The 65,043-nt window shown below is 42.5% G+C and overlaps 2 protein-coding genes across 2 annotated transcripts in view; both read right to left on the reverse strand.

Moving 5' to 3' along the window:
* Nucleotides 1-3,314, reverse strand: part of MYH13 (myosin heavy chain 13) — a 47,413-nt gene extending 44,099 nt beyond the window's left edge. Inside the window, exons 1-3 of the mRNA XM_032839808.1 lie at nt 3,097-3,314; nt 1,163-1,306; nt 921-1,077 (exon numbers count right to left, since the gene is read on the reverse strand). Of these exons, the coding sequence (XP_032695699.1) occupies nt 921-1,077; nt 1,163-1,306; nt 3,097-3,300 (505 nt within the window). The 5' untranslated portion in view covers nt 3,301-3,314. The remainder of the gene's footprint in view (nt 1-920; nt 1,078-1,162; nt 1,307-3,096) is intronic.
* A 20,651-nt stretch (nt 3,315-23,965) lies between these two features.
* Nucleotides 23,966-53,055, reverse strand: LOC116856505 (myosin-8). The gene is made up of 39 exons (XM_032839930.1): nt 52,882-53,055; nt 51,047-51,286; nt 50,306-50,449; nt 50,064-50,220; nt 47,852-47,902; nt 47,668-47,819; nt 47,491-47,583; nt 47,299-47,362; nt 46,342-46,440; nt 46,149-46,252; nt 45,843-45,981; nt 44,545-44,663; nt 44,305-44,454; nt 43,020-43,190; nt 41,435-41,744; nt 41,259-41,326; nt 39,569-39,656; nt 39,369-39,486; nt 38,893-39,016; nt 38,660-38,796; nt 36,764-37,019; nt 33,903-34,145; nt 33,633-33,809; nt 33,406-33,551; nt 33,234-33,324; nt 32,768-33,157; nt 32,217-32,343; nt 31,742-31,860; nt 31,421-31,617; nt 30,167-30,350; nt 29,915-30,080; nt 29,693-29,817; nt 28,493-28,801; nt 27,612-27,815; nt 26,502-26,627; nt 26,241-26,411; nt 25,948-26,052; nt 25,279-25,374; nt 23,966-24,233 (listed from the first exon to the last, which is right to left on the reverse strand). The coding sequence occupies exons 2-39, from the start codon at nt 51,254-51,256 to the stop codon at nt 24,084-24,086; spliced, it is 5,880 nt and encodes a 1,959-aa protein (XP_032695821.1). The 5' UTR covers nt 51,257-51,286; nt 52,882-53,055; the 3' UTR covers nt 23,966-24,083.
* Between the last annotated feature and the right edge of the window lie 11,988 nt (nt 53,056-65,043).

Below are 65,043 nucleotides of genomic sequence, written 5' to 3' on the forward strand. Positions count from 1 at the left end.
GAAGACCTATTATTAGGCGGGCAGGAATGGCTAGGCTTGTGTGTGAGAGAGGCAGGACTGAGGTTTGGGCAACTGGAGGTTTAGTGGAGGACTCTAAGTGTCTACAGATCTCACAGGCTTGCTTCTGCTTCTTGAGTCTGCACCAGACCAAGTCCGGTGAAAGGAGGACAGACGAAAGTGACTCAAAACATAGTGACGTGGCAGTATTACCATGTGTCTATTTTCTGTGCCATTCTGGGAATTTAGGGAAGAGAATGAGGAGCTCGAGTTTGGGGAAGAAGGCAGTGCGGGAACATTGCTATGCCCAGTACTCCAATTTTGCACTCTAGTGGCTAGTAATCTAGTCTCTCTTCTTCTAAGGATGCTCATGTCGGGCAGGGGCGGGGGGATAGTTCTTTGGGTGTGGGGGCAGAACATCTCCCTGAGTTCCGCATTCCCCCGAATTAGCAAGTGCACAGCATGGCTCCATTGGGGAACACTGGCCTATGCACTGTGGCTTTTTTTTTTAAGATTTTATTTATTTATTTGACACAGAGAGAGAGATCACAAGTAGGCAGAGAGGCAGGTAGAGGGGAAGGGGGAAGCAGGCCCCCCGCTGAGCAGAGAGCCCGATGTGGGGCTCGATTCCAGGACCCTGAGATCATGACCTGAGCCGAAGGGAGAGGCTTAACCCACTGAGCCACCCAGGCGCCCCTGCACCGTGGCTTCTAATGGGAGACCTGCATCTCTGGCTTTTCATCATGAAATCATTGGAGTCTCCTAAGGTCACCTTGACCATTGCCCCATTCACATGATCAAGGCCTCTGAAGGGTTTGCATAATTAGCTAAGAACCAGTTCAGTTAAAGGGATTGCATAATTAACTAAAAAAAACTGTTGTTGTTGTTGTTTTTCTTAAATATTTATTAAAGAAATCGCTCACCGGTCAGCATGAACTGGTAGGCGTTGTCCGAGATGGAGAAGATGTGGGGCGGGGCCTCCTGGCGCTTCTTGCCTCGGTAGGCGGCCACCACCTCGGGGTTGTACACCGGCAGCCACTTGTAGGGGTTCACGGTGACGCAGAAGAGGCCCGAGTAGGTCTGAGAAAACCAGAAAATGCGACATGTGGATCTTGTCTTTACCCAGAGGGATAGACGGAATAGGGAGAGGCCGAAGGGTGCTCACATAGATCATCCAGGCTGCATAACGCTCTTTGAGGTTGTACAGCACGGCGGGCTCGTGCAGGTGGGTCATCATGGCCATGTCCTCGATCTTGTCAAATTTGGGAGGGTTCATGGGGAAGACTTGGTCGCTGTTGAGAGTGAGTGTCTGGGGATTGAGAGGAAAAGCACACAATGGAGAGGAAAGCCAATGCTCTCAGCCCCGCTCTACTTGGTGTGGTGGAAGGAGGGAGAGACGGCGGTGTAATCACCGCCCCCCCCCACCATGACCATGAATAGCTTCATGGGTCATTTCCATTCCCAGAGATGATCCACAAATAACTGTCCTTGATTAACCCAATTCTGGTCAAGTGTATAGCCAGTTCAGGTCTGATGTCCCAACCCTCCTCCCCCCCACCCCCCGGTCAGCGTGTCATTGTGTGTGCCAAGAACGAGTTACAAGTGTGCACAGCAACAGAGCCCTTCAGCCCTCAGGGTCCAGGTGGGACTCAGGATGGCCCAGACCAAAGCTGATTGCCTCTCTTTACCCCCATTTGCTTTGAGAGTTTCAACAAGACAAAGGTTGGAAACTTGGAAAAGAATACTCCAAGTTTTCTGTGCATTTCCACTTAAATACTTCTGCTCACGTAGGTTCCTTTGTCTGTACTATCTTCACCAAGGTTATGTTTAGAAACCCTCAAAGTTCAGCTCAAGTCACGTCACTTCCATGACCTGTTGTCTGTCTCCCCATCTTTTTAAGAGTTCCATAATTCCTCGCATCTCTGCTCCAGTACTTACAACATTTGAACTTGCAGCATGGCCCGTGGCTGAACAATATTTCTGAGACTAATACTTAATTTCCCTCCTCTGGGTTCACCTCCTCCTGACTCCCCATTCAAGCATACAGCTGCGTCTGCATTCCATTACTCAGGAGAGGTAGAAAAATAGGGTAACGATGAGAAAGAGCCTATAAGGCTTTCTGGCTACAGTTTTCCCAAAGCCCAAGACCTTAGAAAAGCTTTGAGGGTTTTAGTGAAAAGACAAAAGGAGAGGGATTTGTTTGGGACATGCCAAATCCCTTGAGGAAAGGAGATTTTTTGCTCCACTCTCCTCACTAGAGACACCCAAAGTAGCACAGGGAAGATGGAAAAGTCTGTGCATCCTGAAGCTTTAAAGACAGGGACTTGTTTCTTAGCAGATCATTCAGAGTCGGGGTGGGGGGTGGTGGTGGCAGTGGTTAGATCCTCAGTGTGGTACTGTGTAAGGTCCTGAAAATGAGACACAACCATGGGAGGGGATCCCAAGAAGGACTGAAGAAAATTTATTTCCCTCCCAGTGAAAAGAGGCTGACATTAGAGGTTAAGTTCTGTAAACAAACAAGCAATAAAAGAAATATCCTCTTCGTATGCCTGAGTTTGTGAACTGAGAGTCATACCTTCCAGGCATATCTTGATTCCTACACTAGATGGTAAACTGTGGGAGAGCAGGTGCTGAGATTTGCTTGCATTGCAAAGGGATGGACGCTAGATGTGGTGGGTGTCCAGCAAATGTTGAATTGAACGATGCACGGTGATTCTTGACATTAAGCTAGCCATCACTTTCAGTGCTTGATCTGGAAGTCACTTTGCAGCCTAAGGAGGGGTATTTGCAGGGCCCACCCAGCAGCGATCAGCACCAATATCTCCCTTAAATGGTCCAAACTCTGCTGCCCTCAACTTCCCCTTTCTCCAAAGTAGACATCACAAAAACTGTCAAAGCCCATGTCCTGGAAAATTGAAAAAAGTGGAGTGAAAGTATTTGGGATATGAGCTTTCACTGGTGACTTTGCTACGGAATAGGTATGTGTATGTAATGTTCTATCTTCAGATTCCTATGGACCTGCACGCGATTTCTAATATCCCAGTCCAAAGAAAAATGAGGATGCCCAATTGATCGAGGACATCTGAGATCTATACTTACTCTGTCATCCAGGGTCTTGACCGTGACTTTGTCATTCTCCCTGCTCTGGATCATACCTTTCACGTACATTTCCTTATCATCCACGGCAAAGCAGGCTTTCTTAGAATCAAACGGGCGGTTTTGTGCCTCGATTCTCTCCTTCTCTGGCTTCCGCAGGTAGGGAGCTGCTTCTCCAAAAATGGCCATTTCTGCATCAGAGCTCATGACTGCAGGGGGCTCTGGGAAGACCACAGAGATGGCTGAGTCTAGAGCTTGCAAAGATTCCTGAATGGGAAGGGCACCACCCTGTTATTTCCATGTAGACAGGGGGCCCAATCAAAAGTTCCTGGGATTCATTTAGCTCCTGGGGAACCCAGAACCAGGTCTGGGGACTTAGATAGGGCAAGTGGGAGTGAGCTAAAGGAGAGACCGTACTCTCAGAAAAACACTTGAGGGGTTATTTTCACCCCTGATTGCTGATTTGGGGGGCTATCTGTTAGTTCAGTCCCACGCACGGAAGGAAGTCTGAACCAACAAGAATGAGCCTAATAAAGGTGAGCCCAGTGAAGAGGGATTTGGGAAATACTTCCTTAATTACACATCATGTTTGAGCCCCATGATCTCATCGTCATCCCCAAATCTTAAGGGCATCTGAAAAGAGTTATTGGAATGTTGATAATTCCTAGTAGAAATCTCAGATGGCCCAATGTCACTCTCTCTCCAAGTCACCCCCCTTTTCTTGGGCCCTTCTCTGGTTTCCCCTGCTTAGAAGCCAGAAAAATCTGGCTTTAAAGCTCCAGTGCTGAACTCGGTCAAACCACTTAGCTTCTCTGGGCCCCTGTGTATTTCCACTCAAAATGAAGTAGCAAGTCGAGCTCATTTCTAAGGCCCCTGCATGTGGTGTGGTTCTCAGATTCCTTTTCTGCTTCTGCATCTGATTGTCCAGCGCGCTCTGGATTCTGACCCCTGGACCCGTCCACTTCTTCTCCCCACTTTGCTTCCCTTCCCTTGTCCTCCCCTTCCTCTTCCCACTCGTTCTCCTGTAAGTGATTATAGAGTGAAGTCACACACATGTATCCCCATAGCTCTCTTAAGAAAAGTGCATATTTTTTTAATAAGGCTTTTTACGTTTCCCATTAAAAGTCAGAGAATTGAACATTTTATGGTTCTCCCTTGGAAGCCAGACTCCCCAGATCCCCCATTATGAAATCGCCCTCCATTTGGTAACTTGCTTTGTTATTCCTTCCCGCTGCTCTGGGGTTTTACTTTTACAGAAAGAGAAGCATCTGCTTCCCTCTGGACATTATTTGGCTCAGTTACATCTTAATTGTACTTTGGTCACTGGTTCTGCTGAACCGTGATGGTTAGAGTTTTATAGGAGATTGGAAGTCAGTAGGGCTCCCAGAAAGAGGGCCCCTGGCCTGCGGGCATGAAGCTGGTTCAGACTTTATTTGTTCCTGACTAGTGAATCAAGACCAATTTGTGCAGGGGCGCCTGGGTGACTCAGTTGGTTAAGCGTCTGCCTTTGGCTCAGGTCGTGATACCGCGGTCTCACGTGAGATCTTGGTGGGTAGCCTGCTTCTCCCTCTCTTGTGCTCTCTCTCGCCGCCCCCCAAATAAATAAATAAAATATATAAAAAAAAGAATTCATGCACATAGCTTTGCCATTTCCTTACAGTGGTCCCCAGGGTTGTTGTGGCTTAAGTGAGCTTTCCAATAGCGGTGTTTCTCCAATCTTGTGTTCTCAGAGCCCCTTCACACTCTCAGATATAGTTGAGAGCCCAGCAAGTTTTGGTTTATGTTGGTCACACCTACAGATATATATCATATTACAAATTACATTACATGTTAACATACCTAACAATTTTATGAAAATGACTATATTTTGAAAAATGAAAATAAATTAGTAGGAAGAGTGCATTGTTTCTCATTTTTATGACTTTCTTCTTTATTATTATTTTTAAAATTTTTTTTTGGACAACTCCACAGGCACCCAGGGGGTTCCCGCCTGCCCCCCCCCCACACACCGAGGGAGCAGGGGACACGCACATGCACGGCCCAACGGGGCCGCTGGGTAGCCCCCTCCCGACGGCCACGCAAAAACCGTGGCGTGGCGCAGCAACCCCGGCCCCGGGGGGGTCTTCTTTATTTTTTAAAATAGATTTTATCTATTTATTTGAGAGAGAGAGAGTGAAAGAGCATGAGTGGGGGGTGGGGTGGGGGCAGGGAAAAGCGGGCTCTCTGTGGAGCAGGGAGCCTGACGTGGGGCTTGATCCGAGGACCCCAGATTCATGACCTGATCTGAAGGTGGACGCTTAAATGACTGAACCACCCAGGCGCGACTTTAGATCTTTCTTTAATGCCTACCGAATAAAAGACAGCTGGATTTTCATGTCTGCTTCTGTATTCAGTCTGTTACCAGAAGGCTTTTTTTTGGTTAAAGTAAATACAGACAATCTGCCCTTATATAATTATATAATTTGGAAGTAAGTTATATACTGTTTTATAATAAGGAAGTAATTTGGAAGAGGAAATAGCATTTTCACGGTCTTTTGCTTTTCTTCTTAAACATTTATGTATATGTGTATGTATATATGTGTGTGTGTGTGTGTGTGTGTGTGTGTGTGTATATTTATTTATTTATTTATTTAAGATTTTATTTATTTATTTGACAGATAGCACAAGCTGGGGGAGCAGCAGGCAGAGAGAGAGGGAGAAGCAGGCTCCCTACTGTGCAGGGAGCCCAGATATGGGGCTCCATCCCAGGACCCTGAGATCATGACCTGAGCCGAAGGCAGACGCTTAAGCGATGGAGCCACCTAGGCGCCCCTCAGTAAAAATTTTTAAATAAAATTAAACTTTTTTCAGGGCCAGTGTATAGCAATGACAATGACTCTAAGTGTGGTTTCGTGCCATGCCTTCATTTGTTAATAAGGCACCAGCAGTTTTATCTGCCTTTGCTTTTGCATCATCAGGTTAACACAGTGAGAAAAGGCAAATGGCATCTAGGTCTTATTATGAAAATTGTTTGGTTCTCTTGTTCCTCCTGCAAAATTCTTAAGGATCTCCAAAGATCCATGGGCCCCTCTTGAGAATGGCTGGATTATGAGGGAATCTTGTCGGGTTGCCGGTTTCTGACCGTGCATGAGTCAGACTAACTTAGCATGAAGCATGGTACCCAAAACACTGGAAAATGGTCCGCATTCAAATCATCTGCAACAGACTCTCTGGGGCTGGCACTGGGGAACACGAATTTTTCCCAAGGGCCTCAAAACCAGTGATGTGTGGGAATCACTAGCTTAAGGCATTATTTTGCTTCCCCAAAGCCATGGCATGGTCCTGTTGCTCATACACAAAACGACTTCGGGCAATTAATTTTAATAATGACATGCTCATTAAATCTATGATTTCGTCAAAATCGAATTGTGGTCAATTGTAAGAGATATTATTTTGAGTTTCAGAAACAAAGGGAAAAATGCATCTGATGACAGTTCTCCTTTCATTGATTACAAGATGCTCTTCAAGTTCAGAGATAAGATTTTGTGAAAAATGCAAAGAAAATGAAAATTGATCAAGTAGGGTAATGTGTGTTGTATCCGTTCAGGCTGGTGGTGTAAGGCAGTGTTTCTCACATTTCAGTGTGCCTACGAGTCCCACAGGGTGTCTTGCTGAAATGCGTGTTGTGATTCAGCAGGTCTGGGGTGGGGTTGAAATTCTGAATACCTAACACATTTCTCAGTGGATGGTCCACATTTTCACAGCAAGCCTACGGAGTGGGGTGACTTTCAAAAACAAATCTAAGGAGGAACTCTTGGGTGGCTCAGTCGGTTAAGCATCGGACTCCTGATCTCAGCTCTGGTCTTGATCTCAGGTTCTTAAGTTCAAGCCCTGCATCGGACTCCACCCTGGGCGGGGAGCCTACTCCGAAAAGAAAAAAAAAACAACACAAAAACAAATCTAAGGGGAAAAAGGAATCAGTGTAAATGAAAATATTAATTGACAGGACTGGTACTAAATGGGTGCCACAAAATGTGTGATGTAGCATAAGAACAAAGCCTGAAGTTGGGGGGAAACCATAGTGGCTCATGGTCATCTCCGAGAAATAAGACCTCTGTCTTGTGGGTTTCAAGTCATGACCAGTTTGGAGGTGCAGACTTCTCCTTTTGGCCACTACTCTAACCTGGACTCAGAACCCAGTATCTCCTAATGTTACGACCTAGATGAGGCACGAGTTGTGTCTGCAATATTCCCGCAGAGGCGTTATCCCGCCTACTTGAAGACCTTCAAGGACAGACAGCTCTTTTCTTTTAGGGCAGTTTTCACAGGCTGAAGATTCTTCTTGCATTAACCTAAAATCTGGCTTCCTATAACCTCAGGACAATCGATCCTCATTCTGGCTCACCGTAACAGCAGAAGGAGTTCAAACCTATTTCCTAGGAGACCGCCATACACCCACGTGTTGGCTGCTCCGTGTTCCCCTTCACTCTATCTTCTCCATGTGACACAACTTTATCCTCTCCATGCGACAGAGCCCCAGCTGTATTTTCATCTTCTTCCGTGACATGCTTCTGAATCTCCTTTACTTTCATGGTGACCCCACTCCTGTTAATCTCCCAAAGTGTGACATCCAAACCACATGTCCCTCTCCAGCAGTCTGTGCCCTCACCTCTCTTGACCCAGGTGTAATGCCTGAGGTGGTGACTGCCTTTTGGCAATGCCATCACCCTGCTGACTCATCGCTCACTGCCAAGCCAAACCCCTCAATCATCTGTCTGTGTGCGGTTGCTAAGTCAAATCTTCTCCCCATATTTTCGCACCTGTGCTTTGGGACCCAATGATGAAACCATCTATTCCTGCTGGTAAGCTTAGCCTTGTCAGGTCTGATCCAACTCTCTAGGCGTGACTCATGGTGCCCCGGGACTCTACTCTTCCAAAGTCCCCTAATTAGGTCCTTCTCTGTTCCCAAAGCTCGGCCTGCTTATATCCCTGCAGAGCTGTGTCCCTTCAACCACCAACTCTGTTTCTTTTGGAGGCTCCTCATTGAGACAGCCGTCCCAGCCCACTTAATCTCTGTTTGCCACCTGAGTGCTCCCCCTTCCTCTGTCTGCTGCTCTGGATTTTCATCCCTCCCCTGGGAATTTCCCAGCCACTGTATCTTGTCAGCAATTGTGGGGTCATGACTCAATCATACTTTGCTTTCCTGGGTCCTGATTCATCTAGAATGGCCTCTAATAAACACAAAATTTGCAGGACGAGTGGCAAGGAATGGGTTTTTTATTATGACCCTGAATATAGGTTTGAATTGATCTCTCTTGATTCTCCTAGTGTTATTTGTGAGTAAAGGCACAGGTGGGTGGATTTAGGGGTGTAGACGCGGCTCAAGGAGTAGCAATGTTAGCCCGTGGATGAAAACTAAGTCACGACAGTATAAACATTAGGTTCTGAGCCAACTAACTATAGTGACCTGGAGCCTGAATGTCAAAAATCTGCATCGTATTTTACTCCTCTTGGTATAACAAGCAAATTTGGGGAATGATTCTTCTTTTGGTAGAACCTCTATATTTTGAAATTTGCCTTTTGGAATACTTAAGTAATTGGCTTCAATTTCCTCCGTTTTCAGTTTCTTATGAATGCGGGAAGAATGAACCTCCATAAAACAGCATTTGTTAATTTTAATTATTGCATTCTCCGTCTGGTTGAAACTTACTCTTACCTTCTTGGTTTCCGAAGTGACGTCCTTCAGGAACAAGGTGTCTTCTCGGGGGTTAGTTCAGAAACCAAAAGGAAACAAAAACAAAGACCAGATGAATGACAAGGAATTTAAATAAATATAGAAATTGTGTTAGCTCCTACTTCTGCTTTTAAATAGGTACACGGTAGATGTGGCGTGGAATTGTATTTGCCATTTCCCCCCTTTGCTTAAATGATGACTCCTTAAGTAATTGGTTAATTACCACATACGATTAACACTTAAAAAAAAAAGTATGTTCTGTGTGTGCAAAGTGCCACATCAGCTCCCTAAGGAGGTACAGAGAAGAATAAAGACAGTCTCTACCCTACATGGATGCAAAATTTAGTAAGGGCTAAGAGAAATGCTCAAATTAATCTTCGAAAGACGAAGAGTAACACCAATTCTCTAAGACCCTAAATGAAATGTTATGGGGACTTAGAGGATGCTTCCGGCTAAGAGTAGGGGACTGTGAGTGGTCAGGAAAAAAAGAAAGGAGGGAGGGGGAATGATTCAAATTGTAACTCGGATGCTTGGAGCCAGTAGCCAAATTCTTTTGGCAGTAAGAGAAAGTGGTGAATTATAGGAAAGGCCCCTTTAAAGGATCTAGGAAGGGCATCCTTTAAATATTCTAAATTCTCCTAGAGAAGATGAAGGTACATAGGGCAGATGAAAATTCATCTAGGACTAAAATATCTCTGATTGCAGGAGTTTATAATCTACGTGATGATTTCCAGGAGCTGTGAGAGTCAGAAACATTTCAACATCAAATTTAATTTAAAGAGACTTCCCGCTTATTACACAGTACTTTGGTAGTAGAAGCGGGGGAGCATGTCGTGAAATGCCATTTGGGCAGGAAGAGACATTTCAACACTTGGCTTACTATTTTGGTTGCCCTTTCCTTCTTTCTCTTATGAGTCTCTGCTAATCTCCAGCTAGCCCCTGAAAGTCTTCCCAAATTTTTCAAGAAAGAACGAATTGGTTACGTATTATATCCTGAATCCTTAGTTCCGAAGAAGTAAGACTTGGACACAGAATCTCAGTTTCTTAATACTGGCTCTACTAAGAAGCTCTTGTAATTTCTTTGTACTTTGGTTTCTTTTGTAAAATGGGACAGACGGACCAGAAAAAACCTCCAAGATTCCTTTCAGCCCTGTGAATGTATGACGGAAAGCACTCTGGTAGAGATGGGGGCAGGGAGTGAAAATGTCACAAGCCTCCCAATCCCGGAGCCCCTCTGGGACCCCTGCTGAGTCAGACATGATCCAGCTCACAGTCCGCAAAGGATGCCATGGAAGACCAGTCTGGAAACCAGCCAATCATGACCAGGCTATGGTGCATCCTAGAACAGATCAAATCCTTGGGAGAAATTCTTCCTGTAGTCATCTCCCAGAAATCCTGACATGTGAACAAAATTTTCAGTACCCATAAAAATCTCAAATAATAGTTCAAAGCAATCACAGAAGAGAATATCACAAATTAACAGGGGTTTAGGGACACCTGGGTGGCTCAGTTGGTTAAACGTCTGCCTTCCGCTCAGGTCACAATCCCAGGGTCCTGGGATGGAGCCCCATGTTGGGCTCCCTGCCTTTTGCTTTCCCTACTTGGGCTCTCTCCCTCTCTCTGACCAATAAATAAATAAAATCTTTAAAAACAAAACCAAATTAATGTGTTCATTTGCCAATTCCAAGGTAGAACCCTGACCTAAAAAATCGGGGGTGGGGGAAGCTAGCATCATATTCCGTTTTATTCTGCAAGTCATTATCATTATTATTATTATTTGGTCTCTTGATGGCTTATATTCTTTTCTTTTTACTCCTTGTAAAAGCTTCTTGAAAGGCAATAACCTGTCTTGCCATCTCGTCACCCATCTTGCCCTTAACACCAGACCTTACACCTAGTAGGTCTTCAATAAAGACCACTGTATGGCTGGTCCTCCTTGACCAGTAACCTGATCAGATTTAATCACAGCAGCATGGAGCAAACAAGTGGGCACTTGTGGGTACTTACCTTGAGATGCTGTGGCGTAGCAGTTTCAAGAGTGCTCGCCCCCAGCTCTCTTTATACTCCCAAATCTGCCAGCCCAGCACTCTAACTTGGCTATGTTTGGGGGATCACCGTTTACTTGTGAGATGTAAATGCGTCGTAGCCCTGATCTCTCACTCTTGTTAAATTACTTGGATAAATGACCAGCGGAGGCTGCATAATGCCAAGTCAGCTGCGTAGGGATTTTGACGTTGGACACAGATCTTTGAGACTTAGAGAGTCCTAGGGGCTGAGTGCACTGGGGCAGAGTGTGCTGAGAAGGTCAGCGAAGGGCAGGACCACAGGATGAATTGTCAAACAATGGGCGATTGATAGCACGGACTGAAAATCCATCTCAACCATCTAGCATGGATGTGAGGAGGTGTGTGCCTCTTCTCAGAAGTTTCTGGAAAATTTAAGATGGATCATTGGACCCATCCAGTGTTCGTTATTTATTTATTAGTTAAAAAAGTGCACTGATGAAGGAAAGCTTTCTAAAATGTATTACAGACCATCTTGTGTTTTTAAATATGTATCTGCAATAGAATTTAACTTTTTCTGGCTCACGTAGGTGTCTGGGAGATGATGGAATGCAGTCATCTGGGATATTGTTTTTTTTCTTTTTGTTTTTTTGGAGGGGTATGTTTTTCGCTGTGCTGATTTTTTCTAGATTGTTATGGATTGTGTTTATCTTTTAGTTTTTTATTTCTTGACCTCCATGACCAGGCTCTCAGATGTGGTTAGAATGCTTGCCTCTACCAGCCTGAGTCTGCTTTTTCCAATCTAATGGGGAAACAGATTACAAAAGTCATTCTGAGCCAGCTAAAAAGTGTCAGGGAGCTCCAAACGGAGTTCTGGAGTTCTGATGAAAATATATGGTCTTTGTGACAAATTTTGTGGTTGCTGGAGGGGGGGGTTGGTTTCATTTTGTTTTTTTTGCTAAAACATAAACAACGGTCGAATATGTAGGAACCTTCCAGCCGTGGACAGGGATACAGAGTGATCTGCTTCCATTGTCTGTGAGCAACGTTTGCTGAATCAAGATTCTCATTCAGTCCTCCCGTGGGTAGTCTTGTGCGGGTGGGGAACTGCCTAAGGACAGTCCTCGCGAGTTGGGATAAAATGGAGGGTAGAGGGGTGCCTGGGTGGGTTAAAGCCTCTGCCTTTGGCTCAGGTCATGATCCCAGGGTCCTGGGATGGAGCCCCACATTGGGCTCTCTGCTCCGCGGGGAGCCTGCTTCCTCCTCTCTCTCTCTGCCTGCCTCTCTGCTTACTTGTGATCTCTGTCTGTCAAGTAAATAAATAAAATCTAAAAAAAAAAAATGGAGGGTAGAGGAGGAACAGACAGGAATAGGACCTCCGCGTGGTGTTTTCCGAAGCGGGCTTGACAGAGTGCTGGTTCTGAGGGAAGCTGTGAGGTAAACAGTCCCGGAGTTAACTGAGTTTAGGAAATGTGGCAAACCCTGTTCCCTGCCTCAGAGCTTCGCCACAAATATGTACATATTCAGGGATCAGAGGCGTCTCCCGGTGAAGAAAGAGGAGTAACTTTGGTACCTGGGATCTGGTGGGGGGTTGCCATCCTGGTCTGGGCTTCAGAAAGCAAAGGCGGGGATAGGGGGTGTGGGGGGGGACTGAAGGCTGTAATCCACATGGAGGGTGTCTCTGTTCCTTAGCAGCATTTGTCTCAGAAGAAAATAGCAGAACCATCAGGCATAAACACAGCTGCCTTTATTCGAGGGACAGCCTTTTGTCTGTAGCAGATGCTCAGTCAATGTTCCAGTGAATAAATGAATCAAGAGGATTCATGGGGAATCTGTGAGGTGAGAAGAAGGGAAATGGAGTCAGGCTCAATCCGACTTCACTGTCGTGGCTTATGCTCATTAAGAACTCACCACATGCCAGGCTTGAACCATACTGGCTCACTGAACTTCATCACCGTTCCTTTTGAGAGGTAAGTGGTAATGTTTTTCTACTGACCTTTTTCCAGGGAAGGAAATTGGGCTACTGACAATGGAAGCGGCCTCCCTAAGGCTACACAGCTAGGAAAGTGGCAGGAATGGAATTCGAACCTTCTCTGGCTTGAGAGCCACAAGGTCATTCCCCCAGAGGAGGAGCTGATAAGGACGTGGGACAGAGCACGTGGACAGGAAAGTCTAAGCCACTTTTCCAAGGTCAAGCTAAGTGCCCAAATGAGTGGAATGTGCCATGGATTAGAGGTAGGTACAGGGCATTTGAAACCCCTCAAGCATGTTGTATAGGCGAAGTTGGATCAGAATGGTTCTTGATGCAGGGATACTGCTTTGGAGGAGGAAGAGCTCTGGAGCGGAGTGGGAACGGCAGAGATAATCATGAACTTCTTGTAGTACTTCACACAGCACTTGTGTATATTTCATTATGTTTAATTTTCTTTGTAAACCTGAGGGGTTCATAGTATTCATATTCAGATTATTATTATTTCCATCTTCCAAAAGGGGAAACTGAGGCCAAATAGGGGTCAAGTAACTGGTCAAAAGGTCCCCCAGTTGGTGGGCAATAGAGTCAGAATTGAAATCCAGGGTTTCTGATTCCAAAGACTTGCTTTGTCCTTTATTCTGTGCTCTCTCTCTCTCTTTTTTCTAAGCTTTATTTATTTATTTGAGAGAGAGTGAGAGAGCAAGAGAGCATGAGCACAAGTAGGGGAGGGGAGGGAGAGAGAGAATCTCAACCAATGGAGCCTGACTTGGGGCTTGATCCTACAACCCTGAGCCAAAATTCAAGAGTTAGACGCTTAATCGACAGAGCCACCCAGGCACCCCTATTCTGTATCCTGTCTTCAAGAAAAGGGACTATTCCATGGGTGAGAGGAATAGGGAGGAGGTTCTAGGCTTTGGGATCATGGCTTTGAAACAAGACTGCCCTGGGTGTGTTTCAGGAGGGCTGGTCGGGCAAGCCTGGAACAGAGGGTTGGGGTGGGCTCATGGGTAGTGTGGAGGTAGAGACCAGATAAGTGAGCAGGGCTCATCTGTGAAAAGCTTCCAAGGGCCTGTGAAGGAGTCAGGACATTGTTCTGAGATCCCTGGGAAACTCCTGAGGTTCTAAGTAGAAAAATGAGCATATATATATTTGAAGATGATTCTAGAACTGATGGTAGGGTTTAATGGACAGGGGAGAACGTGGGGGAGCCTAAAGCCATTTAGCAACTATTTAAAAAAACCTTCTTGTGAAACTTGCTGAAATGATTACACAGGCTAATCAGAGCCCGCGGGGCAGGTGGGCAATTAGAGAATTAGAATTATTCCCTAGGTGCCTCTATGGATTCAAATCTGTATGAAAACTCCCAGCAGCCCTGGAGGGCTGGCTGTCAGACGGGTTGTGCCTTGTCTCTGAGTCCATCAGATTCAAGGAGAAAGTCCATTTTCCTTCCCACAGATGCTGGATCAAATGTGGATCAAAGTGTTTCTGCCTCACTGGTCCACGTAGGCATAGCAAGAAGAGAAAACTTTTAAACCCCGAAGGGTGAAAGACCCCTGTGAGTTGTAGACTTATTTTTTGAGGTCCTAACCCCACATTATATCAATATATTATAATCTACTTGCATTGAATATAAAAAATAATCATGCTGTCAAATGAAGAGGGCCTTGATTAAGAGAACTGAGATATAAAAGGAAAGAGTAGGGGAACCTGGGTGGCTCAGTCGGTTAAGCATCTGACTGTTGATTTCAGCTCAGGTCTTGATCTCAGGGTTGTGATTTCAAGCTCCATGTTGGGCTCCATATTGGTTGTGGTGCCTACTTAAAAAAAAAAATTAATGAGAGGAAAGAGAAAATGCAAGGAAGACCCTGGAGGCACGATCCATGGGACTTGATGACTGCCAGGTTTGAGGAGGGAGGAGGGACCTTTCCTAGCTTTCTCATGGCTCTCATTTCCTAGGGTCATGACCCCAGTCCAGAGGTAATACAGAAAAGAGAAAAGATGAGTTTAGACTTTTGTCATTTTGAGGTTGAGATGACAGGAGGGAGAGACAAGTGTTCAAAGTTTAAAGAAGTCAAGGTTGAAGATGTAGGTCTATGGGGAAGAGGGCAGTGGCAGGGGGCTGTCACATGTATGGGGTGACCTTTGAACTCATTAAGGAAGTTGAGCTCCCAGAGGAAGGCTGTATGTTTAGGAGATGGGAGGAGGAAATGAAAACAGGAAGAGTGGGGAGAAAATGTTATTCTGTAGATAAGCAAATACCTGAGTGAGGTCTTGTTGGAGCCAAAAGAGCCAATGGGTCCATATTTTACTTCTGCCATTTATTGACTATGGCAAATATCTTTACCTCTTTTAGCAACGATGTAGATGCAAAAGCTTGCTGATAATTCTGTTTCTGTCCAAGCAATGAGGATGGTGTGGAGAATCAAATGAAATATTGTCATCTCTATCTAGACATGGCTGTCTCTGCATGCAGTCTGTTTCCAGCCCATGCCAAACCTTATGTCTCCATCTGTGTCCTCCTTGGCATAGACCAAAGCATGTAATCCATTACCACCAAAAACCCAAGTGAGCAATGTGGACTTTACTGAAGATATTGTAGTGGAGGCATGGAAGGGTTATATTGCCACCCTAGATTTAAGTATTCAAAGTGTGCATCAGAAATGTCACTCTAGGGATGACTGGGTGGCTCAGTCAAGCATTGCATTTGGCTCAGGTCATGGTCCCAGAGTCCTGGGATGGAGCGCTGCCTTGGGCTCCCTGCTTGGTGGAGTGCCTGCTTCTCCCTCTCCCTGGGCTATCCCCCTGCTTGAGCTCTCTCTTTTTCTCTCTCTCAAAGAAGTAACCAAAATATTAAGGAAAAAAAAAAGAAGAGAAATGTCACTCTACAAAGTCCATTTTCCTTCCCACAGATGCTGGTGGTTTATTTGTTTTCTTCCCCTGGAGTGTCTCAGCCTCTGCTGGTACCCAGCTGTTCCTCTGTTCTGAGAGCCTTTTAGCTCTGCCATAGACGTGCTTTCCCATCTTCTTCATCTGGTTACTCAACAAGATAAATGTCCTTAAATAAAGAAGACCACTTTTGGCCTTCCCAAGTTTGGTGACCACCTACATTTATACTCATATGCCCTTTGGGGGAATCTTATCTTTATCCCACTGCTATCCCCCATAGACCATAGCTCAAACACCACACCGTCCTCCCATCTCTCCCACATCAGAGAGGGGTTCCGTGAAGGACGGCTTTCTCCATTCTTGTTACAAAATCAGTGTGTCAACTTGAAAGCCAAGGAAGACTTATTATTCGTGTCCAAAGAAGGCAAAGGAGGTGATATTTTCAAGAGAGAGTAACTCACGGAGAGCACTGCTGAGAAGGCAGAGAAAAACAAGACCCAAAAAAGGGCACTGGGTTGGTCAGGGAGGTGATCTTGACATTCATAGCAGCAGGATGGTGGGGGTGGAAGCTTTGAAGGCCAGGGATTAAGGAATCAGCAGGTGTTAAGGAGGAGGAAAAAGTTTTCCTGATTTTCCTAGGAGCAAATCTCTCCACCAATCATTACACGAGGTGCAGTCAGAGGAACTGTAAATTTGGATGGTGCAAGAAGGAGAGAGAGAGCAGTAGCAGGGCCAAAGAGAGGGGACGAGGAAACAAGTGTGACGAAGGTCATTCCTCAGAGGGCTACTTGAGAAGAAAGGGCAATTAATTGTGCTGGTGGTGGGGTCGTACCTTACCCCTCACAGCTATGTAAGAGCTTATGTAACAGATGAAATTTCAAAAAGCAGCAGGAAGTTCCTTGGCCAGGAACAGAAATTTCTGGGTGAATGTTGTAAGACAGGTACATTCATGAATGACACTACTGCCTATCTGAATTGCCTGATTAAAGATTTGGGTGAGAAAATTAGATTCCAGAACCAGAGGGGACCTGGAATATTATCTAATCCAACTCTGACCTTACGGAATCAGAAATTGAGACTCTGGGCAAAGTACCTAGTTAACGGTAAAGGTAGAAACAGACCTCCCACCGCTTCCCCCTTGCCGTTCTACTCCCAAACCCAAGAGACCTAGGTCAAAACTTTTTTATATGTAACATATACCCTTCTTCACTGCTGGCGTTTATACATGGAAATTTTGCAAAGCACAGTTGATAGGGGATTAACAAGAGAATATTTAAATAGATTCTCTTTAAATCTCAATGAGGAAAATAGATAAAATCTTTAAAAAGGCGGGGGGGCACCTGGGTGGCTCAGTCATTAAGCATCTGCTTTTAGCTCAGGTCATGATCTCAGGGACCTCGGGTCAGGCCCTGCATTACTCCCTGCTCAGGGGGAGACTTGCTTCTCCCTCTCCCACTCCCCCTGCTTGTGTTCCTTCTCTCACTGTCTCTCTCTCTCTGTTAAATAAATAAATAAAATCTTAAAAAAAAACTCAACGAGGAGATAGATTGATCAGCTTTACAAGTGGGAAAACTGAAGCTTGGCAAGGTTAAGGGACTAGTCAAACAGCTAGTCAGTGGCAGAGTAGGAACTAGGACAAATATCTCTGTCTCCAAGTCCAGTTCGTCTTTTCAGTACAAGACAGCTGCTTCTGGCTTTGGAAGAGCCTGTAAGACACTAACGGTCTCAGAATTATACATGCTTCTCAGAATTACACACAAGCCGGGCACCCTTCTCTAAAACAACACAGAGAGATCGCGGGGATGGTCTGAGAACACTGTGTTTGAGGAAGAAATCCTACCAGCGAGGTCTGTTCAGTAAACTGGAGACTTCCCTGCCTGGCCTCAAAACCTGGATCGGTGCCTGCGAGCATTAGGGTCTCCTGTCATTTGCCTGTCATTTTTGTCCATTAGTTGTGTTTTGGTTAGTCTGGTTGCTCAAAGCCTCATTCGAGTGAGGAACAGCATGACAACTTACTTTCAATTACTACTGTCAGGGTCTTAAATGATGTACCCTAAAATATACACTTTTTTTTTTTTTTTTGGTGGGCATAGCCAAAATGTGTATTTATATGGTTAAAGTCTGCATGTAATGTAAGAACTAAGAGTGGACTTTGAGAGTCAGGATAGAGGTTCAAATCCTGACTTCATTTAAACTCTGTGAATTTTGGCAAGCTAGTTAACATTTCTGAGTATGTTCCTTGGGGGTGATAAGAATACATAACTCATGGGGTTCTTGTGGCAGTCGAGTTAATGGGTATTTGGTAGGGTATGCGGTCATGGAAGTGAGGCAATGGTTTGGGAAAGGGAAATGCAGGTAGGGCCATGTCACCAAAACAGCCTGAGATTTAGAAACTCAGAGCTTTCTCTGGAGCTTTCTATCAGTGCCAGAGGGCCCTGGAAGCCAGGACAAGGTCTTTGTTGTTAATTCATGTCTTTTATGTTGCTATTTGGTAAAGCTCATCAGCTGACCACAGGCTGGCCATTGTCCACCCAGTCCTCTCATCCTACCCACTGCATTTGGCCAAATTCCTGTTCAGATGGCTCAGAACACTCTCAAGTCAACAGCACCCCCCCCCAACACATACTCACACACACACACCACAGTAAAACAAAACAAGCAAGATGGAGCCTCCACACTGGAAAGTAGGGTGAGCCACCATCCTAGTTGGAGTGGGATCAAAGAGGTTCCTGAGACTTTAAGTTTTAAAATCAATTTAGTCCTGGGTAAACCCAGATAAGTTCATCACCCTATCTGGAAGGTTGTTGAGGCATGAGGGCAAAGCCCTCAAACCTGGCTCAGAAGGGGCTACATGGGACCAGCTTGAGATCTCCCACCAAGCCAGGACAGTGACAAAATTCATACCCGGAACTGTTAATTTTGAGGCTATGATGCACAGAACCAGCAACATAGGGGAGCATGCACCCATTCAATCGTTTATTCATAGAACATTCGTAGAGCATCTACTATGTGCTAGATTTTAAGAGCTGGGGGAACAAAACAGGCAAAGCCTCTCCCTTTACGGAGATTCTATGTGAGTGTGTGAAAAAGCAGGTTAAAGATATAGTGGCTATGTGGGGTCTAAACATTGATCCAGGAAGGTTTCTCTGAAGGGGTAATATCTGAGCAGACACCTGTTGTAGTGAAGGAGCAAACCATGAGAACGTCAAAGGGAGGCTCTATTCCAGGCAGAGGAAACAGAAATAAAGGCTCTGGAAGGTGAGCTGCCCGCACAGGAAGGGAAGAAAGGCCAATAGGGCAGGGGCGAAGGGAGCCAGCCATTGAGGGAATGAAGCGGCAGAGGTGGCCGGGGCCAGATGGCTTAGAGCCCTGCAAGCAAAGGTAAGGACTTCGGGTTTTAAATGTCAGCTGTTATAACAGCAGTTTATTCTTCTTTATTGTGTTCCGAGTGTTGGCCCTATGAGCATCTCTGCTTCATCCTGCCCAACAGAATTCGGCTCATGAAAACACTGTGGCAGGTATTGGGGATAAAAAGCTGGTTTTCAGTTTATAATTTAGTTGGGGGCTGGGGTGGAGGGGATGGATGGGCCAGCGCTCTGAACACCTGGGAAAACACACCTACCCTGGGCTCTGAGGCCAGGCTGATTAGAAAGAAACAGTGTTTCCATGCCCAGAGAGGGGAGGGGTCACTTCCGGTGTGCCCCCAGAGCATCATGGGAGGAGTCGTGGTGGAGGTGGGGAAAGACCGGAAGTGACCCGTCGCCCGGTTGGGACCCAGTGGGAGGCGCTGACGAGACTTGGCGGGTAAGTGTGCGTGTGTCTGGGTTTGTGAGGCGGGTGGGGTTTGCGCCTCCGCGTCCCCAGGACGTGCTGTTCGTGCTGGAGGTGACAGAGAATAGGCCCCGGAGGCAGTGTGGCGGGGAGGGGATGGAAGTGGGACTGGGGAGCGAATTTGAAGGCGGGGCCAGAGGAATGATTCTGGAAACTTCTCGAGCCGCCAACTTGCACATGGCGTGTGGTGAAATCAGGCAGAGTCGTGTGCTGCAGTGTGCCTCATCCTGTTTGGGTTCCACTCTGTGGGTGTCAACGGCGTTATTTCTCCGAGTCCTGAGAAACAGTACGATTCTGTTGCTCGAAGGCACCTCCCTTTCCCCATTCCCGTCCGCGCTTTTCACGCCTCCTCTCCTGGCTCAAGACCTTGGGCTTCGAACCTTTGAACCTAGGACCTCCGTCTCCCGGAGAGAGCGCCTTGAACCCTAGTTTCTGGGAGAGGGGGTGGGAACACAGCCTGCCCTCCTAGGAAGGTCGGGCTGCTGTAAACCGAGAGAAGCCCTTTCCTGGGGGCTTTCCCCAAGGAGGGACTGTTTTTCCTAATTTCTCACCTTCCCCACGGGACAGGCTTTGTTTCTCCCTGTGGGCTCCGCAATCAGCGTCTTGGTGGCGGCCCTGGGCACCAGGAGGGAGGGATCGGGCTGGCAAATTCCAGCCTTAAGTAAAGGTTCTTGCCATCTGCCCACGGCTGATTCTTGGGCTTCCCACTTAGGAAAATGTGACCCGTGAAGGCCGCCCTGAAGGTGGCCGGGGACACTGGTATGTGTGACACGGGCCCAAACCCCAGCCACGGCCAGGAGGCAGAATTTGGGTTTGCTCCCTGACAGCTGCTGTGTTGGCTCTGGAATGTTAATCTCCGCCCGCCAGCTGATAGCTTGCATGAAGGGCAGAGGCTTTTAGCAGCTGTGCTGATGGGCTCCTCCATCAAATGACCCTCTCCGCTTCACCTTTCTGCAGTAGGTTATATCCACGTCTTTGATGAGAAGTGGGTATGAGATGTCCCCGAGGAACGGGTCACTTTTATTTTTTCTTTAAAAAAATAATATACATGTGCCTTTAAAACAATTCCAAAGCCGGGGCTCCTGGCTGGCTCAGTCGTTAGAGCGTGGGGCTCCTGGTGCTTGGGGTCGTGAATTCGAGCCTCACCTTGGGCGTAGAGATTGCTTAAATCAGTACACTTGAAAAAATTCTCCTAAAAAAATTTCCCACAACTAGTGCTTACGTTATAGACTGAAATGTAGAATCAAACAGCAAAGGAAAATTTTAAATCTCTCCTAAAATGAGCATAGAGTTTATCTAAATTTTGGGGTAAGTTCTTTTGCATTCCTCCCACCATGTTTGTAAACATAGACACAACTTTTTATTTTTTTATTTTTAGTTTTTATTATTTTTTTAAGATTTTCTTTATTTATTTGACAGACAGAGATCACAAGCAGGCAGAGAGGCTGGCAGAGACAGGAGGGAGCAGGCTCCCCACTGAGCAGAAAGCCCGATGAGGGGCTTGACTCCAGGACCTTGGGATCATGACTGGAGTGGAAGGCAGAGGCTTTAACCCACTGAGCTTCCCAGGCGCCCCTAGACACAACTTTTTAAACCAAGTTTTTTAAATCCATACACAGCTGGGATATCAGCCAATAGACAGGATTTTGTGGCCTGCCTTTAAAATTTAAGAGATAATGAAAGTTTTCTTGTGGTATTAACCCTTCTTCCACATCATGATTTTTTAAAAAATATTTTGTTTATTTATTTGACAGACAGAGATCACAAGTAGGCAGAGAGGCAGGCAGAGAGAGAGGAGAAGCAGGCTCCCTGCTGAGCGGGGAGCCTGATGCGGGGCTCGATCCCAGGACCCTGGGATAATGACCTGAGCCGAAGGCGGAGGCTTAACCCACTGAGCCACCCAGGTGCCCCACACATCATGATTTTTTTAAAAAAGAATTTATTTACTTGAGTGGGGAGGGAGGGAGTGAGAGAGGGGAAGGAAGGGGCAGAGGGAGAGAGACTCTCAGGCATACAACTGAGGAACTGGAAACGATGATGACCCAGTAGGTGCTCCACAAGAATGAGTTCGGTGTCAAAGGATTAGGAAGGCCCGTAAAAATATTGATGAAGCCATCATACACTTCTGCAAAAAAGGACATTCTTGGGGCACCTGGGTGGCTCAGTGGGTTAAGCCTCTGCCTTCAGCTCTGGTCATGATCTCAGGGTCCTGGGATAGAGCCCCGTGCCTGGATCTCTGCTCAGCAGGGGGTCGGTTCCCTCCCTCCCCCTCTGCCTGCCTCTCTGCCTGCGTGGACTCTCTCTCTGTCAAATAAATAAATAAAACCTTTTTTTTTTTTAAGGGCATTCTTTGTGACTGCATTGCAAAAATTGAAGATAAGGGATGTCACAGCATGTAAGGCTGCTTATTACAGTTTGGCTACTGTAAATAATGGTGCAGTGAACGTGGGCTGGGAGGGTGGTGCATATATCTTTTCAACTCAGTGTTTTCAATTTTTTTCAGGTAAATACTCAGAAGTGGAATTGCTGGATTGTAAGGTAGTTCTATTTACAAATACTTGAGGAAACTCTGTACTATTTTCCATGGTGGCTGCACCAGTTTGGATTCCCGCTTACCAGTACATGAGGACTCCCTTTTTTCCCCACATCCTTGCCAACAATCGTTGTTTCTTGCTTGTCCTTCTGTCAGGTATGAGGTGGTGAAATGCTTATTTAAATCTTTTGTCTCTTTAGAAATTGGGTGATCTGTTTTCTTATTGAGTTTTTAGACTTTTTCCAATCTTCTGGATACTACTCCTTTATCAGGGATGTAACTTGCAAATACTTCCAGTCTGTGGCTTGTCTTTTCATCATCTTTAACAGTGTTTTCAAAGAGCAGCAATTATATTATGATGAAATCCAATTTATCAGTTCTTTCTTTCTTGGCTTGTGCTTTTGGTGTTGTAGATAAGAAATCTTTGCCAAAACCAGACTCACAAAGATTTACTCTCATGTTTACTCCCAGAAGTTTTTGTAATTGGGGTAGTTTTGGTTTTCTCATTGATTTAAAATTTTCTTTAACAAAATTTATTTTATCTGTTTTGAATTTTTTTTCATTTTAAAATTTTGTTAATAATCTTAGATTTGAGATCATGGGCTATACATTTCATACTGTAAAGGCTGAAGCTGACAGTGTTGGGAGCTGGGAGAGCGTAGATGCTGGAAGAGGGACAGGAGCCCATAAAATATGGTCTTTGCCTAGGTCACTGTTTTTGCTCTACTGATTCCCCTTTTTCTGGAGACCAAACTCCTAATGTTTGCACTGTACCATTTCTTTCTTGTTTTATCCTTTGTCCCTCATTTCTTAAGTTTTTTTTTTCCCCCTCTGTCTTTCTCTTTGACTTCCTCATTCACTTGGTCAGAAAGTCCTTGTGTGCTGCCTTCCTAATTCACCTAGTATCCTGCACTCTCAGCATTTCCCAGGGCTGTTTTTCTAGTCTGAGCCACTGTCATTTGTTATCTTTTATTTTACTGTAGGCTCCCAGCTAGTCTCCCAGTTTCCATCTTTGCTGTCTGCAGTCTTTTCCTCAACACAGCAGCCAGAGTAATTTTTAAAAAATGTGTGTTAATATGTCTTCTCTACTTTAAACCCTCCAAAGCTTTGACATCTCACTGTAAAGACTCAAGGCTGTGCAAAGGCCCTCAGACCTTACATGATTGGGCCCCTGGTTCCTCTCTTATGTTATAACTCTATCTTGCTCATTCTCCTCCAGCCCCTGACATGTCAACTTGCCCCCACCTCAGGGCCTGTGCATTTTCTGTTTTTCCCTCAGCCTGAAGTATTCTGACCTCACATGCTCACTTGGCTTATTCTCTTGGTTCCTGCAGGTCTCTGCTCAAAGGTCTTTTTTTTTTTTCTTTTAAGATTTTAATTATTTGAGAGATAGTGTGCCTGCATGTGCCTGAGTGGGAGAGAGGGAGAGGGAGATGCAGACTCCCCACAGGGAGTCCAGCCCTGCTTCTTTATTTCCCACTAGCACTTATCATCTGACCTGTTACATGCTTTCTTATTCTTTGGTTGCCTTTCTGCCCTTGCAGAATGTAAGTTCCCAGAGGGCAGGAACTCTCTTTGCTTACTGCTGTACCCACAGATCATAGAACATTGCCTGGCATAGAGTAGATGCTCAGTAACTACTTGTGGAGTGGATCAATGAAGGGGTCCTGTCTGGAGAAGGAGGCTTAGGGAGTGTTTTCCTTAGTGATTTATAGCAATCTAGAGAGATTTAATAAAATCAAGTCCAGCAAAAGATACTTGTATGTGTGTTTGTGTGTGTGTTGCGGGGGTGTGGTAGGGGTGGGAAAGGCGATGTTGGGTGGTGATGGAGGTACAAAATACCGAATGCTCTGCAAGGCCATATATAGTATTAAAAAACAGGTGAGAACTGTATTTGAGAGTAAATAAGTTTGTAAATGAAAAAAAAATGAGTATGAGTTTGCTCGAGTTTTTATTTACTCAACATTAAGGGAAAAATGAACATCATAAGTGGCCCAGAATAGCACATTTTGTGCATTTCCTCAGCCTCTTGGCAGCATCAGGCCGATGTGCTCACTCTGCACTGACTTTCGTGTGGACCTCCCGGCTCTTCGCCCGCAGCTTGTTGACCTGGGACTCGGCAATGTCAGCGCGTTCCTCGGCCTCCTCCAGCTCGTGCTGGAGCTTGCGGAATTTAGCAAGATTAGTGTTGGATTGTTCCTCCTGAGAGGAAAGATAAAATTGTGAGAATTAGACTTTGTGATTCTCACTGCACTTGTCACCAAATAGGATTATTTCCTCAACTCAGATATGTCCTTCTTATGGTCTGTTTGGCATGTCTGACTTCAAATCTGGACAGAACTTGTCACTTCAGTTGTGTATTTTTTTTCGCTCTAAAGAATGAAAGAAGAAACACTTTTGAAGTGGAAGGACAGTCTTAGTGTGTCAAAGCCATGTGCACATGAAATCTGTTTCCGCTGCACGGACTGGGTAGAAAGAAGGAAGAGAGCCATGTGCCCTGACAGAGTTTAGTAAGTAAATGCAAGGTCAATTTTCAACTTTGAGACAACCTCACTTAGCAATTTTTTGTCCTATATTTTGACTTTGGCATACAGAGAAAGGGAAAAAGTGGGAAAAATGGGTCTGAGAAGATGCATGCATCTGTTGGTTTTACTTATTACCGCTTGAGCTCCTCCCTTCCTAACTTCTTGTCTACTTCAACCTACCACATTGTGTCTGGAAGAATGGAGAACATCAGGAATAGTGAGGCTGGAGAATCTTCCAGCATGTTCTTATTTGCTACAGTACATGTGGAGAGATGAGCCCCTGATGATACCGGTAGTGTCAGGAACGAATCAGCTGGGGTAAAGATTTATGTTTGGCTCTTGAGAACACTTGGTCTTGTACATTTCTAGAGGGAGAGGAGTATTTATCATGGACTACATTTGTGATGATGTAGTCTTTGCCGCTATCAAGGTGGGTTATTTGGAACTTTGTTTTATTCCTCCAAATCTTACAAAATGCCCAATAATAAAAATATCTCCTCTTAAAGTCCTATTCTGTAATCAGGATTTGGGGATAAGTTCATGTTTATAATATCTCATACAATATGAGTGGTATATTAATTGCATTTAGATCCAAAACAAAACAATTAAAAAATGAGTGGTATATTCTTACTTTGCTTGTTTTCTCATCGACACATTCTCTTAATATACTTTCTACTCCAAAAGAAGTTCTCTTCCTCCCTCAAGGGCTTAAAGGTACTCACAGCCTCCTCAGCTTGTCTCTTGTATGATTTCACCTTCGCTTGTAATTTATCTACCAAGTCCTGCAGCCTGAGAACATTCTTGCGGTCTTCCTCAGTCTGGGGGTGTGGAAAAACAGTCTGCATTCAATACAATGGAATGAGCCTCTCAGGCGATAAAGTAAACCACTTTGGTATGATGGCAGGTGGACCTGGGGTAAACTTGGTCAACCTTGAGCCTTCCTCCGTAGTATTAACAGTAGCCGTTCTTGTGAAATGTCCACACTGTGCAGGCACTGTGTTAGGGAATTCTGCACATCTTCTCTAATCCTCGCCTCCCTACTCTGAAGAGTACATGCTGTTACTCTCTTTTATAGGGAATGAAACTAAGGTTTAGAGTGTTAAGTAACCTACCCAAGTTCAAAAATTAAGAGGGGCCGAATTAGGACTAATGCCCTGTTTATCTGGCTTTAAAACCTGTATCGTTTTCTCTGATATACAATTTTCTAAAGTCTTACATGATCCTCCTAGCTTAGAAAAGGGTCTGAGACAAGCATTTTTATCATTTGCCCCTTATGTTTATATATTGAGTTCAGGTGGATTTGTTTGTGAGCACCACATAAATAGTTAAACGGATTGTCAGGTTCCCTTTGGGCAGGAAGTCTGGATGCTCTAGAAAGTTTTTCCCTTTACCTGGTAGCTGAGTTCCTTTACTCTTCTCTCGTGTTTCCGCAAACCTTTAACAGCCTCAGCATTACGTTTCTGCTCATTTTCAACCTCTCCTTCAAGCTCACGTACCTACAACCAAGAAAGATACTTATATAGCCAGTCTTAGGGGATATTAATTAGCTCACGACCTGCTGAAGATATTTTGGCTGAATGCCTTCAGCCTCAAAACAAAGTTGGGCTTTAATATATAGGGAGAGAGAAAAAGAGAGGGAGTGTCCTTTTCCCCTTCCCAGATTCAGAGCGATTGAGAGGCCCACCCTGGCCTCCAGTTTCTGGATCTGCTTCTTCCCGCCCTTCAGGGCCAGCTGCTCAGCCTCGTCCAGACGGTGCTGCAGGTCCTTCACCGTCTGCTCCAGGTTCTTCTTCATGCGCTCCAGGTGGGCGCTGGTGTCCTGCTCCTTCTTCAGCTCCTCGGCCATCATGGCTGCCTATTTGGTAAATGCATCAAGACAATAAGGAAACCTGTTAATGGCAGGTAACACACCTGTGTCAGTAAAACCAATGCTTATCTTGCTCACATCAGTGATGGCCTTCTTGGCCTTCTCTTCTGCATTGCGTGATTCTTGAATAACTTCTTCCACTTCACTCTGGAGTTGTGAAACGTCATTTTCCAATTTCTTCTTGGTGTTGATCAGGCTGGTGTTCTGTTAAAAGTAGTCAATGGAAAGTTATACGACTTGTTGTTTGCAAGTGTGGGATTTTACAGATGTCTTACTTGTTGGCTTGTGCAGGGGACCTGACAGCAACAGTTTACTCAACTTTAAATATTTGTTCAGTGCAAAATATTAATCATTTGAAAGATTGGAACAGCTCCCTCCCACTACCCCAGTGTCTATCTAATTTATGCATGAGGACTTTTGAGATTTAAGAATGCCTGTATTAATTAATTGCTCTTTCAATTATATTTCAATCAGACATTACTAGCGTTCTGTCCTCAAAAAGTTGGAAATAACAGAAAATAATTGATTTTTTTGTGAGTGCCTGGCATTGGGAGTTTTTCAGTTGAGAAAGGATCTATTCTCTGATAACTTTCATGATTTGCTCCCTGGGGGAATACTGAATTAGTCTTAGGAAAGCATTTTATTAAGATTTTAACCCAGTGCTTCTCAAAGGGAATCAGCACTGCCTCAGTGTGTATTTGGAAACATTTGGTGGTAGGTGTTTTTGCTTGTTAAAATGACCACCCGATGCTGCTGCATTTAATGTCCAGGCAAATCAGCAATATCCTGCAGGACTCCCGTACAGTAAACACAAAAGTGCTAAATGCAGAAGGACTCCTGACGAGAAACACTATGTGGCACATTTTTGGATTCCGGAGTTAACAAATCGTCTTTACTCAAGTTTATTCTAAATCATGGTTTTCAAGATCTAAGCGTCAAAACTCTAAAGATTTTTAAAATAAAACTCTCCTTTTAGAGATTAGAAAATCTTAAAAAAGACATATAGGAACACACACCAAAAAATCGCCTATCGTCCCACCATTCCAAGATAACTGCAGTTAATATTTTAGAGCATATCCCCCATCCTTTTTAATATACATATATTTATGAAAATGGAGCATTTTCCTGTTGTAATTCTGATCCATCACTCAGTAGTACATCCGCATCTGTCTGGTGTGGAGGTCTCACCTGGGTGTGCAGGAGCTGGACGCGCTCACTGGCGTCCAGGAGCTCCTGTTCTGCGGTTTTCCGGCTCCTCTCCGTCTGCTCCAGCGACGCCCGCAGCTCCTCGACCTCGGCCTGCAGCAGGTTGGCTCTGCGCTCCACCATGGCCAGCTGCTCCTTCAGGTCCTCCTGGCCCCGCAGGGCGTCATCCAGGTGCAGCTGGGTGTCCTGTTAAGTTAAAAAAAAAAAAAAAAGGGTTCGACACTCTGAAGAGGATGAGAACTTCCCAGGAGGGGACTGGCAGAAGGTACTGATGCCAAGAGCAGGAAGTGACAGGCCTGTCATTTGAGTGTGAAAATGCTGATGTCACCAGCTTAGGGGAGTGAGAATGGTCAGGAGACAGAGTCTCGTCCTAGTTATGCCATTAACTGGTTATTTTCTCACGTGTGAGTAACTAATGTCTGTCACTTAGAGAGTGTTTTCCATACGCTCTCCCTAGTACTTGACATCTGTTATCTCATGTGATTCCCACAGCAACCCTATGAAGTGGGGAGTTTCGTTCTTTCTTTGTAGAAGCAGCAGCAGAGGTTCTGAGAGGTTAAATCATTGGCTCAAAATCAGGCAGCCAGAAAGTAACCCAGCTAAGGCTCAGCCTTAGGCTTATTGGTACCAACGTCTTGTACTGTCTCCCATCTCAAAGCTTATCTCTGGGCTTCTGTTTGTTCTTTTATATAGCATTTCTGTAAAAATACATTCTGGGCATATTTAATTTAGCGGTCTCCATACTGTGAGCTGTATAATTTGTTAAAAGAAAAAAAAATCTGGGTTTTTTTAGCACAAAGATGTTTTGCTGAATGGAGGACAGGTCACTTCCCTGACTTAGCTGTTGATGAGGACCTGTTTACCTTCAGGATGCCTTGGGTGTTCCTGTAGTTGCTCAAACTCTCTGCAGCCACGCGGTTGGCATGGTTCAGCTGGATTTCCATCTCATTGAGGTCTCCCTCCATCTTCTTCTTGAGCCTGAGGGCATCATTCCTGCTCCTGATCTCCGCATCCAGGGTGCTCTGCATCGACTCCACAACCCTGATGTGGTTTCTCTTCAGCTGGTCGATTTCCTCATCCTTCTCAGCAATTTTCCTGTCGACCTCAGACTTGACTTGGTTCAACTCCAGCTGGATGCGCAGGATCTTTCCCTCTTCATGTTCAAGAGATGCCTTAGCAAAATAGTGGTCAATTAATAATGGAAAATAACTTAAATATTTGGAGTATATTGCCTTGTGAGCCAAACTCTTACTGACATCAGTTTGTCTGATTTTACAAAGTACAACACAACAGTTCCAGGAACCTGCTAGGTAAATCATTTTTTTTGTTGTTGTTTGTTCAGTCAGATTATATAGGGCAGCTCTGTAATAACGGTGCTTTGTAAAGTATTAAGTGCTGTGTAAGTATTATTCATGTGAGTACTAACAGAACTTACTTTTAAACTCATGTAGGAAAAATGAACCCTCAGTCTGTTTTATACATTAAAATGTTTGTAGAAATTCTCAATTTAAAAACATTTTTCTGATTACAGAATATATATATTCACTGTAGAACATGGGGCAATATATAAAAAAAGGGGAAAACTTCCTATTGTGTGTCCCACCCAAAGATGACCATTTTAATATGGTACATATTTTTTAGTCTTTCTTCCTACTTATGTGTATATTTTTACATGATGAAAATTATAGTGTATATTCACATGAGTCTTGGCTTTGAAATTATTGTCCACCATAAATACTTCCCCATATTAATTATATTTAGTGGCCTAATACAGTTGCATCATATGAATGTTCCACAGTTAGCTTCATCTTGTTCTGGGATTGGAAATCTTTGTGCTTAAAGATTTACCTCCATTTAAGAGAATTTTCCTGAGGTAGATTCTTACAGAATTGATGGGTCAGAGTATTACATTTTTAAGGCTTTTTCTGACTATTGCCAAATCGTCCTTGATAAAGGCTATACAAGTTCATATTCTCCCAAGTGCTGTAATAATGGATCCATCGCCCACTTTGAGTGTTTTCACCCATGTCTTTGATTTTCCCCCTTAGCAGAATAATATGTACCTCTGCTTCTTCTAAGGCAGCCTGAATGTCACATTTCTCTTGTTCCACTTGCTTCTTTATTTTCTCCAGTTCATGGATTTGCTTCCCTCCCTCGGCAATCTGCTCAGTGAGGTCAGAAATCTCCTCTGTGGGTGAACAGAAGGGGAGGAGCGGTCAGACTCATGCAGCATTGCAAGGGTCTTGCCAGGGCTGTTGGAAGTACGGAAGTTCAAGAGCACTCACGCTGCAAGTTCTTGTTCTCTCGCCTTAGGGTTTCCACGTGATCCAGGGATTCCTCATAGGCATTCTTGACCTTGAACAGCTCAGTGCTGAGCGCTCGGGCCTCCTTCTGGGAGGCCTCATGTTCAGCCTGAGTTTCCTCGTACTTCTGTTTCCACTCCGCCAGGACCTGAAAAGCACCAAATTGTCAGCTTCTGCAAGGAGAAAGGGAGACCAAGTTTTAAACATCGATGAAGTTTAAGCAGGGCGGTCCACCTTGTCGAAGTTCCTCTGCTTCTTGTCCAGGGCGGCACAGGCTGCATTGGTTCTCTCCACATCCAGCATGAGGTCCTCCACCTCATTCTGGAGCCGCTGCTTTGTCTTTTCTAGAGAAGCGCATTTGGCGTTCACGGCTTCTACGTGCTCCTCGGCTTCTTGCAGACGCTGGGCCAGCTTCTTCCTGAAACGTTAGCCAGGCAGTTAAGGAGAGTGGTCTGGAATAGGGGCAAGCGATAACATTATAGAAGCAGGCCTGCTTCTATAATGGCAGAGAACATATGGCTATCCAAGCTGTGGCAGCCAGAGCTGCTTTTTAGATCGGTCCTTCATGAAGAGGTCCGAAGTGGTGAGCCCCTGGGTTCAGCCCTTAGAAGCTGCTGCTGGTGCTCCATTGTACGTGTCTTATTACAGAAGTAATTCAGCGCTTGCAGGACTTGTGATTGAGTCTGGTCGCAGAAAATGATTATTCAGGACAATTTTATTGATTGATGTATATATCTCATCTCATTCCAAAAAGGATTTGAGGCTAACTAGATATTTTACTGGGCAGAAATGTACTGAGCATACTCATTTGCTTTCTGACTTTCCATTTCATTTTATGTACTTTTTCCTTGGAGAAAAATAGATAGTTTCTGTTAATATGTATTTGGAGTTCTCACCAGAGAGAGAAATTGATGGATAAATCAGGATAGTTTAAGCAAGGCAAGTTTTCTTTTTTCCTTTTGAATTGCCCACATTCTTCATTCCCCATTGAGTGCTAACTCTACATCCTAGTGGTACAGAAAAGCCTTTCACCCTGAAGCCCAAGAAGATCTACTTGAAGGTCTTCTGTGGTCTATACACAGACTAAGGGTTTATTTCATTTAGACCAACCCTGGACATCATGTACAGTTTGGTGGCCTCCAGCATGGGTTTGAAGAGCTATGTCTTCCTACTGCAATACTAAGAAGGTGGGCTCTGGAATCAGGATATCTGGTTTTAATCATGTGCCCTTGGGTTAGTGGGTAACTCTCACAGCCTTTTTCCTTGTCTGTAACATAGGGGTAAAACATGACGTTGCTATGAAAACTAAATGAGCTCATGTGTATATATAGTACTTGACACATAGTGTGTGCTCCGTACTTGACACATAGTGTGCTATTACTGTTACGTTACCATCATTGACATCATCATCATTGTGTTTCTGGGAGTTGCTGAGTTGTGCAGCTAGAAACCATGTCATTTTCCTCCCCCAGTGTTCACAGCACGTACTTGGCCTCCTCCAACTCCTCCGTGCGCTGGATGGCGTCTGTCTCGTATTTGGTCCTCCACTGGGCCACCTCGCTGTTGGCCTTGGACAGAGCCCTCTGCAGCTCGGCCTTGCCCTCCTGCTCCTCCTCATACTGTTCCCGCAGCAGGTCGCAGTCGTGGCGGGAGGACTGCAGGGCGTGGGCCAGGGCGTTCTTGGCCTGCAGGAGGACTAGTTCAGTGACTTGAACGCATTTTTTCAGTGATACATAATTTATATACACAGACTAGAACCGAACGGGATGTGCTTTGATTTGCTCAGCCAAGATCTTTGGTAAAACTCACTTTAGTTTCTTCTTCCAACTGACGTTTCAGCTCCTCGATCTGCTGCGTAGATGCTTGTTTGCTTCTTGAAAGCTGAGAGACTAAAGCATCTTTCTCATCTAATTGTCGGGAATATTCTCCTAAGAATAACAGACGTAAATGAATTGGTTAACGGCATAAAACTAAGCTTAAGCGTTCATATATGTGTATACCTGTACATTTATATATGTATATACATCAAATATATATTTTATCTGCTTCTAAATATGCATATAGAGCTGGTTGGAACTGGAGGCAAAAAGCAGAAATGCCACAGAAGCGTCACAGGTAAACTATTCTGCCGATTCTGGCTTTGCATTCTCTCTCACTTGCTCAGCACGTTGCACCAGATGGTTTACTTCCCTCTAAAGTGGGAGGGAGTATTGCTGTTTCTCCAGAACCTCTGGAATCACTTTTATCTAGTATGTAGTTCCAGGGCCCAGGGGAAGGTCCGCACCTGCTTCGGTCTGCAGACGCGCTCTCTGAGTCGTCAGGTCGTTGATCAGCCGCTGCTGCTCCTCTTCCCTGGTCTTAAGTTCACTCACCTGGTCTTCTAGAGTGCGACACATCTTTTCAAGGTTCCCCTATGGGATGTGGCAGTGAAAGATGAGTCACTGAATGCAGTAAAAAAAAAAGTTAAAACTTGAGTAAAAATACTTTCAAGTATTTTTAGAGTGAGTAAATTCAAGCATGAGTAGAAAGTTATGGTGCCAACTTGGATGGGACAGGCTAAGATTTCAGCATGGTGAGGGTAGAATGTCCCCGAAGTAGCCCTTGTTGGAGCCCATTCATTTTCTCCAACAATACTGACACTTGCTTAAAGTGGATTTTGAAATCATCTTAATAGGTCATAAGGAAATGCTAACAGAAATGAAGTAGAATGGAATATATTAGAATAGGAAATTTTAGATTAGTGCTATAAACTGCCAGCAAACAATGTTTAGTGACAGAACAATGAGTATTCTGTCAGGTTATTAATTACCATCAGGTAGAGATGGTTTGGGGTACCTTGGCTTTGGAAATGGCCTCTGCGTTACTGGCGAGGTCATCGATCTCCATCTTCATCTCGCTCTTCTCCTTCTCCAGCTTCTGCTTCACCCTCTGCAGGTTGTCAACCTGCTCCCCGAGCTCGGCCATGCTGTCCGCATGCTTCTTCCTCAGGGTGGCCGCCGTGGCTTCGTGCTGCAGGGTGGCCTCTTCCAGGTCCCGGCGCATCTTCTGGAACTCGGCCTCGCGCTTCTTGTTCATCTCGACCTGGGCAGAAGTGGCCCCGCCGGCTTCCTCCAGGCGCTCGCTGATCTCCTCCAGTTCCCGGGAAAGGTCAGAGCGCTGCTTCTCTGCTTTGGCCCGGGAGGCCCGCTCTGCCTCGATTTCCTCCTCCAGCTCCTCGATGCGGGCCTGGGGGTGACACATCAACATTAACATAAACTCATCTCAGTCTCAGCGTTTTTGGGGTTTTTGTGAGATGGTTCACCTGCAGCTCTTTGATCTTCTTCTGTAGTTGAACTTCTACTGCCTGTTCATCTTCAATTTTGCTTAGCAGATTGCTGATTTCAAATTCTTTCCTGTAGACGGAAGACCAAGACATATTACTACTCATGAATTGAAAGATGATATCACATGGAATTTTTTTCTGGAGTTCCTACTTTTTGAGTTTCTCATCAAGTTGCTGCTTGTCATTTTCTATATCCATTGTGGATTCTTGGGCCAATTTTAGGTCTCCCTCCAGTTTCCTCTTTGCTCTTTCTAGATCCATTCGAAGTTTCTTTTCTTGCTCTAGAGACCCTTCAAGCTAATGAGAAAGGAAAATACGTTAAACATTGAAAATGTTTTTTAAAGAAATCCTTTAGATGGATATCAAAAACACACTTACATCATCCACTTGCTGCTCTAGCTTGGCTTTAGCCTTGGTCAGGGTGTTGACTTTGTCCTCTTCTGCCTGCAGGTCATCCAGGGTCTGCTGGTGGGCCTCTTGGAGGGCTTTCTTCTCCTTGGTCAGCTTTGCGATGGTTTCGTCCAGACCTGCCATCTCTTCTGTGAGGTTTTTCACCTTAAAAAATTAAAAAGAGAAATGATAGCTGTGCTAAAGCATGTTGGTAGGGTGGCAGAACGTCTGTATGGTAGAACAGAATATGACGCATACTTTGTTCTCTGTGGCGTGCTTCTCCTTTTCAACCTTGGCCAGGGTCAGCTCAAGGTCGTCAATGTCTTTCTTGAGCTCTGAACACTCATCCTCCAGTTTCCTCTTCTTGGCCGTCAGCTCGGCGTTGATCTCCTCCTCATCCTCTGCTCTCTCAGTCACCTCCTTGATCTTGGCCTCCAGCTGGATTTTGTTTTTGATCAGTTGCTCACACCTTTCCTCTGCATCAGCCAAGGCATCAGCTTCCTATGGAGAGGTTCGTTAAGGTCATTAGAGAGCTTGTTACGGTTTTGAACTTGTTCTTTGCACAAAATAGTAGTGTTTGCTGATTTTTTGTGCCTTTTTCGGTATGAATATATATTAAACTTAATTGAACATTATTACATGGCCTGGAGAAATGGAGCTAATTAAAAGCAAGACTATAGACTTAGAAGCAAATTAATTTGAAAAATGACTGGATTGAAGTGTCTAGGAGAATGATAGGCCATGGGAAGCCTGAGGTCTTGTTTCAGTATTGTCTCCATATGGATGAACATGGGCAAATTACTTCATTCCTTTATCTTTAGTTTTCTGATATGTAGCTGAGAGGGTGGGAATAAATGATCATTGGGAACATTTCAGGTGTGATATCAAAAGATTTTTTTAAAAGAATTTATTTATTTATTTATTTATTTATCAGAGCGCACAAGCATGGGGAGTGGCAGGTAGAAAGAGAAGCAAGCTCCCCACCGAGAGGGAGCCTGATGTGGGATTTGATCTCAGGACCCTGGGATCATGACTTGAGCCAAAGGCAGACGCTTAACTGACAAAGTCATCCAGGTGCCCCCAAAGATTTTGACTTAGGTTGGTTAAATTTGATTTTGCTCATTCCCTATTCAGCTTAAAAAACTAGTTGTTTGGCTGAATTTAAAAAGGAAAAGAAAAAGAATTTAAATAAATTTATGCCTGTGAATACATTTCCATGAACTGTTTGTTGATACACTCACAACCTTCCTGATAGTCCACAGCAGTGCTGTAAATGTCCATAGTTTTCATTTGTACTTTAAGGATCACCTGTTAGTCTCAACATGAATTTTAGAATATACAAGAATGTGTAATTTTGAGGCATTACATAGCCCCGAACAGTTTTTATGAGTGACTGAGGAATTCAAATACAAATCAGCTCAGCCTTATTAGATTACTCTTGCATGGGGAATTTCTTTAACTTCTCACTCAGTGTTTGTTTTGTTCATAGGTTATGTTTTTTAAATGCTTAAATGAATGACAATGCGGACGTCCCAGGGGTCCTTTGCTCTTATTTTTAATAGTGATGTATTTGGTAAGTGTTTATTCACTGACTGATGACAAGAACTGTGAAGAGACGCTAGGCTGAAGCAGCTGTTGGTTGCGTGTTTTGGGAAAATGTAACCTTCATGTAAGTGAAGGTATCAGAAGGGAAAGTTGAAAATAGCTTTCAGATTTTAGGGAAACTATCCTTTTCACAGGTTTTTTTCATGACAGTGGTGGCTTTTGGACCATGCAAATGAGAGGTTGTGCTTGGCCAGAGTACTGGTCCAGTCTGTCCCCCACCCTGATTACAACTTCTTCCTGAGCTAGTAAACAGAAGCTTTAAGAGCTTGGGATGTCTGTCAGAGGAGGGCTCACAGAGGGAAATTGGCTCTACCTCATACTCTGGTTGCTCAGTTCATGTAACTGCAGGCAGATTTATTGAGCTAAATCTCAGGGGTTAGGGATGGAGAGAAATAAGAATAAGGGGCACCTGCACCCCAGTGTTTATAGCAACAATGTTCACAGTAGCCAAACAGGCAAGAGCTGAGATGTCCATTTGACAGATGAATGGATAAAGAAGATGTGGTTTGTATATACAATGGGATATTACTCAGCCATTAGAAAGGATGAATCTTACCATTGACACTGATGTGGTTGGAACTGAAGGGTATTATGCTGAGTGAAATAAGTTAGTCAGAGAAAGACTGTTACCATATGGTTTCACTCATATGTGGAATATAAAAAACAGCATAGAGTATCATAGGGGAAGGGAGGGAAAACTGAATGGGAAGAAATCAGAGAGGGAGACAAACCATGAGAGACTCTTATGTATAAGAAAACAAACTGATGGTTGCTGGAGGGGAGAGGAGTGGAGGAATGGGGTAACTGGGTGACGGGCCTTAAGGGGGGCACATAATGTGATGATGAGCACTGGTGTTGTATGCAACTGATGAACCAGAAGTTTCTGCTTCTGAAACTAATGAGGTACGGTATATCGGCTACTTGAATTTAAAAAAAGAATAATGGCCTTTTTTTAATTTCAGTACAGTTTCAGACTTGCATTTGGAGAACAGGACGATCCTCGTAAGGCTGGGATGAAGCACGCCAGGCAAATGGGTAAGCTGTCTGACTGCAGGCTGGGTCCTTGCCCTTAAAAGCCTTCGTGGCTGCTAGATTTGTGATCTATTGAATGGTCTTTAGTCCTCCCTTTCCCATTTGTAATGTGGAAGTCATTGTGCATATCTTCCTCATAGGCCTACTGAAAGGTAAGTGAAACACCTAAAAGAGTAACTTGAGATGTTTCTTTTCCAAGACAAGGCTGTTTGTAAATCTGAAGTAGGTATGCCTTCCAGAAACGCTGCAGTAACATGTTGCATTCAGAATACAGAATACTCGGGGCGCCTGGATGGCTCAGTGGGTTAAGCCTCTGCCTTCAGCTCAGGTCATGATCTCAGGGTCCTGGGATCGAGCCCCGCATCGGGCTCTCTGCTCAGCAGTGAGCCTGCTTCCTCCTCTCTCTGCCTGCCTCTCTGCCTACTTGTGATCTCTCTGTCAAATGAATTAAAAAAAAAAAAAAAAGAATACAGAATACTCACAGACTGGACCTGGAGCTGCAGGTCATTTTTCTCTTTTAAGAGAGTGACCATTTTTTCCTCCAGTTCCTTCCTTTTGGTCTCTGACCTGGCGAGCTCGTCTTTGGTTTTCTGAAACTCTTCCTTCATGGTGGCCATCTCCTTCTCGGTCTCCGCGCTCTTGAGGAGTGGCTTGATCCTGAAGAAGAGCTTCATCCAGGGCCAGTGCTTGACGTTCATGAAGGCGCGGACGTTGTACTGGATGCAGAAAAGGGCTTCTCTGAAATGATGTAAAAATCAGTGTCGAGGGCGCCTGGGTGGCTCAGTGGGTTAAGCCTCTGCCTTCGGCTCAGGTCATGATCTTAGGGTCCTGGGATCGAGTCCCGCATCGGGCTCTCTGCTCGGTGGGGAGCCTGCTTCCCTCTCTCCCTCTGCCTGCCTCTCTGTCTACTTGTGATCTCTGTCTGTCAAATAAATAAAATCTTAAAAAAAAAAATATCAGTGTCGATCAGGTCATCGGGGCCAGTGTTACTGTTGTCAGTTTTTATTTTACTCACAGGTTCCCCCTGTGGTGAGCCCCAGGTGTAAATGATGCAGCAGATTTTGTGTCTGTTCCATGCGGGCTTTATACAGACACAGACACTCATCGTAGTGCCCAGTGTAACCAGTTTGCTAAAGTATATGGCTCATATTGAACAGTTCTGTGTTCTCAAGACCCTTACCACACTAGCAAAGGAGCAGACTGTAGAGCGGGAATACTTCGCACATATGAGAAACACATACCAGTTTAAGATCCTTTGAGATACTGCAGTATTGGTGATTTGGGAGTGGACATGGCATTTGTGAGTTGGTTGTGCTGCCAGGCTGTTGGCCTGCAGAGTAAGCTGTGAGATGACACCGGACGCTGGGATGCCCTGCCTGAAGAGTTTAGGATTTAGCACATCTTTCTTGAAGCCTTTCCTCTTATTTTGATTACCACTGAATTATCCACTCATAACTTTTGTTAGCTTTTTTAGATAATGTACTGGCTTTCCTCAGATTCTTTCAAATGCCTCATTCTTATTTCCTTAATTAGATTGTTAATATCTATAGGTGATTTAGCATGCATTGAGCACCCAAATTTGTTTTATCTAAGTACAATTTTTAAATAGTAATAAAAGATGTCCCTTCTGCAAACTGTAGCACTAGACTAGTAAGCTTTGCTGTATACCTCTTCAAGCTTATTAAAATGAAAATTCACTTTCTGTATAGGTCCAAATTACAAGAACCATGACTCTGAGAAGGCAAATACCATGACACAAACCACAATGTAGACACGTGGGAAGGACTTGGGAACACTTAAAATACCAGTCCAAGTAAGCAGGGGAGGAGCAAAATGAACGCAGTGAGTGTGGTGGGGGTAGGAGGGGGCAGGGAGTGCATCGGTGCTGGATAGACAGAGCTGGATAAGTCTCACTGGAGAAAGGACAGAGGCAAGTTCTGGATTGGTAAATAAGTAAATTAGGATGAAGGGGAAGGGCTGGGGCAAACAGGAAAACAGGAGATAAGCAAATTACTCAGCCTGGCTGGAAAAGGCTGTGTGGTTGGGAATGACGGACGTCCTGGGGAATACAGAGGGCCTTGACAGCCACGCAAGGCAACTGGATTTGTCATGGGGGGCCAGGGGGCCACAGACTGAGATACGCATGTTGGAAACCGTGCTTATTACACATTATTCTGGCAGCTCTGTGTGAGGTAGATAGGGAGAAGCTGGAGGGAGTCCAAGTGTGAGGGCTCAAGAGAAGGCGGATATGTCTTAGCAGTATGTTCTAATCGTGTGAAAAGCATGTATTTGCCACAAAATGAAAGTTAATAAATGAGAAAGGCTGGGTGATAGTCCCATAGGGACTTTACAATGCAGATAATCTGCACTGTTGTTACCTCCTTTGCAACATCTTCTGATACTCGACCCTCATTAGGAATCCCCTGCAGACGGCCTGAGTTCTTGTTATAATCTGGGCCAACTTTTCATCTCTCATTTCTTCCAGAAGACCCAGAAGTCCAGCTTTGAAGAAAACCTGGAAAAAAGGAGAATCCCGAGTCTTCCCCATGGTACAGGAGACACAGAAATAGAAGAAAGGCATGGAGCAGGAAGGAATAAATGACAGATATACCTTGGTATGTCCAAATTTGTACTGGGTGTGGTCAATATCAATAGAGGCAAGAAGTTTCTCCGAAGCCTTCTTGCTGTCGATGAACTGTCCTTCTGGAATAGCGCTTGCATTTAAAACTTTGTATCTGTTCAGTCAAACAAAGGAAAGAATGATTAGCGAGGTATGATTATATGGGGCAACCAAATGACCCCAAAAATCTGAGAGAAAAAGTAAAAGAAAATCCAGCTGTCCTTCAGGTGCAGATAGTAACACAGTGTGATTTTTCTGTAGTTTAATGCATGTGTCCTTCCTATTTATAAAAAATATCACCTCTTCGAACTGTCATCCTGTCCTATTGCCAGAAGACTATATTACCTGACTTCTTAATTTTATAGCATTTACTAAGCAGGGCACATGAAATACAATGAACAGAAGACAGCAATTAAGATGATAGAATGTTCACAGCATTTAGTGAAATACAACAAAGAGACACTGGCCTTTGTTTAAAATCCCCATAAAGGATCCTGCTTGGGAACCCCTTCCTGCAGATGCGGATCCCTTCCAGCACCCCGTTACACCGCAGCTGGTGCAGGACAAGTTCATGCTCCATGGCCCCTGAGAGGAAGAGCACACATGCCTCATTTCATGGTCTAAAGCAAGCATCCTGGAGCTTGTTCAGGCAACGGGTGGGTCTTACCTGGAGTCTTGGTTTCATTGGGGATGATGCAGCGTACAAAGTGGGGGTGAGTGCTCCTCAGATTGGTCATCAGCTTATTTAGATTTTCCTAGAAAGCCAGTCAGAAGGAACTTGATGAGAAAGTTTGATTTCAGATTGCTTTTTTGTAATTATTTGGAGTGAACCTAGGCAGTCCCTTAACTGTGAGGTATAAGCCTCTGAGGCTTCAACTGCTCTGTGTTTTTAAGGTCTTCGGAGTTCTAGACTGCCAGTTAGTCACAAGGCCAAGTGCTGGGAAGAAATGCAGGTCTCCAGGGTATTCATTTATAACAGTTAGGATCTATTCTCTAAACAAACTGCAAATCCCATAGCCTTGATGCATAGGAATTGCTCTCATCTGGGAATCAGAAGACAGAATCTGTGGTCTCATTCTGCTGCTGATGAGCTGCTTGACTGTAAAATCCCACTTGTCTTTCTGGACCTTAATCTGAAAAGAGTTGAGATTACCTCTAAATCCTCTTTCATCTATCTCAATGCTAGTAATTTTCACAGTTGTAGTTGACACTGGGAATCTAAGCTAGCCCTTGTCCCACCTTTGCCGTTCCTTCCTTGAGGTTATTATTCTCCATGGAACCTGTGACTTCTTGTTTGTAAATTTTTTTTTTTTGATGAGTCTAAAATCACGAGACTGTATAATCTTGCATGGGTGGTTCTTGGGTGCCTGGGAATGATCCACAGCCTGAAGCATCTAGGGGATGTTATTTCAAAAATAAAGTAATTGCTTATGACTGATGATGATGTCTTACTCAACTATAGAAAACTCACATGTAAATATTTCTCAATATTTCTTAGGTATAGTCTTTGAGAAGGCACAGTTGCTTTTTTCTTCTTTCATATACCAGTTAACTATTAGGAAACAAAATAAGTACTGTGGGCTTCTCTTCTTGAAGACATGTGCAAGGATAAGTTTATGAAGCAAGAGCCTACTTGGTGAGATAAGGCAAATTGGTAGTGAAAAAGAAAAAGAACTGGCCAGTCTTCCTGTTCTAGTCATGGGTTATAGTCTTCAGTTTTAAAAGGAATGAGATTTAGCTGTGCAGATTCTGACAAAGTAGCCATGGTCCAGACATTTCACACATTTCCCTTTGGAAGAGTTAGTTGTTAAGCTATCTGACAAAATCACATTATTTGTAGTAAAATTATTTGTTATTTTAATCTTAAGAGATATTTTTTAGCTTAATCATCCAAACAAATCATTAGTCTTGGTTTTAGAGGATTTTCTGCCATTATAAAAAATTAAATCCACGTCAGAGGACAAAGATGTATGTTGGGGGAAGGATGTGCTAAAGAGCGTGTCTCTGGTTCATTGTCAAAGAACTCAGGAACGTTCTCGAAGGCCAACATTAGTAGAATAAAGATAACAGCTTTCCTTGGGTACAGCTTTGAAGTTCAGCTATGCTTCTTTAAAAATCAGCCTGATTACATAATATGAAAGCTGCTAAGGCTGTTTCGGCATTACTGAACACATTAGATGATCGTAATGAAGAATAATGGGTAGAGCATCTGGCCCTGTAAGAGAAGTATTGCTTGGTTCTACCATGATAAGAGTGAGTATTTGAACATTCCACTCTCTCCTGATTTATTCTAAACCCTGTAATTATGATAATTTATAGAAACTGAATAGAGTTTTTGGGTGAAATTTGTACTTTACCCTGAAAAGGGCTGACACCGTCTGGAATGAAGAACCCTTCTTCTTAGCACCTTTCTTTGCGCCACTATCTGAGGTAGAAAGAACAACCTGTCAATTAGAGCAGAATCCTAGAGGCTAGAATGTTATGTTGACATTTGGTGGGAATGGGCTTGATTTAGTTTAAGCACAGAAAGTACCTGCTTCAGCACTTGCATAGGTGGAAAAGAGACTGGCCAGAGTCTTCATCGCGGACTTCTGGTACAGCCCAACCACAGTGTCATTCAGAGGGTCCTTGTTCTTGTCAAGCCAGCCACCAATGTTGTAGTCCACAGTGCCGGCATAGTGGATCAGAGAGAAGTGGGCCTCGGCCTTGCCTTTAACAACCTTGGGCTTCTGGAAGTTGGCCGACTTGCCCAGGTGCTGGTCATACAACTTGTTCTTGAAGGAGGTGTCTGTGGCCTTGGGGAACATGCACTCCTCTTCTAGGATGGAGAAGATGCCCAGTGGCTGAATTCAGAAAGGTGGACATTAGTGTCAATGTACCTTTCCCAAAAGATGCAGACCTGGTGGCTGTATAAGATTGAATTATCAGAACTGCCAAATAAGTAAATATATAAAATAAACCAGGTCATAGCCTACAAAGAAATCCTTTTGTTATCATTGGAGTGGCTTTCCCACCATTCCTTGTCATATTCAATCCATAGCACACTTTCAGGTAAAAGAATAGCAGAATACAAACTCCAAATGTCAGTCAGTATAGCATGTATGGGCATCTTGTTAAAATGTTCTGTGTTATCACACTTTTTGCCTATTTAATGCATTAATCTACTGTCACTTTTATTTTATTACGAAAGGGATTTACTGACTTAGAGTGATGTTTACTTTATATGCAGTAGTTGAATAATATAAATAATCCAAACCTTATTTAAGACATTTTCTTTATTTAATCCCTTTTGGATTATGGAAAACTATAAGCACTTAGACTTCTTGACTTCCAAACAGATTATCTTTCATAGAGGTTCTCGCTGAGTTACATGTGTACTAATTTTTACCTAGAAATGATATTTATTTATGTTGCTGATGTCTTTGATTGCGATGGAGATAGATTCAGAGCTAGTGAGGTAGTTCTGCTGGTGGAGCTGATCATCTCAATTGAGTTTTCAGAGCTGCTTTAAAATCAGGTTTGAGTTGCTGTTAGGACAAAACTGGTTAGAACAGAATGAAACTAAACATGCTGATCCTCCTCCTCCTCCTCCTTCTTCCTCTTCTTCTTTTTTTAAAGATTTTATCTACTTATTTGTCAGAGAGAGAGAGCAAGCACACGGGCAGGCAGAGGTAGGGGAAGAAGCGGGCTTTCAGCTGAGCAAGGAGCCAGATGTGGGGCTCGATCCCAGGACCCTGGGATCATGACCTGAGCTGAAGGCAGACGCTTAATCGCTGAGCCACTCAGGTGTCTGCTGCCACTCTGATCCTTCATATGCAGAAGTTGAAAAGAGGAAGTTAGTTCTAAACAAAAATTCTATTTGTTCTGATAGCCATCTATGTAAGATCACCGTGATACTTTCTAGAATTGCTTCATACACTTGGGAAAGTTATCCTTGCACTCTGTCTTTCCTTTAGAAGTCAAACAGAGCAAGGTGCTGGGGTGGCTCAGTCAGTTAAATGTCCAACTCTTGATTTCAGCTCAGGTTTTGATCTCAGGATTGTAAGTTCAAGCCCCGAGTTGGGCTGCATGTTGGGCATGGAGCCTACTTAACAAAACATGAAGAAAGTCAAACAGACCTTCTCGATGAGCTCGATGCAGGCAGCCAGGTCCATCCCGAAGTCGATGAAGGTCCACTCGATGCCCTCCTTCTTGTACTCCTCCTGCTCCAGCACGAACATGTGGTGGTTGAAGAACTGTTGCAGCTTCTCGTTGGTGAAGTTGATGCACAGCTGCTCCAGGCTGTTGAACTAAATAAAACAAAATTTTCAACATTAAATGGATTTTTTAGGAGTAAAATTCTGAAAAATTCTTTTATTGAAAAACTAAAAAATTCTTTTAGTGAAAAAAGTGTGGAATCCAGTAAAGAAATAGAATTTAAACTAATTGTTGTTCTTTCAGAGGTCCCAAGGGAAAAAAATGATGATTTTTTTTGACATGAGCCTTTATTGTGAATTCTGGGCATTATTTAAAGGCACAGGTGTCAATTATACAGCAAGACTTCTGGTAGAATCGACCTCTTCACAGCTGTAAGCTTGCATAGCAAAAGCATACCTTGAAAGTACAACCATGGTCCCATGAGATATGGTTTGGTTTTAAGGGTGAAGGCAATTTATTGGAAAAACTCACTTCTTTTACCATCCCACTCTCCAATTCAGGATAAAGTTCTCATTTTCACTCTTGTCTGTCACAGAATAAGGAAAGCTTATGCTGCAACCTTTTAGTGGATGTACAAAGCGGAATAATAGGCAAGTTTTTCTCCTCTCCATCTCAAACGTCTAGACGCTATTCCTCTTGCCGGGTCTGTCAGAGTAGGGACCTGATGACCTGAAGGAGTCTTCGTACTAATTTACACCCGCCTTTTACACATGCTACAGCGGATGCCCTGGAGGTGAAATAGTGCATGTCCGATGAGCCTGGGACAGGAGAGACTATGACCAGTGCGCTTCCTCCTCTACCAGAGATGCTCTATCTACATGTCTGGGCTCTTGTCCTGGCTTTGCCTTAAAGGGCTGTGGGATCTGTAGCAAGGGTTTTCATTTCCCTGTGGCTCTTGTTTTTCCACATGTAATTCGTAGTAATATTCATTATCTTTTCATGGGTTGTTTGGAAGATTAAATGAGGGATCATTAAATGAGCATCTTAAAGTGCTTAGTGGAGTCCAGAAATACCCTCACTCCTCCACAAATGCCAGTGATGGTTGTCATTACATTTCTGTTACTGCCTAGCTGTGTGGGAGGTCACTCCTGTCCTGGGTGCTGATGGCGGAAGCAGTGTGGACACCATAAATATACAGGAATGCCTAGTGTATCAGAGCCCACGGTATTTTTCTCTCACTTTTTTGTTAATATGAAGACAACTCACATCAAAGATCTCAAAGCCGGCGATGTCCAAGACCCCGATGAAGTACTGCCTGGGCTGCTTGGTGTCCAGCTGCTGGTTGATGCGGGTGACCATCCACAGGAACATCTTCTCGTAGACGGCCTTGGCCAGAGCGCCCACGGCGTTGTACACCTTTGTGGACAGAGTAGTGATTGTTGGCGCTACTGAAGGCATGTTGTGAAGGCCTGGGACGGGTATCATTCACTGAGGTCACACACTCACCTGCTGCACAGTCTGGCCTTTGGTGACGTACTCGTTGCCCACCTTGACCCTGGGGTAGCAGAGGGCTTTGAGCAGGTCAGCAGAGTTCAGGCTCTGGAGATAGGCTGCCTTGTCAGCAACTGCAGACACAAAATTCAAGAAACGTTTAATGGTGGATATCCCCTTTAACCCAGTTTTCTATTTTTCTCCAACCCATTTTCTTTATTATTTAAATAAAAAGTTTTGAGTAATTCTGTAGAAGGTCAGATGAGGTTCCCTGTACGTCAGAGCACATGCTTGCTAATAAATAGTCAGCTACATTGGTCTTTGGGGATTTATTGCAAGCAGCTTTTGAGAAATTCATCAACAGTTAACATATGTCCAGTGTATATGGCAACACTTTATGTAAGGCAAGAGCCATAGGGCCTGCTCTTAAGGCAGACACATTAGGTGTGGTAGGAGGCAAGAGATAAATACATCTTAATATTTGCTGTTAGGGAGAGATAAAAGGAACAATATTTGGATCCTGATTTCAGTTTTGGTCCGACCAGTTTAAATCCACTTTTTCAGTTTCATTATCTGAAGATGTGGGTATTAAATTTCACTATGTCCCCTCTTCGGAGTCTCTTTCTGAAATTCTGCCAAGGACTGTAACATAAATGCCACAGGTCCAGTACCACAGAAACTGCTGACAAGTTTAGAGGAGGGAGAGATTGTATCAAGCTGGGGGAGGAGGGTTTCAGAAAGGCTTCAAGGAGCAGATAACTTTTTAGTTTCCTTGGTAGGTCCTTTATGTTCCACACATGGAACACATGATTTTTCTTTTTCAGTTCTTTGTTTATCTGACTGCCTAGAGTGCCTGCAGGTTTATATATAGACAGCACACATGTGCACAGATGTCTAGGGATGTCCTTTGCCCCCTGCTCTGTCAGGCAGATCCTGTCTCCCCTAGGCACTAGTGGGCCAGCCAGTGCTGAAGTAGGCTAATATGCCAATTTGTCTCACGTACATGGCCACCGTTGCCTTAGAGCAGGAACACTGTGCTGTCTCTTCCTTTCTCTCATGATCTGGCCCCAGTTGTGCTTTTTAGATATGTCTTTCTAAGTACCTGTTAGGGTTCATTTTCACTTATCTGGGCTGCTTAGAAATGATGAAGCTAGGACACATGAGGGAGGAAAGATGGGGAGGAAAGTGTGTGGTGTGTGTAAATGTGTACATGCCCTCCAGAATTTTAGCTGTAACAGAGATGTGAGTTTAGAATAGACTTTTTTTCCTGCCATAATCTTTAATTCAGACCCAGAAGAAGGTTCATCTGGTACCTTCAGTGCCATCCGGCTCGGCCTGCTCCTCACGCTGCTTCTGCTTGAATTTCATGTTCCCATAATGCATCACGGCACCCGTGAGCTTGTAGATGGAGACTTTCTCTTCAGGAGTGAAGCCCAGGATGTCAATGGCGCTCTGCCAGGAGAAATGACAGGACAAAGGTTAGCGCAGAAGACACTGACTTATTTTGGAGAATTTATACAGTATTGTAGAATAACCACAATTCCAGTGGACTCTTCCTGCACTTAATGAAATTTTTTTCAGAGAGAGAGAGTGAGAGTGTGTGTGTATGTGTGACTTACATCTGTGGCCATCAGCTCTTCTTGGTCATCAATGCTGGGGACTGTGATCTCCCCTTGACTGACGAAGGCATAGTCATATGGGTTGGTGGTGATCAGGAGCATTTCTGGGTACATACGGTTGAGGGTATACATTTTGCATTAGAAATTGTTAATAGAACTATTAATGTTTATCTGAATTTAAGTTCTTCCTTACCAATCAGATCTGGCTTCTTATTGGAAGTGATCTGATAAAAAATATGATAGCTTCTTTCTGCCTTCAGCTGGAAAGTAACCCTAGACTTTTCTAGAAGATCTGGAAATAGAAATATATATTAAATTAGAAAAAAATCAATACAACTGAAATATATATTTTTTAGAAGGGGGAGAAGGAGAGAGGGAGGGAAGGGAGAGAGGGAGGGGGAGGGGCAGAGGGAGAGGGAGTGAGAGAATCTTAAGCAGGCTCCTCACTCAGTGCAGATCCTGGCGCAGGGCTTCTTGATCTTAGGACCCTGAGATCATGACATGAGCCAAAATCAAGAGTTAGATGCTCAACTGACTGAGACACCCCAGTGCCCCAGTGCTGCTGAAATACCAGATGAACCTCAGTGTCTTTGCTAAAACTAGGGGAATTATGTTAGACTTTGTTGAGATTTCTGCCTGGTGATTGATCCTCAAGAATTCCAAATACATAAGGCAACTGTGCAATTTTCTCACCATCTAAGAGTAGAGACAAAAGCCTGTCTGCTCCAGTAAAAATAAATTTTTAATATGTGGGACCTGTGACCTCTGGATTATAATCGATCTGTAATATCTCCTCCTTCCTCATGTCACCTGAGACTTTGTGGTGAGTGATTACTTAGAAGTATCTGCCAAAGCTCAGACGAAGAGAAGTACTGTAAGCCTATAGGTGACTTGCAGGAATCCAGGTGTAGTCCTAGTGTTTGTCCTGGAAAGAATATCAGAGTTGTTTCTGTGGCAGGAATTTCAGAATGTGCTCCAGAACCATCAGTCTGCACTGAGGTTGACAGAGCAAACAGCGGGTTTATGGATAAGTCCGGCATTAGCTCATGGACAACACTGGCAGCAGGCTTGGCACATGCCAAGTGTTCTGAATATCCTGCATATGAAATCACTCATTTCTCTTTGGATTTTTAGTCGTCCTGTTACTCACATGTTTCAATATCTGCAGAAGCCAGCTTCCCTGTAGTACCAAAGTGGATTCGAATGAATTTACCCTTGAAAAGAGAAGGATTCGTATGGAAAAGTTGAAGCACACAGAAGGATGCAATTGAAATGATAATTCAAACATGCTTTCTCTGGCATGGAAGGGCTGAGAAGATCCCTCTGTGACCAGAAGACTTACAAAGCGAGAGGAGTTGTCATTCCTCACGGTCTTGGCGTTGCCAAAGGCCTCCAGTAGGGGGTTGGCACTGATGATTTGATCTTCAAGGGTCCCCTGCAAAGGCAAGAGCGGTCCTTACTTCTGGGGCTCCAGACTTTCCAAGAGCCCTGAGAGTCTAGAGTCTGGCCGCAGACCCACCTGCATTTTGCCAGAGGTAGGTTCCTCCTTCTTCTTCTCCCCAGTGACTGCAATTGTTGCAAAGTACTGGATGACACGCTTGGTGTTCACAGTCTTCCCTGCACCAGATTCTCCGCTGTCAGAGACCAGAGAAGAGATCAGAATTATTACAGCTCAAGTTGTCTATATCTAAGACAATCAAAACCAGAGAAGGGAAGAATCACGTACGTGATCAGGATGGACTGGTTCTCACGATCTGTGAAAGAGAAATCAAGACCATCAGTTAAAAAAGAAAAAAAAATTCAATATAAAGATTAATGAGTCAGTTTAGATCAAACACAGCTTGTTTTTTTTAACATTTTGAAGATGTCACCTATGATTTTGGTTTTATGGTTAGTCCCCAGAGAGCACTTGGAGTAAAATTTGTGACAATGACAGGCAGGCTATCATCTGTTTCCTTTTATATCTTATTAATTTTTAAAGACTTTGTGATGATCAATTTCAAACACATACCAAGTAGAGACAGTAACATAGGGAGCCCCCCATGTTCCCATCATACAGCTATGACAATTATCATTTGGCTGATTTTATATCCTCTATACTCCCATTCCATTGTCCCTGGATTATTTTAAAGAAAATCTCAGGCATCCTATAATTTCCTCTCTCAGTACTTCAGTAAGAATTATAGAATTTTGAACTCATGAGGGATCTTAGAAATTACCAACGCCAACTCTTATTTAACAAACAGATAAAGAAGAGGAGACCTACAGAGGAATCAGTGACTTTTTGAATAATAATTATGTAGCTCACTAAGGTCAAAGATATTCAAGTCTTTTGACTTCAACTTTATATATTTTTCTGCTACTTGCCCTCCTCCCAGCTCTTGACATGACTAATTTGAGTGCTGGTAACACTAAATAGGGAAGGGATCTGGAATTGTAAATGTGTTCATTTAGTCTTACGTTCCTTTTAATTTCATGTACATTTCTAAATCATAAAAACAGACATCTTCACCAGTTATATGACTGATGTTTTTTGGATTTATACCAATTATCTGATATGTTAAATCTCCAATTCTGTTTGAATGAATTCTCAAACCTAAAAATCTATCATTGAAATAGATACAAATCTGGATGTTATTTTGATGTGGATGTAGACTTCAGAGAACTTATTCAGAGCAGTAAAAGGAGATTTTAGAACATACTCAAATGGGTTTTTTTCCAATAGCTGAAAAATTATGAAAGATCCTATCACATCTCATGGGAGCACTGATAAGAAAACAAAGTTCTAGTCTCTTTTGGCAAAGTTAAAATAAGATGAACCAGGTCAGAGGCCACAGTTTAGCATGGTTTTATATGCAGATCACATTTGCAAGCCGTAAGTGATCTTGAACTTGGAGCAGCCCCAGTGTTGGGGAGTGGAGACCTTGGTGTAGGGGTGGTGGTGTACAGAGCCGAGTGAGTGCAGCTGCTGAGTATTACAGCCTCTGAAACGAGCCAGCCCGTGGATCATTTCTGGAAGGTAGCTAGCTTCTGCTGACGACGAAAGAACAGTTTCCTGGCATGAAAGCCTTATGGAATTGCTGGCCAATTTATAATGGAAGATTCCTATTTTATTCCTTTCTCTTCTCTCTTCTCCTTTAACACACAGCTTAAAAACAAGTGCAGCAAAACAAACCAAACCCAGAAAAGAACCAAACCCTCTCAGTTTCCAAAACCCTATGGAACAACAGGAAACTCCGGAATTTGGAGTATTTCCAAAGGCAGTACATTTGGTGTGTGAAGATAAAAGGTTTTGATGCTATACTTGGGCCTGTAATGTCTATCAGATCTGTTTGTTTATGCTTTGAGAAGACAGGAATAACAGATTTTGATATGATTTCAAAAATATTTTCAGAGGAAGAGGTATTTTTGTTTTCTTCCATTCTAATAGGAAAATGCTTCAGAATCATTGGGAGGAAAGTGGTAGATCTTTCTACCCCAAAGGCTCACACTATTTGCTGTGTCGTTTAACCATGGAGGTAAGAATTCACAAAACTTTGCAGCTGTAGCTGGTAACCGTTTTCCTTGATTGCTGTGGATGTGCCTATTTTAAAATAATGGATTTGAACTTTTCTCCTGTCGAAATCAGAAATTAAAACCTATGGGAAAGTGGCAGATGGCGTTTATGGAGGTCTGCTGATTGTTTCGGCCTGGCTCCCACTTACTGGATGGGTTAGCTGGGCAGGTCAGTGAGCTCGGCCAGTTGCCCTTTCCTCTCTCTGAAATGCGGATGACACTAGCTCTGGGAGTTCCGTGAACACGGTAAAGCCCCATGTGGCTGCGATGTATTATTATAATCAAGGGCTAGACAGAGTCTGTTTGTTAAAGGTTCTCTTTCCATGTATCTGGACATAAATAGCTGCGTCACCCACTCACCGGTCAGCATGAATTGGTAGGCATTGTCCGAGATGGAGAAGATGTGGGGCGGGGCCTCCTGGCGCTTCTTGCCTCTGTAGGCGGCCACCACCTCGGGGTTGTACACCGGCAGCCACTTGTAGGGGTTCACGGTGACGCAGAAGAGGCCTGAGTAGGTCTGAGAAAACCAGAAAATGTGGCATGTGGATCTTGTCTTTACCCAGAGAGATAGATAGAATAGAGATATGCTGAAGGGCACTCACATAGATCATCCAGGCTGCGTAACGCTCTTTGAGGTTGTACAGCACTCCAGGCTCGTGCAGGTGGGTCATCATGGCCATGTCCTCGATCTTGTCGTATTTCGGAGGGTTCATGGGGAAGACTTGGTCCTCCCTGACGGTTAGAGTCTGGCAAGTAAAGTGAAAGACCACTTTGTATTAATGGTGGGACACAGAGTTGGTTTGTCTGTTTGCTTTGCTTATAAAACTATAATTACTGACGTCTTTCATTTATTCAGTATTCTTTAAATAAAGGGATGAAAGTATATTTGTTTGAGAGTCTGATGCTAAGAAAATCTGTCTCCTATGATGAACTAGGATACTACCTTTTTTAAAAGATGGTTTTTCCTCCCACATCCAATCTGGGGAGAAGGAATGGGGAAACTAATACATTATTTAGCTCAGGAAATAACAATACTTTGCTGACAGGAGAAGCTGGCTTCTGTTTCTAAACCTCCAAACTTGGGGTTTAGAGTGGGAAGTGGGGAGCTCAGGGATATGATGGCGGCTGACTCCAGTGTGTCGAAGTCCTGTGGATAGGTGGGAAGGGGGGACCCGAGGTGACTTCTGGGAACCTCCTTAGCCATCTAAATCAGGCATCCATAACGGATCAGGAGGGTGTCTGTGGTGGCAGGAGGCTGAGGTTCCCAGTAAGGAGAGCTTCACCTTGAATGAGGAGACGCAGGAAGACAGCTGGGAGTGTTTTCTCCCGGTGTGTTTACTTACTGCCCCACCTTCTGTCTTCACAGTTACTTTCCCTCCTTCCTTGCTCTGTATGGTGCTCTTCACATAGGAGGCTTTGGGCTCTGCGACAAACACCGATGTTTTAGCATCGAAGGGTTTGTTTTGGGCCTCGATGCGCTCCTTTTCTGATTTTCGGAGGAAGGGAGCAGCTTCGCCAAAAACCGCCATCTCAGCATCCGAGCTCGCGCTCATGGCTGTGGTTTATTTAGTAGAGGATTCTGTCTTGGGAAGGAAATGGGGCAGAGAGAGAAACAGCAACCAGAATTTATACCTGTGAGCTAGGATGTGTCATGAAAGAGGTGTTGCACCCTCATTGCTTGGGCTGTCAGTGCTCCCCCAGGCTGTCCTTGACCCGTTTCCTCACACAGGCCAATGGACTGGGCAGGCATGAGGTTGTGACTGGAGGGCTTCATTCTTAGTAATTTGCGGATTTCCTTCTGGGATCACATACCTTGATCCTCAGGGGCCAAGTGCCTACAGTGGAACCCTTGCAGGTTTAAATGTCTGCACTATAACAATCTCTACAGCTGGTGGATTGTTCTCTAGCAGCTGCCTTTCTTTAACCCCTAGTTTTTCTTCAGCATGGTGTTTGCACCTGCCATATACTGGGACTGTCATATAGTTAGGAGAGAAGTTTTGTCTTGTGCAGAGCAAGTTTGATATTTTCAAAGCTTCAAAAACTTGCTTTACCATTTTAATTGGCCATTTTTTTTCCTCTTAAGGCTCGTGTTATTATTTTTTTTAAAGATTTATTTATTTGGGGGTGGGGAGCAGAGGAAGAGAGAATCTCAAGCAGACTCCCTGTTGAGCATAGAGCCCAATGCGGGGCTCGATCTCATCACCCCGAGATCATGACCTGAGCTGAAATCAGGAGTTGGCCGCTTAACCGACTGGGCCACTCAGGTGCCCCAAGGCTTGGATTATTTTTAATATTTAGTATATGTTAATATTTAGTACTAAATCTCTCAGTGGGTTGTTAAAAGAACCATATAATAAATTCTTAATACCGTGTGGTTTTGTCATTTGGCCTGTTACCAAGAGACTTAGCGTTGCCTAATTCCACAATCTCTTTTGACACTTTCTTTTTTTGCATGAGAGATGTCAACTGTCAGTTAACAGATCTAACCACAGAGAAATGAGAGAGAGGACCCTTCTTCCCACATACATTCCCCAGGCTTCTGTTCTTTCCATCAATAAAAGAAAAGAGAAATGTAAGGGTTCATCACATGTAAACCATTGTCCTCCGATGGATAGATAGGCTTCTGCAGGATTGGCATGTTAGATTGGTTGAGTTTGTCCTTTCCTTTCAGGTGTAAATTACTTGGGGAAGGGCCAGGACATCTCCTAAGTAAGGCACGGTATTTAGCACTCTGTGGGTGTAACACCACGGACTTTTTAGATGAGCATTAATCAAACTTTCTAAAGAAACAAGTAACAGTGAATCATCAAAAGTAACTAAAACATTATGGTTGTCACAAGATGTTTGTCTTTTCATTTTTTAAAAGGATTTTTCCAGGGTGTTTAAAAAGATACCCATAAGATGTCTAAGGGTTAGTGCTTTGCAGGAGGTCTGTCAGAATTCAGTCTGTCCCAAATGGTCCTTCAACCCTGGAACTCAGGTGAGGGGAGAGTGGAGGAGAAGGCGTCCTGGAGCCGCATTTTCCTAGCATGCACAAGCAGTCATTTGGAAGCCCCGGCTGCTCAGGTAAGAGCAGGAATGTGGAAATGGTATACAATTAAGAGTTGTTCCCAATTAAGCGTTCTTCATTAGCCTGAATGCCCTGTGTCATCAACACGCCCAGAAAGCAGAGGCTTACCTTGGGAGTTCCAGATGAATTGCAGGTTCAGAAGTGGCTGACACTGTAAAACGACAGGTCTCTTATTAGCGAAGCTCTGACATTCCGGTAAAACAGTGACAGAATTATATTGCCCTGCTCTAAAGCTCAGCTCTGTGGAGATAAAAATCAGACTGGGGACGGACAGTTTCATGCCCAGAGGTGGGCCACCGGGTCAGCTCTTCCTGTCTCTGGGGGTCCTTTCAGTCCCAAGGTCTCCATCACTCACCTCTGGTTCTCGGTGGAGATGCGGCAGGCGGGGCCCCCGTGCTTATGTAGGCACGAGTGTGCTGACGCTGCTGCCTCTCGCTTTTGTTAGGGAGGGCATTTGGCAACATGACCCTTGGCATAATTTGTACTGACATTTGGTATGTTTGGATATAATTAGAAGTATTCATATCATTTTGAGTATGTGAACCAATCTCCTATAAATAATTCGACAGGGACCAATCTGCCGGCAGAGAATGCTTTCTAGTATGCTGGGAAGGTAATCTTTGACCGTGCCTGGTGGGGCCTCAGAGTCTGTTCCCATGAGCTATATTCGAGCTGGCAAACTCTTCTACACATACCTGTGGTAACCCAGCGATCTGATTCTCAGCAACACATTGCTGTCGGACCGTATCCTCTTCTCTTTATTTGTTACCACAGGAGGCCTGCACTTCATCCCCCTGGGTCACTTCCAAGGCTCACCGTTGGAGTCTGGCCTTGGGCAGCAATGCCTAGGAGGGAGGAGAGTCTCCTCTGCGCCCCCACCATTGGCCCAGTGCCCACCCCCTCAACACTGAAGAGCATTAGTTCAATACAGAATCATATGCCTTCATTGCAGGAAAAAACCCCACAGTTAAGCAGAGAGAAAAATTGTCTATAATCCCAGTATGCACAGATAAGATAAAGATGTCTAAGTGGCATCATGCTATATATGTGATTATAGTACCTATATGTCCTGTAATCTACTTAAAAATTATATTGAAGGTAATTTTCATATCAGTGATATAATTGGCACCCTTTTTAAATAGAGTATTTTATGATTTTTTTTAAAATTAAGATCTTTCCTTTTCAGTACATTGGGGTTTAATTTATATGCAGCAAAAAATTCACTCTTTAGTCGGCAATTGTATGAGATTTTTTGGTGCTATTTAAAACACTTTTGACCTTGACGGTAAAACTCCCTTTCTCTGTTGCATGGTTCTAGTTTTTACACATGAACGGATTCTTGTAGCCACTGTCACAGACAGGACACAGAATGGTTCTGTTTCTATGAATTTTGATAAATATGTGTAGTCCTGTAATCTCTTGCATTTGAATTACATGAAAAATTAAAGCCTTGGACATGAGGCTAGAATTCCCCTTTGATGAACTCACAATGGAGGTAGCTCCCTTCTCTCCAGAGGTGACCAGTTACACCAGTTTGGTGTGTAATATTCCAGACCTTTTCTGTGCCCTTAACTAAGTTATATTTGGGAAAATATAAATTAATGAAATTGGCCTAAGGAGATTAGCCCATAGAAAATACATAACGAGATGTTTAAAATATGTTAGAGAAAGTATCGTAGTTTACATATTTACCAACTTGGTTTTTTTTTTTCATTCTGTATTCTTAAGATAATATTCCATCTTAATACATTAACCAAAATAAGCAACAATTTAGAACATACACAAAAATAGAGAAAATAGTGTATGAACCCATTGTAGTTGTCATCCAGTATTACTAATTATCAGCTCATAGTCAATCTTGTTTTGTATATACTCCAAACCAATACTCTATTCCCTGGATTATTTTGATATCATTTAAAAATTTCTATGTAGAATTCTCTTTGTTCTAGATTATAATCATTTCTTTTTTGTACAAATTCCAGAAGGTTTCTCCTGGTCTAATAGTGATCTTAACTTTGTTCTGGCATCTCAGTCTTATGGAAGTTTTTAAATTTTTATGTAGTGAAAGTTACAAATACTTTTCATTTGTATTTTTGCTTTTTTGTGCATGTTTTAAAAGGTCTTCTCTAATTCAAGGATTCAGGGTCATAAATATGTTCTTCTGCATTTCCAGCCTAACGCTTTAAAAATAGATATTGACATTTGTCATCTAGCTGTATTTGTGTAATCTTAGCTGTATGTATGTGTGTGTGAATGTAATGTTTCTGAATTCCGTATTTTGTACCATTGTTTCTGAGCTAAAAGCACATATGCTTTGATATCTAGTAGGGCACATTATCCCTAATTATTCACTTATTTTAAACTTGTCTTTGACAATTCTAACATTCTTTTGTATACATTTTTAGTGTTTTGTTGCTATGGTGAATGGAATTATTTTCTTGATTATCCATCCTACTTGGTTATTACTGGCATGTGGCACAGAACCTCAGGTCTGTCTGTGGCAGTCGTAGGCAACCTTCCTCATTTCCCAGACGCCTTGCAGCATAGGGCAGCCATGTGACACTGTTTTGGCTAATGAGGAAGTGTGAGCAGGAGTTGCTGGGTGGGATTTCCAGAAAGGGAGCAGAGTCCACTGGTAACTATCTATCCCTTTCCCTTCTCAGCCCATTTCGGTGGAGAACACAGATGTAATGGTGGAGCTATAGCCTTGAAAGAAAGATCAAGAGAATTTCAGAGACAGTGTTGACATCTGTGAGTTGACTTTTAATATGTGAAGAAGAAAATGAACCACTGATATTAATAAGGCACGATTTATTCAGATTTTCTGTTACATACAAACTCAGTCCTTAACAGATGTGTGGTGTTTCAGAAAGTTGGTTTTACTGGTATCTTTCATTTGACCCCCTTGCAGAGCTTCCTTATCACTTCTGACAGTTTATGTGAAACTCTTGGGGTTTTGATGTAGTATGCAAATAATCACAATTTTGTGTCTTCTTTCTTTCATAACTTTTATGTTATTCATTTTCTTTTTCTAATTGCATTTTCTGAGACACTTAGGACAATGCTGAATAATAATAGTAGGTTACTTATACCCTAGACAAGGTAAATGATCCTTATTTTGTTCCTGACGTTAATTGGGTTGCCTCTGACATTTCAAGTGTGATATTTACTGGATACTTTATATCTAGTTTGCCAGTGATTTTAATCATATACATGAATTAAACTGCTTCATTCCTGGATACTTGACGAAGAGAATTGAAAACGTATGCTTATATAAAATTTCATACACAGGTATTCATAGCACCATCATCCATAATAGCCAAAAAAGTGGAAACAATCCAGATGTTTACCAACAGGCAAATGGATAAATGAAATGTGGTCTATCTACCTGAGGGAGTAATCTTCAGCCAGGACCGGGAGTCAAGTACTGATACATGTTACAGCATGGATGAACCTTGAACCTCAAAAAGATTGTGCTGAAGTGACAGACATAGTGCACTTATATTTGACGATCCCTTACCTATCAAGGGCCAACAACAGGCAAATCCATGGAGACAGAAAGTAGATCAGTGTACCAGAGGAGGATGGTCTGGAGAGGGGACACTGGGGAGTGACTGTAATGGGATTTCTTTTTGAGGCTACCAAAGGTTCTGAAATTAGATAGTGGTTATGATTCTATAACTTTGTGAATCTACAAAAACCACTGAATTTATATTTAAATGGTGAATTGTTTCTTTAAAAATTTAACAAAAAATTTAAAAAATTTAAGAAATGCATTGGATTTTTCTTCTGCATTTATTGAGATTATTTTTTTCTCAAATTTATAAAGGTAAAGAATTATGTAGGAGATTTTCTCACTTGTACTGCTAAAATTCATGAAATGAAATCTATAGAAATAACATTGTTTAATTTTCTGCTGATCAAGTGTACTAATTTTTTTTTTTTAATGTGGGATTTCTGCATCTGAATTCATTATGGGACTACGACATGGTTTTCTTTTCTTATGTTGTCCTCTTCTGGTTTTGATATCAGCATCATGCTAGGTCTTATAAAATAAGTAGCTTCCTCTTTCTATTTTCTGCAGAATTGTGTTTAGAATATGAGTACTCTGTTCTGCAAACATTTGGTAGAGTTCCTTCATAGCCTCTTTGGAGAAGGAATCTTTTACTTACTCTTGCAAATAGAAGTTTTTTTTCCAAAGATTTTATTTGTTTATTTGACAGGGAGATCACAAGTAGGCAGGCAGGTGGGGCTGGGGGGAAGCAGGCTCCTCGCCAAGCAGACAGCCTGATGCGGGGCTCGATCCCAGGACCCTGAGATCATGACCTGAGCGGAAGACCGAGGCTTAACCCACTGAGCCATCCAGGCATTCCAATATTTTGACTTTTGTTGTGCCTATCTTTTTATAATTGAAAACCTCCTAAACAATTCCACTGTATTTTTTATTCCTTTTTATTCCTCTTCTACATAGTTTAATTTTGTTCTTTTTATTCCAAAACGTATTTGCTAAAGTTTTGTTTTTTGTGTTGGTCTTTTAAATTTAGTTTTGCCAAATAACTTTTTTCCCCATTTCTCCTATTTTGTATTTGCTTTTAATCTCATTCATTCCTTTCTTTTATTTCTTTAGGCTTATTTTACTGGTCTGTATTCAACATCTTAAATTGAAAGCTTCATTTATTTTCATTCTTTCATGTGATCTTACAGGTTTATTTGTGGTTATAAATTTTTCTTTGGTAACTACTTTGGCTGAATCCATCCCACAGGTTGATAGGTGGTACTCTGCTTGTCCTTCAGTTATAATTACTTTAAAATTTCCATTTCCATTTCAATCCCCAAATTGTCTAAGGTACATTTGGTTTTTAGATTTTCAGATGAATAAATTTAGGCATTGGGTTCTCTTTTAGCTGTTAATTATTTTCATTGTGTGTGTGTGTGTGTGTGTGTATGTGTGCTCAGCTTATTTCCTGGTAGACCCAGTAGGAATGAGGGATGTATTTTGTACGTGTATGTTTCTGTTTCTGTTTGTGTGTGTAAGTAATAAGAAAATTCAGGAAGCATCCAGGTAAGAATATTATCAGCGCCCCAGAAACCTTTCAGGATCTTCCTCATTATAACTCTGATTTCCCTCACCTAAAGGTAACTGCGATTTTTGCTTTTATGAGAATCATTTCTCTGCTTTTCTGTATAGTCTCATTATTTGTGTATGCATCTGTAAATAATACATACACATTCTCCTGCCTGTTTTTGAATTTCATATAAATACAACTTTATTTATTGTTTAGTATCTCTCTTCTTTTACCTGGCATTATTGTGTGGTGTTTTTTTGCCTCATGAAGTTACAGGTAACTGTAGTTTATTCTCTTTACTGTGCAGTATTACACTGTATGATAATACTTAAAAAAATATTTGTTTATCCAATAGATAGAGAGACAGAGAGCGCACACAAGCAGGGGGAGGGGCAGTCAAAGGGAGAGGGGGAAGCAGGCTCCTTGAAGGGTTGGGGAGTCTGATGTGGGGCTTGATCCCAAGACCCCAGGATCATGACCTGAGTTGAATGCAGATGCTTAACCAACTGAGCCACCCAGGTGCTCCTATATGATAATATTCTATTATAGACAAAATTTGGGGTTTTTCCCCAATTTTTTGCTGTAGCTTTTTATTTTACTTATTTTTTACGAGATGAACAGTGACTGTCACTTCTGTAGTCGGAAGTTTTTGTTTATTGTTCTAGAAATAGTTGATACTTCTTTTGTGGTTTTGTACATGGGTCAGTTCTCCTCCTCTTCTTTAACACCTTTATTCAGGTAGAGTTTTATATACCTTAAAAATCATCCATTTTAAGTATAGTTCGATGGGTTTTAGTAAGTTTATGCAGTTATGCAACATCACCATAGTCCAGTTTTATCAGCACTTTCATCAACTTAGAATGTTCCCTTGTGCCCATTTGCATTCAGGTCCCATTCTAGCCCCAGACTGCAAGCAAACACTTACCTGCTTTCTGTCTCTGTAGTTTTGGCTTTTCTAGAAATTTCCTGTAAATGGAATTGTACAGTGTACCTTCTCTTGTGTAGGCTCCTTTCCCTTGGCCTGTTTTGGACTTCATACATGTTGTTGCTTATATCAGTTGTTTGATCATTTTTATTGGTGAGTGTGAGCTCCTTGTGTGGATGCACAACATCGTGTACATCTCTTCACCAGCTGATGGACATTTGAACCATTTCCGTTTTTGGCTGCCATGAATAATGCTGTTAATAATGTTCCATACAAGTCATTGTATGGACATTTGTTTTCATTTCTCTTAGGTAAATAACTAGGAGTTGAATTGCTAGGTGGTGCGACTTTTTAAGAAACTGCCAAATTCTTTTCCATGGTGGCTGTACATTTTACACTTCCACCAATAATATGAGGGTTCCAGTTTCTTTACATTCTCCCCTACACTTGTGTTGTCCTTTCTCTTTGCTTAGGGCCATCCGCCTGAGTGTAATGTCGTATCCCATGTGGTTTTAATTTTCGTTTCCTTAATGAATAATGATTTTGGTTACTCTTTCATGTGCTTATTTGCCATTTATGTATTTTCTTTAGGTGAAGTGTCTATCTAATTCTTTAGCCCATATAGTCTTTTTTTCTTTTCCCTGCATGGCTCAGTTTTTGAGTTTTTGTTGTTGTTTGTTTGTTTGTTTGTTTTTAGGTAGACTCCACACCCATTGTGGAGCCCAGCATGGGGCTCTAATTCATGCTGGTGAGATCAACACCTGAGCTAAGAGTCAGGCACTTAACTGAGCCATCCAGGTGCCCTAAGAGTGTTTTTAGCCTTTTTATTTTTCATTATTCCCCCCGAAGAGAAAAATTAACTGAATTAAATTAATTAATTAAGTTTAATTCTTGCTAAGAAATGAAACACTAAGCAATAGTATTTTAATTAAATACATTTAGATTTAATTAATTTCTCCCTAACAAGAGAAATTAAGCAGTAAGTTTCTTTTTCAGGTAGGGTCATTCTTGGTAGGGGGAGGGAAGAGGCACAAGTAATATAGTACCAAAGATTTGTTTTGCTTCTCTAAGAACTAATTTTCACTTCTTAAAGAGTGGTAATATCTCTGTTGAAATTGCATCTCTCAGGGTGTCTGGCTGGCTCAGTTGGTGGAACATGGGACTCTTGATCTCAGGGTTGTGAGTCTGACTCCATGTTGGGTAAAGAGATTACTTAAAAATAAAATCTTTAGGGGTGTCTGGGTGGCTCAGTCATTAAGCATCTGCCTTCAGCCCAGGTCATGATCCTGGAGTCCTGGGATCAAGCCCCACATCGGGCTCCCTGCTCAGCGGGAAGCCTGCTTCTCCCTCTCCCACGCTCCCTACCTGTGTTCCCTTTCTTTCTTGTTTCTCTGTAAAATATTTAAAAACTTTTTCATAAAAAAGAATGCATATATTAGATGATTAAAAATCATTTATAATTTCTCATTGTTGGCTATAAAATTTAATATTTATTCAACATAGAGGTTGGAAAAGGAAGGTTCCACAGTTAGAGCTTGAGGGGACTGGGGCTGGCACCATTGCCAACTAGATTTTTTTTTATTGAAATGTACAAAATTTAATATTTATCTCAACAATTGAGGTTGTTATTTGTGTTATTCAGTCATCTATGTTTTTAGCTTTGTTTACTTGGTCTGTAAATTCTCTAGTAGGCCCAAGTTAAACTCCACTACTGTTCTCACATCTTTCAGATTTTGTTTGTATAATTCAAAGATAGCCTCTAACAATTCCATAGAAATTTGTGATCATTTAACTTTCTGGTAAATTGTGTCTTTAAAAAATTAAATAGAAACCACCCCTGCTGCATTTAGAATTATTTTGCCTTGAATTCTGTTTTTTTCTAATATTTTTGCTATATTTTACTTTTTGGTAGCATATAGATGGGTGATCTTTTCCTATACCTTTATTTTTAAATTCTCTGAGTTATTTTATTTAACATTTAGCTTTTAAAAAACAAGTAGTAGGTACTGTAAAAATCCAATATGAGAGCCTTTTTTTAATAGGTAGGTTTTAGAGGCAACAAACTGGCTAGCATGCTTTTTATGATGTGTACAGTGTTTTAAATATAAGTTTAATCAGATGTTATTTTGTTTGATCTTAGGGAAGTCACCTAATCCACCTAATCCCTTTAAGCTTCAGTTTGTTTATCTGTCAAAGGAAAATAATGACTTTCTACCATCTCACAGGACTAGTGTGAGTATTTAGTGAAAAATATATGTAGAGCCTCTGGAAACACAGAAAGTATTTAAAAAGTATTGGCTATGCTCACTGTGTCTCAAATAGTGTAAAAAATGGGCTTTATTGCTGTGAGTCGTGGAATATCACTGGAGTCTTAACCAAGGAAATGACATTGTAAGATTTGCGTTTTAAACACAGTTATGGTAGCAGCATGGAAGGTGAATTGGAGGAATAAAGCAGAGATAAAGAACCACTTAAACAGTTGTACTATTTTGGGAGAGCTGAGAATCTGCTCTAAGCCAGCAGCTCTTGGAAAAGAAGAGAAGGAGATATAATCAAGAAGTATTTGGGTTGTTGATCGACTGCTTGCTGCTGGTGAAATAGAAATAATTTTAGATGTTCAGGAATCATCTCAAGACAACTAAAATTACACTGAATTTCCTGACAACGGGCGGTAATATTTCTCACGGAAAGGGAACAGATTTGGAAGTACTAGACAAAAAAGAGAAAACTCGATGGAGCCTTACAATTTCAGAGTTCATGGTAAAAGAACAGAAATTTCTGGGAATAATGAGTGAGCTTTCACAAGACAATGAAGTGATAACCCACCCTGTCTGACATTAAACATGTTTTAGGAATATGGTGATTAAAACAGTATAATATTAGTGTAGGTGAAGATGAGTAGATCAGTAGAACATAATATATATAGTCCAAAGATAGGTTCTTGCATGTTTGGCAATTTAAAATATGATAAATGTAGTGTTTTAATCATAGGGGGGAAAAGAAAGACTAAGGTGGGGTTGAGATTTATCATTAGCAATGTAATTATGGTAGGTCCTTCCCTGACATCATTTATAAAAATAAGTTCTAGGTGAATTGAAGCCTTAAGCATTAAAACAAAGCCCAATAATGAATGTAGTAGAAATTGTATACATATCCTTCAAATCAAGAAGAAAGGGAGTATAAGCAAATAGAAAAAGATAGCCAAAAAGATATAAGTGGACGGAAGAGGCAGTACAAATGGCCAATAAACTTGATAACACACTCAACCTCAGGAGTTGCAAGATCAGATAACAGCTGGTGTATCTCACCCATCAGCTTGACAAATAGAACAGTTTCTTCGTAGCAAATGGTGGTGTTGGAGAGTGGATGCCCTTGTACGGCTTGGGTAAGGGTGTAAAATTCCTGGGCAATATGTTGCTTCTTTTGAGATGTGAAATTGCAGCAAATTCCTCTCTTATTCTTCTTTCTACAGAAGCACAGGGAACTAGGAAGATATGTCAAGGGTTGTACATTTAGCATTTCTTCTAATAACAAAACTTTGGAAACAACTTAAATGTCCATTCAGTTACTTTGTAATTTAGCCGAGTGGCCACCTGTTAAATGGTGGTGCTCTGATTATGTGGTCAGTGGTTGATACCTGACACTCACTTGAATTTGAGAATAGGATTAGCATAATACATTTTCCACTTGTTTTCTTTGAGATGTAACCCTGGAAATGGAAAAGCTTATTTAAAATAACAATGAAGAGTTTTAATGGGCAATATAAATAAGAAAACTGAACTTCTAGATAGATTTTTGCTAAAGCCTATTTATTTGTGTATTCCAACCTTCTCCAGTGTGTAGATATCTCTTAACACAATTGTTGTGTGACAACTCATTTAATTTAGAGTAAAAGCTCTTCCAAGGTCTGGCTCTTATTCCTTGTCCTTGCTTTTCTTGCCAGTATCTCCTTCAATTAAGCCCGGGCCAGCATTAAATTACTCTATCTAATGATCCTTCTGCTCTAAGAGTTCATGTCAGAAGTTAGCTTATAATTCCTAAGATTCCCTTTTCCCTAAGGATTTATGTGTTCTCTCCCTCCAGTGAGGAAAAGCAGCGGAATTACAGTCACTAAAGGAATCTCTGCCTCTCTATACAAAGCTCTGTAATTATCTCATCTTTGAACAAAGGAAATCACTCACCTTTCATAGCACTTATGCCAAAGAGGAATGTTATAGATTAATCTGTGGGGTTTTTAAAAAAGATTTTATTTATTTATTTGAGAGAGAGAGAGAGAGAGAAAGAGAGCGAGTGTGTGCACAAGCAGGGGAGGGGCAGAGGAAGAGGGAAGAAGCAGGCTTCTGGCTGAGCAGGGAGCCCTGTTTAGGACTCGACCCTCAGACCCCGGGATCATGACTTGAGCCAAAGACAAATGCTTAACTGACTGAGCCATTCAGGTGCGCCTCATCTCTTTTTTTGCATGTAGTTAATTTGGTGGTGATGGTATTTCATTATGAGGGTATAGTGTATTTTGTTCATCTGTTCTTTTGCTGATGGATATTCTTACCTTTTTGTGAATGCATCTTTCATTTCTTCTGGTTAAATTCCAAAGAGTAGAATTGGCAGATCAAAAGGTGTCCGGAAGTGTATTTAACAGATAACAAATGACCAAACATTTTTCAAAAATAGTTGAGCCATTTTACATTCTCACTAATAATACATGAGAGATGTGTTGTCTAGCATCCTTGCCAGCATTTGTCATTGTCCATCTTTATAATTTTAGCCATTCTTATGGATGTCTAGTGGAATTTCTTTATGGTTTTTAAACTGTATCTTCCTGACCAATGATACGGAGCATCTTTTAATGTGGTTATTAGACCTTCACATACCTTCTTGTTCAAAGTGTCTGTCAAATTCCTTTGCCCATTTTTACTGGATTGTTTTGCTTCCCTTATTGTTTTGTATGTGTTCTCATAGATACAATAAAGTTCTTTGTTGGATTTATGTATTGCATATATTTTCTCCCAGCTTGTGATTTGTCTTTTTGTGTTCTCAACAGTATCTTGGTGAGCAGTAGTTTTAATTTTACTTTTGAAGAGGAGATTTTATCATTTTTTTCTCTTTATTTAGTACTTGTGTTCTGTTTAAGAGTTTTTGCACACATCACAAAAATATTTTCCACGTTTTTTTAGAGGATTTATAATTTTAGGATTTGCCTCTAGGTTTGTTTTCTGTATTGAGTTAATTGCATATTGTATGAGTTATTATTTGTTCATACAGATGTCTAATTGATTATTATTTTTTACAGACTTCCCTTTCTACATTGAATTGCATTTGCACCTTAGTAAAAAATCATTTGGTAGTATATATAGTGGATTTATTTTTAAGATCTCTATTCCTCTTTATTCTATTCCAGCAATCTATATTTTTTCTACCCTTATGCTAGTACCACACTGTCTTAATTAGAGTAGCTTTAAGTTTTTAAAATGATTGAGTAACTCCTTCAAGTTTTTACTTCTTTCTCATGCATTTAATATCAGCTTGCCAATTTCTCAAAAAAAAATGCCTGATGGGATTTTTATTTGTGTTACATTAAATATTTGGATCAATTTGGAGAGAATTGACACACTTAAGATGTTGGGTCTTCTAATCCAAAACAATTGTGTCTCTTTCCCCTTCTTTCCATGTATATATATGTGTGTACACACACACACATATATACACACACACATGTATGTATAATTTATTTAGATATCCTATTCTTTCTCTCAGCAGTGATTTATAGTTTATAATGTAGAGGTTTAAAAAATTTTTTTTATTAAGTTTATTCCTAGAATATTTTGTTATTTCTTTGATGCTATTGTAAATGTTACTGATTTTTAGAATTTCACTTTCCAATTGTTTGTTGTCAATATAAATATAAAAATAAACCTTATTTTTATATACTGACCTTACAATTTGACACATGCTTGGTTTATTTCTTGAATTAAGTAGTTTTTTGTAGACTTATTTAAATATTTTATGCAATTTTGTCATCTACATATAAAGACAGTTTTACCTCTTTTTTTTTTTCCAATCTCTATGTCTTTTTTTTCCCTTTTCTTGTCTTATTGCATTAGCTAGGGCCTCCAATGTAGTTGGCTAGACAAGGTGAAAGTGGTTATCATTTCCTTAGTCCCAATCTTAGGTAGAAAGTCCTCACTGTTTCATTGTTAAGCATGATATTTTAGCTGTGCTGTTTTCTGTAAAGATTTTATTTATTTGAGAGAGAAAGAGAGAACACACATAAGCAGGGGGAGG

This window comes from Lontra canadensis, unplaced genomic scaffold (genome assembly GCF_010015895.1).
Source record: "Lontra canadensis isolate GAN:19392208 unplaced genomic scaffold, GSC_riverotter_1.0 scaffold110, whole genome shotgun sequence".
In the NCBI taxonomy this organism is placed as follows: domain Eukaryota; kingdom Metazoa; phylum Chordata; class Mammalia; order Carnivora; family Mustelidae; genus Lontra; species Lontra canadensis.

What these genes read in the sequence shown, in the direction of transcription:
- LOC116856505 (XM_032839930.1), bottom strand. Translation starts at nt 51,256, where the DNA reads ATGAGCGCGAGCTCGGATGCTGAGATGGCGGTTTTTGGCGAAGCTGCT. An exon ending in AAGAGCTGATGGCCACAGAT is followed by an intron (nt 45,982 to 46,148) that starts GTAAGTCACACA and finishes TTCTCCTGGCAG; the next exon opens with AGCGCCATTGACATCCTGGG. An exon ending in TATGGGGATTTTAAACAAAG is followed by an intron (nt 39,017 to 39,368) that starts GCCAGTGTCTCT and finishes TTGACTGAACAG; the next exon opens with ATACAAAGTTTTAAATGCAA.